We start from the raw sequence: 60111 nt of genomic DNA, 5'->3' as shown, positions 1-60111 counted from the left end.
CCCATCAGCAAGGAGAAGGAACAAGGGGAAATTTATCTGTCGTGAGAGCCGACACTGATGGCAAAGAAAGCAACAGGACTTGTAGCTCATGATCATGTCCAATCTGTGATCAGCTGTGGCCACAGTCCCTGTCCTGGATGATAGTGTGAGTGATTTGGCCACTGTCAAAAAGGAGAAAGCAGAGTAAACTAATGATAGAATGTTGTGATGCCATGGGTGTCCTTGCAGGATCGTCTGTAGCTGTCAGCCACCTACTCTGACACCAAGCCAGCACTGACCACCATGGACCAGTTTTCCCTGAAATCTGGGGGGATTTTTTTCCATTTGGCTTCAGCCTTTCAGCTCCTTTCTATCCTCACCTTTTCCTTCAGTGATCTTTCCTTTTCTGGTAAAATCTATCTTCAAACCCGTGCTTCTGCCTCACAGAAGTATCTGGGTTTGAATTTGGGATCTCTCTCAGAAGTGACAGTGATGGGAGTTTGGTACCCAGCCTTAGAACAAGGTTGGGTGACTCCAATTGCCAGAGCTCAGCACAGAGAGGCAGAGCCAGATGCGTCTCCTGCCGCTGTGGCTGTGTCAACCACAACCTTCACAACCCCATTTCTGGGTTGGGTTTTGCATTTTGGGGATTTTTTGTTTTGTTTCTCTTCACAAAAAAGGGAGTGCTGGCACATGAACAATAGCAGCACATGTTAGAAGTAAAAGAAGCTTTGCACTCCCATTAGATGTCCCAAGTATTCAGGGAGCCTTTATCTGCAAGGAATAAATTAGCCATCCAAACATTCCACTTTTGCTCTGCTTCATTGTTCTAGGGCCTTTTCCCCTGCTTTCTTTATTACAGAGGCACACAAACCCAGCATAAACGTGACCTGCCTCAAAACATTTCTGATCTTGCCAGTTCCTAACAATTCAAAATTTTCTTCATGGAAATAGCACGGGGCAGGTCATTCTAAAATACTTTCCAACAGAGTTGTTAGAACTCAGAGAACTAATCATTCTTTACATGACTTCACAGAGGATAAAACCATGTGGCAGTTAAGCAGGAAAAAAAAAAAAACAACAACAAAAAGAACCCCCTTTCTTAAATCAGGATTTTTATCCCCTGTAGAACAGTCAAGTCAATAATAAAAGAACGACAAGTAAGTTTTAATGTTATAGCTCATTTCTAGTCCAGAATTTATCCAGCAAAAACGTCACCTAAATTACTAAGGAATACTTCTCCCCAGCTGCATTCAGTATTCCAGGCGCATATCAGCAATAAAGGAATCATTCCAAAGGGGCCATGCCCAACATTTGGAAGAAAAATAAGCCTGAGCAAAAGGACCAGTGAGTCTGATCCCTTTTTCTGGATCTGCAAAATTATTTCTTCAGGTCTCCTCTCTCCTATCTATTCAAAGAGACTTTGCACTCTGCATTAGATGCCCCAGTGTTCAGTGGGCTAATACGATCAGTGTATCTGTAGGGTGTAAATTGGCCATGCAAAGTTCTCCTTCATTGTGGCAGGGCTTTATTCCTGCTTTCCTTCGTGCAGACACACCCAAACCCAACATTACAGCCCCTGCCTCAAAACAATTCTCATTCTGACTGTCCCTGAAAAATCAAAGCTATACTCAGAGCGTTTCCCTATCCCCAGGGACAGGCCCCAAGGCTGGGCTCTCACCTGCACAGAATGAAGAAGAGCTGCTGCATTTGCCAGTGGCTCTGAGGTCTCACGATCAATGCTTTGAATGCAGCTTTTGTCACTGCCCCCTGAGCCAGGCAGAATTCCTGGACATCTGCACCGCTGCTGCAGGTCAGCATCCTCCAGGCACAGCTGCAGGAACGGGATTGCAACAAGTCCTGGCTGAAGGAGCCTCCAGGCTTCACCTGCAGTGGAATCATCTTGCATTGCCCTGGGGGAGCAATGGGAGTGACGGGCTCTTTGCAGATGAGGATCTCCTCCATGAGCTGCTGCTCACTGAGCCTGATACAGCTGCTGGTGCCTTCTCCCACAGCTGTACCAGGAGCCTGCCTGGAAAAGTAACACTGCCAGTGCCAGTGCCATCCATAGATCCCTGCCGTGGCCCCACCCTCAGGGCATCCTGCCTACCGGCTCCAGTCAGGTGATGTCAGACAACACCAAAATACATTCAAATGGTTCATTTTCCACATTCTGATAACATCATGGCCATACAGTCCACATGCTGGAGGCAGACTGCTGTTGGCAGAATGGGGGAAGCCCCAGCAGCTGCTCTCCCACAGCTGGATGGCCATGGCAGCAGAGGCAAGGCTCCCACTGTGCCCACTGCCAGGAATCAGGAATTCTCTAAGTACTAGTTGTGCATCCTAAACCTTTCCTTACTTTCTCCCTTTCTGTGTCATCCTCCTCCTCTCCAACGGCACATTTTGTTTATACTTAACCAAGGTCATTGGAATACTTGTTTTGGGACAGAGAAGCCTGTCAGAACACTGAAATACCTACGAAGAGAGGCAACAAACACTTCTCACCCCATGTGCTGGTGGGGTACTAAGTCCCTTTGGAAGCAGGAGCATAACAAGGAGCATGAACGTGAACCACCCCACCTTACAGCAGGGTGCATTTAGTATCTTACGCCATCCTCAAAGGTGAGTCCAGTAATGCAAGGAATTTTGTGGAGCTGATCTGGCACCCGCTGGCCAACTCTGGTATTACTCCTTAGCACAGTCAGTTTCTCTGCTTCTGTAACTGAGAAGGCTACTGCATGAAACAGCAAGCAAAAATCCCAGAGGGCCTGCAGTGGTGTCTGGACAGACATTAAATACACACCTATAAATGAGACACGGTAACAGCTCAGCAAATGAAACCAAAAGTTACCCGAGGGTTTCCATCCTATTGATTTCTTGGCTGCTTAACTGCAGAGGTTTGCGCTGGACTTCTCAAATTCTCATCCAACCTCCTTTGCTCCAAATGAGCAGCTGACCTGTCCTCCTCATTCTCTTCATTGCTCCCAAGCTACCAGGATTAGATTAGAAGGGAGGGAGGACCTATCCCATGTTTAGTCTCTGAAGACAAAGGAGGACACACACGTTTAGTCGTCAACTGGCTGAGACCTTGGCTTTGCAGATAAAGTTTTAAGGATTAGACAGTGCACAGCATTGTCAGTTAGCAGCTCTCAGGTGAGGACAGTTTTTGCCCAAGGAGCCCAATTGTTTGCAGCTGCCACCAGCTTGAGTGTCACACAGAGCAGCTGCCTTGTGAGCTGAGGACAGGGTGAACTGGCTGTTCTAACCCCACAGCAAGAGACCAGAACTCACCCCCTGCCACCACCTGGCTGTCACTGAAAGAGATTTACAGAATCTGAATGTCTGTGAGAACCAAGAATGAACAAAATGTTCTGAAGATCCCCCTGCTCTTCCTGCTGCCAAGTTCACCCCCAGCCCCACTCCTGGAACAGCTTCTGGTGCATAGGAATGATGGACACAGGCTATGCCAACCTTACAGGTAACAAGGGCCAGCTGTGGCAAGGTCCCAATGCCACCATTCCCCACGCCCAAACAGTGCAAACAGGATACTCTGCCTGCTCTGTCACCCCAGTCCAGGGCTTCTGCTTCTACTTCTGGAAGAGCTGGGATGAAGACACAGGGAGGACCTTGCAGGACCAAAACAGCTGGCTCCTTGCATTACTCCACACCTCAGAAGCTCAGCAGACCAGCACTCACCCAAAGAGAGAACACCCTTCCTTTCACACTCCTCTGCTGACCGACCCAAAGTCTGCCTGCACACAGTGACAACAGGATTGCCTTAAAAACTGACACATCAGTTCAGCCTCATTTGGTGGCTTGAGCACAGACAATGTACAAATGTTGGCACTTACTTTCACAGCATCTCAGAACTAAAAACAAATAAAGCCCAGCTTTTCAAGACTGTGATTTACTGTCAGTTAAAACCCTCTGAAGACTATGAAAGCCTCCCCCTGCTGCCCTTCTACCTCCAGCTCTCCAAACCCAAGAACATCTCTTCCAGCTTTGTCCATGACACAATGCTCTGCACTCCAGACAGCGCTGCAACCCCAGTGCAAGCCAAGCTGTGGACAAATCAACAGATATGACTAAAAGGGAGGGAGACAAGAAGTCTGTAACAACAGATGCTTTGCAGAACATCATAACCTTTCAGACTGCCTTCCTCCTCCACTAGAAATCTGCTTTGTACAAGCAGCATCTCATCTTTAACCACCACCTGAAGCTACCTAAGGTCTCTCTCAACAAACACCACAGGACAGGTATTTGGTAAAAGAGATGTATATTTATTCACTTTACAAAGAGGGTGGTATTTAGTTGCAACAGCTCCATTTATAGACAAATATATTATTGTACATTTTAGTGGTGAATGGCTCAAACCTTTACCTTGTTTTGCTCTTAAAAACATGTTTGCACCACTTCAGCTTCCATTAGCTGAGCAAATAGCTGTCCTTGTTCTGCCACTGAGAGATTAAAAATCCATAAGAAAGGTATAACTCTGTGCTATGTATTCACAAGCATTCATCTTCTCCTTTCCCTGTGTCACTCCCCTCTCCCCACCCAACTCAACATGGTCTGGCCTCTGGGTTAGCATTAAACATATATACAGCCTCCCTTAAAACAAAATTAGGAGCCAGTGATAGTTCTAATGTCCTTTTAAAGCACAAGAAAAGTCATTGATTTATACATATAAAAGTCTTGAGTTCAAATTTGTTTAAAAAAAAGGAAAAAATCACTTTTAAGTCAAGTTGGCATTTACATATTGCCAAAGTATGGCTAAGCCAATGAAAGGAGGGAAGAAAAGAATTTCAGGACAGAATTTAAATATTACAAAAATATCTTTTTTTTTCTTTTTTCAGTTTCTTTTTAAAAAAAATCAGAAGGATGCCCACTTGCTATTGCTAACTGAAGCATGGAAAGAAGGTATAGACCAATTGTCTTTGATCCTTGAATATTTGAAACAAATTCAATGTAAAGCTGAACCAAGTTTCCCACACAAACAGCGGTGGCAGATTTATTTCACTTGAGATACAAATGCATGTCCACATGACAGGCATAATCTGACCAGGAGGTGGAGGAAATGTTTCTCTAAGTAAGCGCAGGGAAGGAGGGCGAGAGAAGGCTGGCACGGTTAAACACTCTGGATTCAGAAATGCAGTGCCCCACATGTGCCTCTGCACACAGGCTGTGCAATGTTCTGCACTCCTGATATGCAAATACAGCATCTTTCAGCAACACGATCCAGAATCAAAGAGCTTGGTGGCTCACTTTTTCAAACTGCTAAAATTACTCTTTCGTGCTGTTACTCTTCTTCACTTTCATTTTCTGGTTCCAAATCAGAATCACCATTGATTTCCTTTTCAACAGTCATGTCTTGTTCATCAGATTGCTCGTCTTCATCTTCATCCCAGTTTTCCTGGGGGAAAAATAAAACAAAAATCTTTGAACCTTTGTCAGTCACACCATTTCAGCTACAAGCAAATGGGAGAAGATCTGGTCAAACTCCACTTACGTCAGAATCTTTATCTGCAATCATCTCGTCATCTGAGCCTTCCTCCTCTGAGGAGTCTGCAAAGAGAAAACAATCTCTCAATCTGGTGAACAGGCTTTAAAATGTCATTGTACAAAGTCCAGTCCCACGTGCTGCCCAAACTGTGCTATTTCCACACCAAAACTGAATCCACCTGGGGATGAGGTAACCAGCATCAGTTAAGACCAGGTCACTTCCGTTACCAGTACACAGGGTGAAGATGCAGTAGGAAAAATGCCAAACTGGAAGAATGCACTCAACACACATGGACATCCCCTACAATGATGTCCTGCTGACTCAAACACAGCAGTGCCTTCACTGTATCTATCTTAGCACAAGGGCAGGTAACACTAGAAATTTTAGGTTGCCAGGTAAGTGAAAGCAGCACACTGAACCTCCAATTCACTGATTTCTTAATTTGTGAAGCAAGGCTGGGAGGGAATTAAAGGAGATAAAAGGGAGGAGTAACTAACTACAAGATGTCTACATCATTAGCCACTGATTTTCCTGCCATGGACATCTCACAAAACCTCTATCTGTTGACTGTACACTGGTTTATCAGATAAGCACAGGATCATGATGAACAGCTGTCAAGTGTAGGCTGTAATGGGAATTCAGGAGCTGAGCTACACTTAGCATGTAACACTTACCATCCTCATAGACCAACTTTGCAGTCTGATTAACCTCGGGTACATCCTGAACTGTTTGTGATGCTGCAACCTGAATGGAATTTGCAGATTAGCCTTAGATTAAATCATGCATTTCAACTTTAAAAGACAAAAAAATTCCTAACAATGTAAATTAAATCTATATTAAGGGTAGCACATATTAATTCACTTACAGTGCTGGTTTGACAGCCAAAAAAGTACAAATGACAAAGTAAAATCAGAGAGGCATCTGCCCCAAAGTGGCCCAGTGCTTCCTATTTACTCCTCTTTAAAACTCTATGGGTGAGCAGACACATTTGGCAGGATGAAACAATCCCAGTGAGCAGAGACTGACAGGACAGCCAATTAATGGCCTGCTCTGAGCGTTATCAGCATCCCTGAACAGCAGCTGCATTAAAGTGCCCAGGACAAATCACATCAGATGCAATCCCAACAGGAAATCAAACAACAACTCTGCACATCCCATGTTAGGTAGCTGAAGCTCACCTGGGTGACAAGAATGAAGAGTCTTCCATGCAGACGGGAAAGCTTTTGCAAAGTTTTTACTCTGCTCTCCATCAACTGGTATAACATTCCCAGCTGAGGAATAAGGTCTGGCAACTTGGGAGAAGAGATGGATGAGAAAAAAAAAAAATGAAGCTGTTAACAAACACGTCCCCAATGTTTTTGGTTTTTTAAACTACTTTTGTATGTTTGGAGCAAGCAACATTTGCTTACATTATTCTAGACAGAAGGGAGAGTTGAGGGTTCACAGGAACCACCTGCAGTCTGAGTAATTAATACTTAGCCATGTTTAGAAGTATCCATGTAGCCATGTTCAGAACTGCCATGTTTTAAAGCATGGCAGTTCTTAGATTCCTTTTCCTTTCCAGCCTCTGCCACATGCAGGGGTGTAGCACTGCTCAGAAAGCTGTGTAAAGGGAACATACACCAGTGTCCCAATGCAGCCTCAGCAATGTGTGCAAGTTCTGCTGCTCAGCAATGCTATAACAAATGGCAGAAAGGACTGACACTGCCCAAATGTCTTTTTCTTAACCCAGCAAGAGTGCTGTATCTATCACTTGTAAGGCAAGGCTGGACTTCAATCCATAAACTACAGCATTACTTCCTACCCTGACAGCTTTGGCACACCCTTACCCTATAAATCTGGCCCAATCCACAAACTACAGCATTACTTCCTACCCTGGCAGCTTTAGCACACCCTTATCCTATAAAACTGGCCATGCCCAATAGAGCCTCAATATAAGCATTACAAGAACAAAAACTTAGTTCTCTGAGATCTAGTGGCACAGGCTAGATTGCTCTTTGGCAGTAATTTTGTTCCCTCTCACAGGTGTGACATAGCTTATCTTAGTCTGACTTTGGGATGGCTATAATTATGTCAGGAATGACTGAGACAGACAATTTATCAGCAATGTGCTGTGGGTTCAGCAAAAGTGGTGTAAGCATAGCTTACACTGATACATTGATTTGGGCACTGCCATATACAGAGTGCAGGAGACAGATTCATGAAGAAAGAAAATACATTTATTTAAGCATTTAAATGTAGTTTTACTTAAGTGCATCAGCATGAATGAAAAATACTTACTGTGGAAAGGTAGGATGCATGTAGGGTAAGAACAGACTTCAGCCATCGAACCATTAGTGAGGCACTGGAATAGAGAAATAAATGATATATTAGAGATACTGCCTAAGAGACACCCATTTCACATCCTAGATGCTAAAAAGTCCTATATAAAGTTCCTCTTTAATTAGAGAGCAAGATAAATGCTCTCTACAGATGGAAATGTAAAGTTTGGTTATCCTCATGAGGTATGCAAGTTATTTGTTAGGAAAGGAACAGACATTTCGGTGAGAGACTAAATTAGGCAAACTCAGGGGTCTGTGCTTCTGAAATCTTTTATGGATGGTCTCAATGAATAAAAGACCAAAGCATGCTATTGTCTTCTCCACCTACAATGAGGGAATTCATATTTAGAAAAAAATAAACTCAAACCCAAACCACAACTTGGCACAGCCCATCTCAACAAAGCTGTCCTTATGGCAACATAACAAGACAGAGGGGGGGAAGCTGGTTCTGTTATTAAACACCACATTAAGAGATGTCTAAATACACTTGATAATTAAATGAGCTCTACACCTGAGAGTTATTTTATTTATTGATCAGGTCCATAATGTAAACATTTGGGGCCTTCAGTTACATTCTCAGGGTTACACACTTATTTCAGGTACCCTTTTCCCTTAATTCCACTTCAGCCACCCTGACCAAGCACTAAGTTAAGTATTTAAGTTCCTCTTTTCACTTTCAATGAGGTGAGTTTTTACCTCCAGATGCTGCAGTTTAATTGCAGTTACTATGAAAATCTATCACATACATAGTAGGAGGGACCATAGCACAAATATGTGAGAAGTTTTAGGTTAATTGAACTGTAGATGAGTTGTCTCCTACCTGTACGGGTTACCTTGCAATCTCTTTGTAAGCTGAAAGGATAAAAAAAAAAAAACCGTCAGCAGTAAGTAACAAACATGATGAGTATAAAATAACAACATTAAATCATTTGACAGCCCCGATATTGTTTTTCAGACATTTGAAGTATACTAGGATTAACCACTGCCAGGCTCCAGAAAATTACACTGCTGGCTCTACCACCCTCTACACAGGCTGGTAACTTGCAGAAGCTGGGTTTCAGTATTACAAGAAAGCTGGAACTCTTAACATGCAAAATATCCACTGAAGCTTAAACCTGGCAGGAATAAGTAGTAGGAAACCTCTTACTTTTCAACTGTTCATCTGCTTAGTAGAGCAGTTATTACACAGCGGACAAGTAGGGGAAACAAGTGAAGAAAGTATCAGGTAAAGGCCATTTCACACAACAAATCTCAAGCTTGGGAGAAGACGGTTACACAAAGGTCTGACCATCCACTGAGATTATAGAGCTAAACACTTCCACTTAGGTTCCCTGACAAAGGTCCCAGGGAAGAAACACAGCATCTCATTAACGTAAGCCTAAGGAGGTGCTGTAAGACCAAATATTCAGCACCAGGTCATCTGCCTAATTCAGTTAAGATCAGTACCATAAAAAAATTAATCTTATTTGCAGTCAGCACATTAAAATACAAAAGAAAGAAATTGAAACATTAACTTATGTAATAGAACATCATTCACATAACAAGAGCTACTAAGCAATGTTTGGTTTAAAAAAGTAATGTCCAGTCAAGGCTAATCATTAAAGTATTTCTGTCAAAATAAAGAGTTTATTTAATATCACTGAATAAGCAGTACAGAAGCCAAATCCCTTTTAAAATTACTACTAAGTGATGTTCAAAGTTTAAGTACAGCAAATGGACCTTCTGATGCTTCAAATTATCATCCATGTTAGTAGTTGAAAAGAAGATGTAATGGTGATTATTTACCATGGACTAAATAAGATTAAACAAGCTTTTGCTTAATCTCTTCCCTTTCTTTTCCCACATAATCATTTATGATAGTAATACATGATCTAATGCTCTTCCTAGTTTTGACAGTTGACACTTGGTCCTTTGGTTAAGCTTCAGCCAGAAAAGATAAAAAGTTTATCAAGGAAAAATTAAGAAATTTTTTAGTCCTCTTATGGCAACAAACCAATTTCAAAAATAAAGGGACATATACTGGATTTTAGTAGCTAGAAGGCAAATCACATGTGGCTTGTATGACACTACAAGAAGTGCATGTTCTCTTACCTCATGCAGCAGTGGAATGACAGCATGCATAGGCATTCTGGCTACTGTGTTCTTTACTATATTTTCTTTCCTTGTGTTAAGCACTTTCTGTTAAAATGAAAAAGCAGGATCAGAAAATAATTCAGCTTTAACATGTGTATGAGCAACAATCAGCAAAAGCAAAAATTCCTGCCTGTAAGTCTCTTCCTACTCCACTACTTTTATATGCTGAGGATAATGAGCAAAAGATTTGCTATGAAAAGGAGTTTCATTTTCCAAGTCAGGTATCATTAACAAAGTAAAGGCACTCAATAAACCCATCAAAAACAATCTAGCCTCTAGCCCACCTGCTCCATGTTAAAAATTATGCACTACAGGCATTTAAAAATCTCCCTTGATATTTTCTGACTTTCATAAATAAATGCCTTTCACCAGCATCTGTGACACAAAATTTCTATTCAGCATCAAATTCTTAACAGTCCCCCACCCTAGTACTATTATGTCCTCCTAGTCCAAATGCAAAGATAACCTTTTCAAGTGAAACTTGTCATCAATTCATTTTTCAAACAGTACCTGCTTGAAAAATGTACCCTCAGGAGACTAAGCACAGATTATGCTCCAGTCCAAGCTGAAGGGAACATGGCTGCATTGGTAGCATCATTTGTAAAACATCTGAACTGTGACATAACAAATTTATCATAAACAAAGTGCCTCAAAGATCAGGGACTGACTCAGAAAGTAAGGCAGGTAACAACAGAAAACACCACTAATACAACAGCACTGCCTAGAGCAGCACATCAGCAAAAAGCAGCTGGGAGAAACAACAGGTTCTGAACTGCTCAGCCTTCCTGGCTTTCAGGAAGGCTCCCCACTAGTCCCAGTGAACAGATTCAACAGCATACACTGAGCTTGCAAGACTTACATTTAAGATTTGTGCATCGTTGCTTTCCAAGCCCTGAACCAGCAGCACAGCAAAGCTGTCTGTTTGGGGAAGGCCACCAGGAGTTTTGACTTTGCTCACATCAATATCCAATGCCCCAAGGCGCTCCTCAATGCTCTCCTGCAGAGGGGAAAATAAGCGCAGTGCTGTGTCAGTGTGGTTTCTCACAAATATCTGCTGAAAGCAAAGCACCTAACTTAGAGCATTCCCACTAATTCTGCTGGAAAGGAACATAAATTTTGTGTATTCTTTCAAATGCACTGACAGAAGATAGCATGAGAAAACAAAGGCAGATGAAGTTTCGGCTGAAAAGCATTAATCTATCTTGGCAAAAGCAGCAACAAGTGTGTGACAAAGCTCTGCGAGAACCTGGCAAAACCACAGGCAAGGCACAGTGGGCTTGAAGGAAGGAAATGCTTCAAGCAGGGGGAGGTCTCTTTCATACAGAAAGATGGCATAATTAACCTTTCTTCCACAGCAAACAAAGCAAATCCAAGTTCATATACCTTGAAGAAGGTATCGCAATAATTTATTTTTCTAGTTTCTTCAGTTTTGCTGAGTTTGAAATAAGAAGCCCTTTACCTCTGTCTCTCCTGGTTTCCTCTTGTTTTTCTTTTTCTCCTTTCCCAAGGCTGGAGTTTTGACAGCTGTACTATGTCCTGGAATGCCAGGTACTAGAACTTTGGCATCCGAGTTCACAGCAGGTGTCTTTACCTAGCACACAGAGAGAATCACATTTGCACGAATTGCTAGTATCATGAGCTTTCTTCCCATTTAAAATAAACATTTTATTCTGCAACTCTCACACATATGGTAAAACCAGCCTGACACAAGCCATTTTCTTGACATAAATATTAGGCAAATCCAACATATTTAAGAGAATTAATAACCTCAAGAAACAGACAGATGATTTTCATAATCAACTAAAGCAATGGTCTTTTTGCAATTACCTGTGAACCACTTTTCTTACAAGATTTTGCCATAATATTCACAGAACTGTTTGTATCAAACAACAAATACTTGATGTTTTGCTGGCAATAGATACAACCCATGCTAACAGTCAGCTCCATAAACCACATGTAGATTAATTCAGCATCTACTGGAATGCAGTAACAGACTAAGAAAAGCCGCACAATGTTAACAGCAAAAGGTAGTCACTATTCCCTTCAATCCCAACTCTTTTATTCTCGGGACTGCTCAAACAAGGAACTCAGTTGTCTGAATTAGGCTGTGCCACGCTGACAAAAAGAGACACCTTAGTTTATACCAAACAAGCTGTCATCTTCAATGAACACAAAGGAGATGGAATTTTGTATTTAACAACCAAATGCCCCCCTGACTCAGAGAATGTAAGGCAGTATGCCACTTCCAGAATATCAAAAATGTATTTTCTGCTACTTCCAGGACACTTCTTTAAACCATAGCACTTCTATCCAGGCCTTTTTTTTTTTAAGTACCTCTGAAGTGATAAAAGTATAATCTATTACATTGAGCAAAGTAACTTCCAGTTTCCAAAAAGTTGATTTTCTACATCAAGAATTTTATCCTAGAACACCAGTGGTGATAAAGTACTATCCCCTTAGCTCACCACACTCACCACTGACCTTCTCCCCACACGGCATGCTCAGACAGCCAAGAGAAATGCGTCTTCACTGGAATTCAGCAAAAAGCGAAACCAAGATGGGTATCATCACTGCATGCCACAGAGACTCCGCACCTGTCCCTGCAGTTCAGCCCTGCTACCCAGCAGCTCCAGGACTGAGCAATCAGCACAAAACCCTGCCTGGCTGATGGAGCACCAGATCTAGTACATAACTGAAGGGTCAGAAAAACAGCGCTGTCTGCTCATTTCAGTGATATTCCAAGTGTTTCAGATCTTCAAGGCCTTGAATATGCACAGTGATTAAGAACTTTACAGCCTGTCTCTAAACACCCAGGGGATCCTGCATGAGAGAACAAAGTACCAAGTGGCCTCAGTGGACACTGCTGCCCATGCAAGTGCCAAGCTCACATTCCCAGGTCCCCATGAGCAGGAACACATGAAGGCCACACCAAGAAAAAGCAAAAAGGACTTGGCTGTTAAGGTTCCACTACATTTTATTTAGACTCTGAAACAAAGTCATCCCACCTTCACCCCAAACCATCAGGGTCAAAGAGGCTGTACAAACCACCAGACTCCAAGGGAAGGACTGATCTTAGGCAGAAAAACCCACCAATCAGTCCTGTCCCTCAAGCAGATCTGCTGAGTTACAAGAGGGCCACCATATGCTCTTGCACATGCCAGGACACACATGAACCATGAAAGTCTCTTTGCCCACACCTGCCCGAGCGCTACTGACATCTACTGCTACCTCTGCAGCTCTGACAATGTTCATCCAGATATCCAAACTCATTTTAAGAGACCAGTGAATACTACCTACTTCATTTCTCAAGTAAAACAAGAGAAGCAACACCACCACTCTTCATGCAAAGCTCACCTTTGTTACAGCAGCATCCGTTCTAAGTGACAACACTTTCTGGACATCCCGTACCAAACATATGTGGGATTCACTGGTGTTCAAAGACTAAGAGGACAGGAACAAAACCAGTTAATGTATTTGACACTCACACCTGTGATTCATTATGCTACTGAAAGATGAAAACAATTCCAATGGTGTAAATTAGAATGAACATTTTTTTCACTCTAGAATAGCAGCTCCTTTGCATATCTGCCTTTTGATTCCATATCCCTATACTCTCCAAGGAGGTTTACACAGGTAAATTGGAAGTGTATTAAAACCAGTTTCAATAGCTCAACTCAGCAAGAGCTGAAATGGCAAGAAACAGTCAGCAACGGCACCAACCCGTACTCCAGCTGAAAAAATGGAAGCATACAAATTGCCTATCCAAACAGCTCGGGGACAATAGTCACAGCTCCCAAAGCAAGGGCAAGGAATATGTTTTGTATTGTTTTATCATTTCGAAACAGGAAAAAAAATAATAAACCTAAACATTTCTCCAACTGGAACCAGCATGCAGTCCATATTACAGAATCCAAACCCTCTCTGTTAAGTTTTACATACCACTTTCTCTATGATGGGCTGTAAGGCGTTTCCATACACCAGCAGCAGAGACTGTTTGTCTGTGCAAAATGCAGCTGCTAGAATAGGGACTGGTTTCGGTGTGGAGTCCCCATCATTCCCAGGTGTTGCTATCTGAATAGTACAGTTTGATGTTAAGGGTTTTTTGCAATAACTGGGAAAAAAAAAAAAAAAGAAATTAAAAAATTCCAAGATATTTAGCTTGAACACTTCAATATCCTGCACATCTAAGTATCTTTCATTAGCAGATCCTCAGCCATTTTACACCTTTTATGGATGGCTAAGATGAGGCACAGGCACACAAAATCTGAGTTAAAACCACATATAACACCAAAGTGCAACACAGTCCCCAACAACTGAATTCTTCAAAAACGTGTCCAGTAACCCAGAACAAAGAAGCAGCTGGAACCTGGTTTACAAGCATATACAAGAGCTTAAAGGTGCATAACAAAACTGAGCTTTGCCTTGCAGTAACCCCAGACCTTTCCCAAAGACACCCTCCAGATGAATCCTAACTTACCCATTCAAGATATGTTCAAATAAATGCAACTGCCCGTCTTTGCACACAACTGCTAACTTCACAGGCTGAAAGAAGGCACAGTAAGGAGGTTTCATTAGATTAAAAAAAAAAAAAACCCTCCTGGAAATTCAGGACATCAAGAGACAGCTGTATGGCTACAATTTCAATTTTTTCAGTACTTAAGAACATTACACTGAATTTGAAAAGAAGATCAAAGATGTAATCACTCAGGAACATTCAGTACAAGTGTTAGAAAATTAACAAGGTAACTCATAACTGTACTTTATCACTAGTAATACACCCTGAGTTAAACAGTTTGCACAGTAGCAGACACATGTTCAGAGGCACAGCTCTGCAAAGGCACTGACACTGTGAATATGCTTAGAGGAAAGAAACTGAGATGACTCCCCTGAGAAACTAAATGACAGGGGTACATTACAGAATACTCTCCAATACATGCAGGAAGAGGGAACTGGAAATATTAGAAAAATACAGGATGAAATACTGCTCTGAGAAATAGAAGTCAAAGGCAGAAGGAGAAAAACTTTTTAAAGAATTATGGGAACAGTTTGTGAACATATGTCACATTCACACATTTTTCAAAAGGCAATCACTTTGAAAGACTTGTGCTCTTAAAACTGAGAGAACTAGCAAATGGTACACTGCTACTTTAACTCATTCAAAGTTAGTTAATTCCAAATGCAGTTACACTGACAAAAACACTTGAAATCAGGGAAAAAACAGACCCAAATCAGATTTTTAGACATTGTTTCTTTTGTGTTTCTCTTTGCTGCCAAGTTCTAACAACCATTTTAATTACTAACTTATTCTAAATAGGAAACAATTGACATTTCCACTATCATGAACAAAATTTCTGAAAAAAACCCACAGAATTTGCACTTAGTAACTTTGAAAAGGAGCATTTCAGACTACCAGCTTTATAAATGCATCTGTAATAAATATCCTTACACCCATGAATTGGCATTTGGACCTCATCTCTGCATAAGAGAACCCAGATACTAAACAAGCCTCTTTCTTTACACCCTTAAAAGGAAAATGATGTGGTAAGTGAAAGTTGTTGAATATATTTGTTTACAAACTATTGCTCCTACCTCTTCTTTGACTTCTGATACACTCAGGTCCACAAAAGTTGGTTCATCTGTTACTGCAAAAGACATCACAGCATTCTTTTCTTTCCTATCTGATCTGATCTGCCTGGAAGACATAAAATGTACACATTATTTACCACAGCACAAACAGCATCCTCTGCACCAGACAAGCATTATAAAGCCTATAAATCACTAAATGTGGTGGTATCTACTATATACAAAAGCACCACGCTGACATTTCAGTGTTCAGTATTCCTAATTTCTAAGCGCAAAGTAACCCCCAAGAGAAACTGAGCAAGAAAACTTTGCATAAACCTTACAAGTGCAAAGAATAAGGAAGTTTATTACACAGTATGTTCTGGCACACACTAGTGATATGAATGGCAACTGGAAGCACGCTCAGACACAGCCAAGGAAAATCTCGTCTTCACTCAGCAATCAGTGAGTCGAAACCACCAATAAAGAGATCATCACTGCATTTTTCCAGTGCCCCTTCTGCTTTAGCTTGTTTAATCACAATTACTTGATGACTTTATGCTCAAAACTGATCAGTCAAAAATTATGAGAAGTTTACATACCACACACTCAGTAATCGGTCGTGTATAGCTCCAGACAAGAAATAAAGTCCTGTAATTCCATCAAAGGGTTTACTTTCATTTGTAGGTTTCACTGTGGTAAATATTAATGATGACACTGATGTAGCATGACCTGTGAAATGCTAAGAGAAAAAACAGGATCTTTCCATGATTGTCATAAGCAGTCATATGGCAAAAATCAAAACATTAGTTAACAAACATTAGGAAAGAATCAAGCATTACTAAGTCAACAAGGACAGCTCAGTGGTTTTTAACTAGTGATCCCTTTCCTTGCATTTTTGTACATCAAGGAAGCTTTTTCTGACCTGGCAGATATTTATCAACATTTTAAAACTTAAATGGGGAATCAAAGGCAAATTCAGTGGGACTAAATCCATGCAAAAGAAATCACATCCACTTGTAGTGCTGTTACTGTCACAAAGCACTCCCCTCTGCCCCCCCCCAACTTTACGCTTCAACGTTTCCAATGGAACTAGACTCAACTGCGTTCTCAGCTGTAAACAATGGACATGTGTGCTGACACTAAATTTGGGCAACACACCACCCCCAAGGGCCCCCCAAAAATTGGTTCTTCAATCTACTTTTGCAAATAGTGGTTTTGGTCATTATAGAATGCAGACATACACGGTAGCTGCCATGTGCCAGCAAGCCCACAGTAACAGCACATGTTACACACTCACCTGACAGGAGATTCAGAGACTATCCCTGTCCTGTCTGCTAGCAGGCAACAGAACACGGCAGCATTCACGGATCAGCTAAAGCATGGCCATTTGCTCAATGTCTGAGCCCTGCTCAGAGAACAATAAGGAGTTGCTCCTATGCCTTCCAACTGTTTCAACAGCAAAACTGATAATGCCATCAGTTACATGAAGTTTAGCAAGGAAACTCGAAGGCTTTGTGGAGGGACTCTTGTTAAAACCCATGCCAGCAGTAACTGATACGGTGGTGAACTGAGTTCTCCTGACAGAAGGGTGTCAGAAAGGAACCCAGTTAAAAAGAACAGCATCCATCTTTCTCCTACAGTCTTGAGAGAAGATGCTGGCAGCATGCTCAGAACCAAAATTTTAATGACCTCATTCAATTCTCAGCAAGTGGAAACCACAGTTTAGGGTACAATCACAGTAAAAATTCCAGCAATCCCAATGCTGCTAATTGTATCCTCACACACAGTGGAATGTTTTAGATGTCTGATCAAGAAATACTAAATAGGTAGTGTCACCAATAAAGAAGGGCATTTTTTTGCATCTAGTTTAACAGAGGTACTTACTCTGTAGACTTCTTTGGTCTCCAAGTCCCACAGTTTTATAGTTCTACCAGCTGACAGCAGCATTTTTCCATCTGGACTGATGCATAGACAGGTGATACTGCTATTGTCGCCTTTCCACTTACTAGAATTTGGATGGAGTTTTTGTATAAAAGGAGAAAGATGGAGAAATACAAAAAACAGTATTCATTAGGATCATCTCAAAACCACCATGATGGAAATTTTAAGGTAAAATTTTAAAAGCGGTGATTTAAGTAGTCAAGAGGACAAAGCTATTCTGCTTCTGCACTTCGCCTTCAAATTAGTTTTCAAAAATAATCACAACTCAAAAATATGAACTTATTCAATACCGAACGGACGACTTCTTTTTTGATACTTGCTTATTCTGTTCTGAATTCCTCACACAGTTTTCTACTTCTAAAATTAGGCCAAGAAGAGCCATACCATTTTCAAGACTTCTCTATTCACCAACTCATTCAAAAAAGCCTTCTCAACACTAAAATTCAGAGTTTCAAAGCCTATTCAGTTACTGGACCTCCTCCCAAGTTTCTGAAGTCACTGACAATAATAAACTTCACCTTAATGGTCTATGATTCAAAGCGCTACTGAAAAAAAAAAAAAATGCTGTCCTGAAAAGCCTGTATGTGTTTTAAAGAAATACTATGTTTCTCACAGGACAAAACTGCAAGGAAAGCAGTAACATAAATCCTTTACAGATTGGAAGTAGCCTGCAACTCACCACATTTTGATTGTAAGCTGCCTAAATAACTTTCACATGCCCAAGCAATACCTCTTCTGTTTTCTAAATCAGGGATCATTTACTGTATCACTTTTGATAGCAGCTGAAAATTTTACAGCCACAAAGGTGGACAACATTGCACCTTACAGAGGGTACGACAAGATTTTGTATTCTCTTCTGATCATGACTAAGGATTTAAACCATTTATTAACACAAACCAAGAAGATATTTTTAGATGTAATAAAAAGACGAGTCTAAACTAGACTGCACAATATAAAGTACAGCAAAAATACCATGGTTTTCGCTTTGCATAGTCTTTATATAATTTTTACAGGAAAAGTTTTAAACAGGATCTCATAAACATATCCAGAATGCTTCCAAGTAGTCAAGAGTATTTAAGACATGAAAAAGAGTGACAAGAAGTCATCCAGAATGTTTCAGTCTACCATTTTACAACACCTTGTCTTGCCTCTTCAGAGACTCTCTCTTCCCCAATAGCTTGTCCCTCTGCCAGAGGTTTCATGTGTGCTGCACACACCACCTGAAGTGGCTCCATGTGGACTGCTACAGTAGTTAAGAAAGTCAAACCTAAACCTCATGGTTTCAATTCCCTTTTTAGCAGTCCCTACCTCCATAGGAACATGTCTAGAAGCCTCCTAATCAAAATTAAAAAATATAATACCACTTCTCTACCCCAGGAGCAACCATCCTGATTTCTCTGTGGGTTACACAAACATTGGCTTCCAGGTCCTGATAGGTGTTAAGGAATGCAGGCACTCTCACATGTACATTGCGTGTGAGCAGGAGAACTGATTTCTTCTACTCTTTCCAAATTGAGTTACCTTAGATATGACTTGTAACATTAACACAGAAAATTTTCAGGTAAAAACCATGATGTTACATTGCTCATGTACTTTCTATCTATATACTCTGGGAATGATTTTCTGTTGCCATCTTTAAAATAAAGAACACGATGCCTCAAATTACGTTTCATAACCACAGTCCCCCCACTCCGTGGTCCCTGGCATGGGACAGGCCAGAGGGAAACATCCAAGAGGTATGACAGCAAAAACTCTCATTTTTTCTGAGAAAGCAGCACGGCTGGGACCCACCTCCAGAACTTGTACATGAACACACACACTGTGGGATACAAACAGGGTGAATGAGATGTCCATGGGCAGCTTCAGAGCTGTGATCTCACGGGCATCACGGAACAGTGGGATGCTTAGCAAGACCTTTAGGAAGGCACTTCAGCAATGACATGCCAGGAAGGCAAAAAGAAGAGGGAGTTTCTCCACAGAAAAGTGCAGCACGAATGTATGGAACATTCTTTTGAAACAGGGAAAGAACACAAATGCACAGAATAATCCCAGAAACAAGAGGGAAGGTTATACAACAAATCCATCTAGAAACTATTTCCAGGCACTGAAAGGTCAAAAAAAGGTTCTGGGCACATCCAGCATAGGAGCAACTCCTTATTGGCAAATTGTGTCTAACCAACCTGATTGCTTTAATGAGACAATCACCTTGGTTTTTGAGGAGAGACACATTTAAGTTGTCATAAGCGTTGCTGAAGTCAAGGTCTCACATCCTTGCAGCCAAATTGGAAATATATAGCCTGAATGGATGGTCTCTAAGGAGAGCAGGATCAGGCTGCATTACTGAATTCAAACAGTTTCTTCAGGTATGAAGTCCACCTGGTGGCCAGTCACTGGTGCTCCTCCCTCTGAGGACATCCCAATACTGCTTAATATCAACTATAACTGCCCCAGACTCCATTATTGATCTCAAAACAGGACAGAATGCACACATAACTTCACACTCAATCCCAAATTAGGGAGAGCAGTTGGTATCCTGGAGAACAGGGCTGCTACTCAGGGGAATCTCAGCAGGCCTAAGAAACAGGCTGTCAGAATCTCAAAACTGAAGAGGAAAACATTGGAGACAAATAGCAAGAAAGCAGGTTTGCAAAAAAGAGACTTGCAGTCCTCACAGTAAAGCTGAACATGAGCAAGCAGGGAGTCCTTGTGGCAATGAGCTCAGCTGTGTATGATCTGTATGATCTGCATTAGCCAGTGCTGTCAGCAGATCATGGAACGGGACTCCTCTGCTTTGTGCAGCTCTTGAAACTGCACCTGAGCACTGCATTCAGTGGGACAGGACAGCAAAGTTACTGACATGGTGGAATAAATCCAGCGGAGGCACCTCGGCACTAGAGCACATAATGGAAGAGGGAAAGGTGAGGGAACTGGGTGCGTTCAATTATGATAAAGAAGGCTGGAGGGAGATTTTATAGCCATCTTCTGCTACTTTACATAGGGCCTCAACATATTGCAACCTAAGGATGCATCTCTTTCCTAGGGATACCACTGACAGTACTGATCATGGGCTGCCTGCAGTGCCCATGCCAACCTTAATACAGCCAAGAGCGCTGCAGTAATAACCAAGAGTGGGAAACATCATAAAAAAACAAACAACATCAAGAGAAGGAAAAATGGGCCATGGGCATCAAACAGTAGGCTTTTATTGAAGAAAGGTAACCAGGATTGTTAACAGAAATCTTGGTTAATTCTTTGAAGTTTAAAAATAATTTTACTTTATTACAGAAGAAAATAAATGCCTACACCAGACATTTTGTTACTCTGCACTAAGCCAAATTTTGCTCAACAGTACTTTTAACAGTAGCAGCCTGCTCAGACAGCCAAGTGGAAGTGTCCCCACCGCACATCAGCAGCAAGCGAAACCAAATGGGTTATCATCACAGCAAGGCCCTTAGAGCAAAGCTGGGTGCATGCAGCAAGTTTTACTGGAATGAGATCTTCCAGTATCTATTCAAGGAATTTTTTTCTAGATTTTAGATTTTTCTGCATTTAGTGGGACTATTAGTCTTCAGTCTAACAAAAACTTAGCATGGAGGGATCCAAGCCCCCCTCACAACAGTTTCATCTAGCCTTTCCAATACATAGAGGAAGATACTAAACTATGACAATTATGCTTTCATCCCTTAATAAAACCACTTCTAATCTCAGAAAAATAACGGCCAACAGTCACTTTGTGGGCATGAAGCCTGGAAAGCAGAGTGCAGCACTTCCAAAACCTGCAAGGGAGAAAACACACAGCAGCAAGTGTAAAAAATTCAAGCAAAAAGCAGCACTACTCACCACTTTACTTTGCAGGTCTGTGTGTTCCATTCCACAATGTGTCTGTCATCTGAACAGCTATACAAGCAGCAGCTCTCTTGATGCCATCTCACACAGTTTACTCTACTGTCATGACCACCATCCTACAAAAGATAACAGAGGGTCAACTCACTGCAGTAGTCTTGATGACTGAGTCTTCCCCACACCAACAATGTGAACAAGGTGCTCTTTTGAGATCTAAATTCCAGTCAGTGGCATCTTAAAGAGTGTGTGAGGTTTTACAGAACACACGACAGTTATATTAATAAAAGATATCTCACATTTTGGTACATACAAATAAGTATTTTGGCTTGGTTTATACAGCCTAGAGAAGAGGAGACGTTGTCTACATTTTCCTCACACAGGGAAGCAGAGGAACAGGCATTGATCTCTTCTCTCTGGTGGACAGCAACAGAACCAAAGGGAATGGCAAAAAGCTGTATTGAAATGGGGGGGGAGTTAGGGTGGATATTATGAAAAAGTTCTTCACCCCCATGGCACAGGCTCCCCAAGGAAGTGGTCACTGCCCCAAGCCTGCCAGAGTTCAAGAAGCATTTGGACCATGCCCTCAGGTGCACAGTGTGACTCCTAGGGCTGTCCCGTGCAGGGCCATGCAGAAGCCTGTAAGACAGTCTGATGTGTATGTCTCAAATACTGATAGTCAGATAGCCAGGGAACCAGCCAAGGACTGTTGGTAAGAACACACTGTAGGAAAGAACAGCACGTGGCTGGAGGAGGGGGCCATGTGAAGGTAGGACAGCACTTTCCTGGTTCCTCCTTGTTCTGGCTCCTGGTGATCAGCACAGCACAAATGCAGGAAGGACTCAAGAAGTGGGCCTGGACTACTGACAAAAGGAACCTCCAGTAGGGAGGGATCAAGACCAGCAAAGACCCCTCCAAAGCCCTCCAGCCGATTTCCAGAAAGGTCTAGACCAAACTGCACATGGTAACTAATTTGCATAGGAAGTGAGAAACTTGGCTCCAGGGTGGGCAGACCTTGTCTGTAAAAAAATGCTCCCACAAAGCTTGAGTGATGGATGCCCCAGGACACTGAACACCCCATCAGCTGGTTTGATGCTGGAGCAAGGACTGATGACTATTTCTTCATTCTTTGCTGTCTCTCTCTCTTCTCTTTTGCCCTACCCCTTATTCAAAATCTACTGCTATGCTTTTATATTAGAAGACACCAATTTCCATGCCACTTGTATAATTTACTGATACAACTTTGTAGATTTTGTAAAGCCTGTGCGTTTTGTCATTCATTTCTTTTTGACCAGAAGCACCTACACACCTGCGTGCTCGTTTCAGTTTCAGAGTGGGATGCTACTGGAAAGGAGACCGATTTTGATGACCCCTTCCAAAAACAAAAAAATTGTCTTGCCTGCTGTTTTTATGCACACAGCCAAACAAGGGCAACCATATGAGATCTGCTCAAGGAAAAAATAGCCACAGGTGTCTTGCTGAAGTCATCTAAGTGCCTCCTTCCTTAAGGGCACTCAGAGGTGAGCAGGCTTCCCTTTGTATTAGGATTCAGTAGCAGACTATCATCAGACCAGAAGACCCTTTAAGCAGTATCACTTCTCTTAACAACCAAAATCTCCGCAGCTCGAAACATAACCTTCAATTATTTATTAAAATATTTAACGGAGTCTATTTCACCGTTTGGATTGTAACAACCTGCTCAGATTACTCCAAAGGTATTGATGCAAATGAGCTTTGAGCAAGACAAGCTATACTGCAGCAAGTTATTCTGTTCAGTAAAGATAGCTAAAAGTAACATATTTTATTTTAACAGGAATAATTTTTTAATTCAACCTACACGTAAAAGGCGAAGTACTCATAAAACCTGCTGTTTTCTATGGAAAAAGAGTGTTTTCAAACAAACTACAACTACACTTTTCAAACATAGTTTTTCCTTATAACGGGGTTGATGTTGTTAAGTTACTGTCACTTGCATGCATCATAATTCTCAGAAACTTCTTTCCCTAAATTCATGTATGTTTATCACTCTACCTACAACTTTGAGTTTAGAAGCAAAATATACCCAAGTATCTCAAAAGTATTGCACAGCCACTAATACGGATTCATTTTGCTTGTTATGTAACCCAACTCAAATGGAGGTGCTTAGGAGTTTGGAAAGGCAAAATTAAGGTCATTGTGTATTATTCAAAAAAGATCATGTGCTGAGAGAGCTCCAGAGCTTCCATAAGGGATGTAAATTTATGGAAGAGTCCATCAGTGTGACACCTTCCCAAGTGTTGATGAGTTCTCTGCCCTTCCCTCCCACAATTCCATGCAGGAAGTGAGGGTATGACAGTCCCCACCAAGGATTTAATTTTCCAGTGAAGAATTTCAGCATTACTGTTATTTTTAATGCAAAGTAGCAAATCCATGGACAGTGTTAAGATATTGCACAAACTTAGAAACCAAGATCTTTTGGCCTAAACTGACTGAAACCGTCAGTGTTTGGTAGCATGTGATGAAGTGTGCATTACTTACTAGCTTGCTCTGTAATTCTCCTTTTACTGTGCTGTATAACAAAATGCTACCAACTGCTGTACCAATAGCCAGGATATCTAACTGCTTGTCCACTTCTCCATCTTCAGACTTCCGTTTTTTCCTCTGGGGCCCATCCTGGAAAACCAAAAGAGAGAAACTGAGAAATAAATCACTATGACTGGCTAATATCTAAGTGTTAAAGCAGAGGGAAGAAAAGCCTTAAGAGAAGTTTGATACCCAGACAGCCAGCACAAACACTGCGAAGACACAAAATGAACACTCGGGTGTAGACAGTACTAGAAACTCATCTTGTACTTCCATGTATATGGTAACAAACTTGCTATGAGTCACTTGGAAACACCTGGTGTAGGCCATTTTGCTACCACCCCAACCACATGCATGTGGGAAAAAACACAATTAAGTTTTTTACAAGTTTCCCGTACCAGGAAATAAGGAGAAATAAAGATTAACTCATTAAGAATACTTCATCCACAAAATGGAAACGCTTGATCATGATCAATTTATTTTTTCTCAAAAGGTAATCAAAAGAGTCTTGCAAATCTGCATTCCTAATGCTTCTTAAAAAGAAAGTGCTACCCCATTCCACAGAGGCAAGTGTCTGGGATTCAAAGGGAAGTGCTCTGCCCAAGTCCTGCTGTCTGCACCAGAGGTCCTCATATGATCAGGCAATTCCTAAGTCTTCAAACTCTTGCTCTGCAAGTGCTATCAGTCACCTCAAGGAGGGATTTCACTTTGTCTCCCTTAACCAAAAATCTGAGAATGCAGATCACTGGGAAGGGAAGAAGGAAAGAAGGAATAAAACTAGTTCTTAAACATATGAAACTAAAATAAAGAGGGCAGAAGAAGCTATCATATTCATAATCACTGGGTTAACTGCACACCCATAAAATAGAAAATAAAAAAATGTTCAAGGACACAAAAAGAAAAAAAATCACTAATGCCACTGATTAGTTTTTAAATTGGACCTTGGTAAGTCTCCTTACATTTGTTACATCACAGCAAAGCATTCTCTCCAATTTAAAAATTACACACATGCTAATGCTTCCTCTCCACAACAGATCTATTTGCACTGACAAGCAGCCTGAAGAAGCCCGGAGAGACTGATAAAATGTGAGCAACCAGCTCTGTTCAAGTACCATGTGCTGCAGCTAATCTGTTTTACAACAGACACAACACAGTGAACACAAATAATTTCTACTCAGGTCCAGAAATATGACAATCAGGATGTGATAGTCTTCACCATAACTAATATATGAAGTTTGATAGTTTGATAATGAAGGATAAATACTTTGGTACTTCAAAGCAGGATTTTCTATTCCTTCTGTATTTAACAGAGCTAACACCTTTCTGCAAATAAAAATGTTTTGGTTTAGACCAAGAAATACAAAATTGCTGTAAAGATAACTTTTACATCAAAAGCAGACTACTAAGAAGAGACTACAATTAGAGTTTTTGCAATATTTGTTTAGACTTTCTCTTTGTTGAGAAAGAAAACTATTTATAAAATATTAAAAAACAGATGCTGAGAAACTAATGGCAATTAATTGAAACTGCAGTCTGACATGCAAAGACAAAGGCCACAGAGTGGAGATGCAAGTACAACTTTTGTGTTTTCTGATAGTTTTTGATCTTTTTAAGTAGTTTTACCAATTACCCCACACACCCCCGCTGCAAAACAAAACCAAAATTAATAACAGACTTTATTCTCTTCCACTGAATAAATCTTTCAACTTAATTTTTTTTCAACCTCCATTTCAGTTTGCTATAGCAAATTTCCTTGGAACAACTCAAAGGCACAACAGAATTCCCACAAGTAGGGTCAAGAGAAAGCAAGGGGCAGTGAAGGTTTCTCCAGTTTTTTTTCCACATGCATGTCTTTACTGACCACCCTTATCAGCAACATGAGAGGAACACTTTGTCAGAAAGTTCTACATGAATAAATGCCAGTGGAAAATTCAGATACCTGTTAATATTTGAGATGATTTGAGAAAAACACCTTAAAAACTTTTTAAAAAATCTAACTTCCCTACCCTACATTAAATTAGTACACAGAGCAAATGACAACTACACTTGAAATCCACTCACTCGTGGATCAAGGTCTTAAATAGAAGAGCGTCATGGACAGGACAGGATAAGCATCACCTTTTGCTCACATGTGAAATAAAGCACTTAAAACACTGAAATGGGGAGAAATCTAAAGGTCTTGACACTTGACAGTAACAGAGCAGTTGCAGCTTGTTAGGAAGAAAGTGGAAGAAGGTGTTTTGAATATTGGAGGTCCACTCTTGCACAAGACACCCCACGGAGAAGGGGTGATGAACGATGCACACAGGAAGCACTGACACTGGAAGCACGTGGGGCAGGGAGCATCCCAATAAAGCCAGCCCTGCATCAGCAATTACAGAAGCTGCAGTTCAAAATATCATTTCTAATATTCCCCTGTAACACATGGCCTCCGTTAACAGGGCAGCAGTCCAAAACATACTGACTTTAAGTGTAATTTGGCCAAACACCATCTTTAGCTCCCTACCAGTAGAGCTCTACCTCTGATCACCTGATACTAGAACTGCCTAGACAGATGTCAACTCCCCAGGAACAAAAGACTAAATAATGCCAGAAAAGAATATGTTTAACAAAACATTTTTGGCATAACTATCCCAGTTTTAATTCTACAACTCAGTCTAAGGAAAAAAAACAGTGACTTTTAAAGGTTTTGTGGCACACTTATTGTAAGAAACAGTACGTTTCCCAGCTCCACTTTAAAATGGACTAGCTTTCAAGCAGGGGACAGGATTCAAACTACTGGAATAACTAGAAAGCACTGAGAGGTGGCTACGGTTACTTTCACATAATCTTAAAACAGAATAAATTCAAAGACCTTTGGGGCTCAGGAGTGTGTCTCTAGAAAAGCTTATTTTAGAAAGTTTTAAATGCCCCTCAGAAACTTCCTGTGCTTGACTTACGGCACCACAGCAGTGCAGTGTGTGTAGTTTAGTTTTATTTCTTAAAGGACAGATTAACCCCATTTTCACATGCCAGTTTCAGTGAGTTTAAGAGCAAAGAACCTATACAGCTTTGCAGCTAACACACAAATCCTTTTTACTTCCAAGTTCCATGACAAAGCAACAGGTTCAGGCCACCTAAAACTGACTCTACTTCATTCTTTGGACATCCTGGGAGTTTTCAAAGTTTAGGGACTAAGCTGCTCAAATGAGCAAAACAGTATTGCCCTCCTTTGGGTTGATAATGTGTGTTTTAAACATTTTGAAACAGTCTGAACAGCATTTCAAATACACTGAATTGCTGATATACCAAAACACACTTTTAAAAGTACCCCTTGCTTCTTATGATAAAGGGGGTGGATTTCACATAGTTTATGCAGGTTTTGCATTCTTTTTTCCTCAAGAAATGGTATATTCCAGCTAAAGAGCTACTTCAACATAAAGAAGACAAAAAGGTGCCCCAGTACATTCTCCAGATATATTCAGGTTCGGTGTTCACCTGAGGTGACGTTGACTAAAACTTGATCCAAGGTGGAGAACATCCAAGCACTCCTGATGCACGCTGTGAATAAAACTACTGAGCACCTTCTTGCAAGATTCCTGGACTCAGGAAGATGAATCATAGTGTAGCAGCTTGCACGGGAGTACTTCCAAGGGTAAGGAAGCGTAGAGAGATACTGCCTTTACCGGAGAGGGATCTAAGTGGGTGCACAGCAGCTGACCTGCTCTGCAGCATCACCTTTTCAATTACGGCAAGACGCACCATCAATTAACATACCTCAATCCTTCAAGGAAGGCTTCTTCCACGCAGATAGTATGAGAGGCAAACGGTTTTCAAGAATCAGCGCTTCTGCCGAATTTTTGTTTTAAAAACACGCAAACCAAAGCCTCCAGCGCCCCTCCCTCAACCGACACGTGAAATTAACCATAAGCAGCCCAATCCCGGGAGGGGGCGCGGGGGAAGCCGCTCCCCCTCCTCCATCCCAAGGCTCGATACACGTGGGCACCCCCCAAACCCCGGGGCCACAGAGGGACGGGACGGAACGGGACGGTGCCCGAACCCCGCGGAGCCCACGGGGACCCTCGCCCCGCTCGCCGCGCCCCCGCTCCCCGGCCCGCCCGGCCACATGGCGCCGGGAGGGCGGGGTGAAGCCGAGCGGGCCGCGGCCACGCGTCAGGGCTGCTCGGGTGGCCGCCATCCCCATCCCGTTCCTCACGCGTGTCCCCCCCTCCTCCTCCTCCCCGCTCCCTCCCCTCACGCACCTTCCCGAGGGGCTGCCGCGCCTCCAGCGGGGCCCAGGCCAGGCAGGTACAGGCGGCGCTGAGGTGGGCGGAGGGCACGAACTCGTGCTGCAGGCGGCTGCCGGCCGTGTCCCACACCCGCAGCCTCCCGTCGGGCCCGGCCGAGGCGAACAAGCGGCACCCGCGGGGGGAGAAGGCGCACGGAGCCGCCGCCATGGCGCGCGCGCCCCTCGGCTCTGCCCGGCCCGCCCCGCGCGGCGCATGCACCGCCCGCGTGCTCGCCCCGCGCGCCTGCGCCGCACGCCCCGATGACGCCGCATGGCGTCATCGGGGCGTGCGGCGCAGGCGCGCGGGGCGAGAGCGGCGGAGGCGGAGCCGCTCCCCCGCTTCCCGCCGGCGGCCGCTCCATGAGGGCTTGGCGGGCGCTGCGGCGGACTGCCGCCTCCTCCTCTTCTTCCTCCTCCTCTCCTCCCGACGCGAAGCCTCGCAGGCGGGCATGGGAGGCTTCGCTGTCGCCGCTGGAGCGGGTGAGGCGGCTGCTGCCGCCCGAGGAAGCGGCGGCGGCAGCGCCGCAGCCGCCTCAGGCTCCCCGCGAGGAAGAGGAGGAGGTTGGCGCCCTGGTTGAGGCGGCGGGTCGGCGTTCCGGGCCTTTCCGCGCCGGGGAGCTGGCGCTGGCGGAGATGCGGAGGAAGCACAACACGACGCTGAAGCTGCTGTGCCGGCTGGCGGCGGAGGCGGTGCTGAACAGCTCCGGAGGTGTCCTGCCCCACCGCGACATCATCGGGCAGCTGCCCGGGCAGGTGCTGCGCACGTCGGAAGGGAAGCGGCTGCTGCTGAGGAGGCCCTCGCTGGACGAGTACGTGCTGCTCATGCCGCGGGGACCCACCATCGCCTACCCCAAGGTACCGGCTGGTGGCTGGGAGGTCGCTGGCCGAATCTCTCATTTCTCGCGAATAGTAACGTGCCGTGTTTTTCTTGCTCGCAGGATATAAGCGCTCTGTTAATGATGATGGATATCCACCCGGGAGACACCGTGTTGGAAACTGGCAGTGGGTCTGGTGCTATGAGCTTGTTTCTGTCGAGAGCAGGTGAGAACTTGGCTCTCGATAATTCCTTACCACAAGTTGTTTGTTTGGTTGGGTTTTTTTGCCCAGACTTTTACTTTGGTTATGGTTTTACCCGTAACTTTTATTTATGGTTCACGTGGTACTTATTATTCAGCTCATGAAAGCTTTGCTGCAGTTCACATATAGTTTGACTTGAAGGAAAGTTAAACCAGTTCATTCTGGCTGTGCTTAGAGGGTCGTGATGTAACTGGTTACAGAAAGCCTTGCAGAAAGCTGAGTTTCAGCCATGCCTCAAGATCACTGAACTACAGCTGGTCTTGATACGTTGGCCCAAACTTCAAGGTCAGCAGATGCACCTCTGCTCCCTCTCTCTTCTGCCTCCTACTCCTATTGCCTGGTTTCCTCTGATCATCTTTCTGGAATAAACTAGTGTTTGGGTTTTTTTAGTTCCGTTGGGATTTTGAAATTAGGATGGGATTATCCTCAAAGCAAACACTGCTGCTGTAGGAGCTAGAAGCTGATGAAACAGAAGATAAACAAGATAAACATCAGAGCTTATTTTTCCGTTTAGAGAGAGGGAAAGTAGAAGTCCTTAGCTTTCCCTACCTTTCCCTACGGGCAGACCCAGAACTCAAAGAGATGGAATACCTGCTGCTGGCTAAGACAGAAACTAGCTCTTGCTAAAAACAGCAATTGCTTTTTCCGCCTTCGGTATTTCATACAAGCACACCGAACTTGCCAATTATTCCTCTCATTTTTCAATCTTGTTAAACAGGTTTTTTTCTAGTCATTTTAATTTAGCTGTAAATGGGCCAAGCTGGCAAAATCATTGGCATTACCAGGCTGTTAACCCTATCCAGGAAAAGAGTGCAGTTGTGTGCCAGATAAGCTCTATTTTGAGGAGTGGGAAAAATGTATGAAATTGCATTGCTATTTTCAAATTTATTGAATTTCAGTTGGCACCAAATACAACCAATTTTAATCATAGCTGAACACACTTCAGTGCTGACACAGAAATAATTAGATTTGATTTGCTTTGCTCTTTCTTAATGGTGGCTGTTTTTGCCACCATTAAATACACACCAGTGATAGCCAACAAGGAAAACAGCTGCTGTGTTGGTAAATGCTGGAATTCAGATCTAGTGCCCACCTTACCAATGTCCTTGGAATTATTTAATTTCCAAAGTTCTTGTTGATTTAATAGATTTAATTCATCTCTTAATTGCTATTCCCTTTGTATTTTCTTTTCCATTCTTTCTTAAATCATTCACAAAAGCTACTGACATGAAACAGGATGAAGTTAGGAGAGTGGTATTTGCCATGACTTTAAGATCTCTGAGAACTGGAAAATATGATGTATGCAAATTGACATACTGTAGCTTCATAGTAATGAAGTTTTGCCTAAGTTATTTCACCTTGTTCTTATTAAAAAAAAAAAAAAAAAAGGCAGTTTCCAAAAATAGGAATGACTTTGAATGAGTGGAGGTAAAAGTGACCCTTTTATTTTTCTGATGTTTGTAAACTGATAATCTAAAGTAACAAGGAGTTGGGACTGTGACTCTACAACTTCTCCAGGTGATCAAAGGCAACGTGCTCAAACCTTCCCTTTCTTATAAGCTGGTTCTGGCATTTGTCTGATGCAGGGTGAGCTGGATCAAGGAGCACCTGTCAGGGAATCCATCCCTTTTACCGAGTTACCAGAATGGATTCACAGTGGGTTCACATAGGTGAGGGAAGGAGCCTGGTGACTTCAAACTGAAATGGTTCAGGAAGGCACAGAACTGACCTGAGGAGGTGCTCCTTCCTGAAAGCAGGCTGCACCCATTCCATAGTAGCAAGGAGACAGAAGTGAGTGGTGGGATAGGCCTGAGGAATTGGAGTAATGCAAATATAGAATAATACAGCAGTGCACACCTGCTGTCTGCCTGCACAGCCTGGAAATGCTTCCTTTATGAGAAACAGTGTACATTGGACTCATGGTAAATTTCAGAATAGTAAATTTAGATTTAATAATTAATTGCTGTTGCAGACAGTAACAGAAAAATTGCACAAACCTGGGTAGATCAAAGAGTACACTGGAAAACTTTTCTGTGGGGCTAAGATTGGTGAGCAGGTTTCCTTAGCCTGTGAGTACTGGTGCAGCATTCCTAGCTGGTACCTGTGGTTGCTCTAGCAGAAGGATCTGGCATGGGCCACAGATGCTCTACTTGTCTTTTGCTGTAGGAATGACTTAGTAGAACATCTGGAGCAGTCTGTACTACTATAACTACACTTTGTTTCACCTGTGCATTGATGGATTTCTGTCTGTGAAAGAACTAACATGGCACTTTTTCTGCAACTTTTGTTTTAAATGTAAAGAAAACAAAGATTGTGATTGTTTCACATGTAATAATTTCCTAAAGTGGAGATGGAAAGGTGTACTTATGTTACAGACTGTGGTTTTTTTATTTTGTTTTGTTTTTTTTTTCCCCAAGTCTTTATAACAGCAGTATAAAGTGGTGAATGGAGTGTCTTCTCTTTGTTTTCAGTTGGGCCCAAAGGACGTGTTCTAAGTTACGAAATCAGAGAGGACCATCATCATTTAGCTAAGAAGAATTACAGGCACTGGCGTTCTGCATGGGAAAAAGGACACGTGGATAAGTGGCCAGATAACGTGGAGTTCATTCTTAAAGACATTTCAACAGCTGCTGCAGATATGAAATCTGTAATCCTTGATGCAGTGAGTGAATCCAAACAACTCCCCCATTTGACACGTGTCTTTTCTCCATTAATGAAAACCTCTAGTGCTCACACTCACAATGGGACTCCCGTACCTAGTGTAACATGAAAAATAACAATCCAGGTCCTTATCAGTGAAAGAAACGTCGTAAATTTTTTGTCAGATACAAATGCTTTCAAGGTTTCAGTTACAGGTTGTCAAATGAAAGAGTGATAAAGCTGTACTGTAGAAATATTACAATTGCTATCTTAAAAGTAAAGACCAACTCGCTTTCTTTTATTTTTGAGAAATTGATATTTTTATGAGATAAATATTTCAAGCATTGAATTTCAGTAAAATACATAACTTTATTAAATATGTAACTATGTGACCACTTTGCCATCAGCTGTATAGAATGCACAATGTAACTAAAGCATAATTCAGAGAATGCTATGGCTTGCTCTCCTGTCCTACTTCTTTGTATCCAGATTTCCTAAAAGGAGTAATGCTGGAGAAAACAGCTTGATGTTACTCTTCCCTGTAAAGCTGAGAAACTACTTACAACTACTTATTTACTAAATGCTTTAAACAAATATCAATTTTTTAAATGGTGCAAGCAAAGAAATATAATACATAGCATAAAAATACCTCTTCAAAAAATGTTTCAAGTAACAGTCCTGCAGGAAGGATCAGATATTGCATATCCCATTGTTCTACAATCTGAATAGCTTCCTAGCAGAAGATGGATAAATTGCCAAAGACAATAAGTATTTTTAATCTTGAAACTGACAGCAAGTTAGACACTGTGACCATGTGTTCTTTTTATGTCTTTGAACAATTTTTTTTTCTCACATTTGAGAAATAGGTATTCAAATGTGTTAGTAAATGTAGTCTTCTAAAAGTTTTTATTACTGTCAGGATTATGGGATTTAATTACTAGGAGGCTTAACTTCCTACAGACCTACTTAGTTGGTCAAACGCTACATGCTCTTTAATAGAAATTCATTTGGAAGTAGAGAGGACTTTGTTTTGTGTAAGAGTGCACCTCAGGTTTTGAGAGGCAGTAATGAAACTGGTTGATGATTACATACTGCTGTTGTATGCATCTCTTTTCCATAACCTTTCTTTCTCCCCAGCATTGTTGTATGTTACATTGGTAGATGTACATATGTTCTCCCAGTAAATATTAATATGTATTTCTCTTGCAGGTAGTTCTGGATATGCTGAACCCTCAGTGTGCTCTGCCTGTTGTACACCCAAGCCTGAAACAAGGTGGGGTGTGTGCTGTGTACTTAGCAAAGTAAGTATTTCTTTTTGGTACCTTTATTCAGGCATTACCTGGCCTCAGTACAAAACCAAGCACCTTCTGAAATACACATCCAGCATTAATGAAATGGTTAACAAAGTTGGGTTTTTTCCCATGTAGCTTTCTTTGGGAGTTGTACTCAGTATAAATTACCCTTGCCAAATCCTTTGGTATCTGCCTGGGAAATGTTCTCCTTCCGGTCAGTGAAGTTTGGCCATTATGGCATCCTCAAAGTAACTGCACTGTTCTCCAGTGCAATAGTCAGGTTGCTCCTTTACCCTAAAACTGAAGGACTTGTGTAACCTCAAAGGTAAAGAATGTGCCAAAGTCAGTAGAACTGAAATTTTGTGATTTGGGTTTTCAAAATACTACTTTATCCTTTGTATTTCTTCAAAAGCATCACACAGGTTATTGAGCTTTTAGACAGAATACGGAGCTTCAAGCTTCCTTTTTTGTGTGAAAGGATAATTGAGGTAACTCACAGGAGATGGTCAGTACTCCCTGCTAAACTCAAGCATTACAAATCAAGTCAAATGGTGGAAACTCAAGAAAATATTGAAGAACTACTTCAAAATGAAAATGAAGAAGTCCATATTCAGCATCAAGCAGTTCTTAAGGAGAGCGAATACAATGGTAAGGACTTTACTGCTGATGAGATCCCCTATAACTGCACTTTGATAATCCACTGTAGGAAGAGGCAGCATTTTTACCTAAGTCAGCTGAGAATAGGCAAGGTTTTGGACAGCTTGGACCTTGTCAGGTTTAAAGAAGACTATTAATTCTTATTTAAGTTAAAATATCCTACTAAAAACCTGGGCTAAATAAAAAATAAACGTCAGTCTGCAATAAAGAATTACTGCTCTTTTACTACTGTTTTCAAATTTTTGAGTTTTAAGAAAATTCAGTTCTTTATATTCAGCCCAAAGCTGCTTTAGAAGACCCTGATGGACTTAAAGATTTCTTAGGAGAAATGGTAGCCAGTGAGCTCCGTTTTAAAATAACGGTGTTCTGGCAAATCCAAAAATGCTGCCATATATAATATTTATATGGCAAGTGTAAATATATATAGAGTACAGATCTGCAAAATGCAAAGAGTTCTGAATATACTGATAGGTGACAACAAAAAAACCAAAACATGTCAGGGAAAAATATTACATGTACATTGTCTACTCTAGTCTGCATGTAGGTCTTAAATGTGTGGGAACAAAATAAAATAAAAATGTCCTTCTCACAGAATCACTCAGAGATGCTGCTGAAACAAACCACTCAGTGCCTTACATTGCCCGACCATCCCACTGGCAGGAAGCTCATTCAGGTGAGACGCTTGGAAAAAGATTATCTTAAGTGTTTAGTGGTATTTTTATTTCAAATTTTTTTTTTTTTTTGTAGTAGCATTTGGTATTTTCCTATCTGATGAAACCATAAAACTGACAATAATAAAAAAATTATTGCATATTGAAATACTAAAGTGGTAACTTTTGTTTTTTAATTAGCGTTCCTTACCCAGCTGAGAAAGTTTCGGCCACTGCTTTCTTGATGCTGCTGCCTCCTTAGCTGCTAATTTGAATATTGTATCAGAATGAAATAAAACATTACAAATTAGATGCTACATTTTGCATGTTGTGTAACTTTTACCAATGACTGCTCTGATTTCTACCTCACATCAGTTTGAAACACCGTTATCCTGCTATGTAAAGAGAAACATTTGAAGGGAATCCTCACGTCTGGTGGTGTGATGCAGTCCAGATTGTTCTGCAAATCATAGTATCTGTTTCTGCCTTATGAGGTGCATTTCATTCTCCATTGCTTGTAAACCAGTCCATAGACGTATCTTGATCCAGGGTGCTACATAGTTGCCTTTTGCTGGACAGCCTCTGACAGTCTACTAGAAATAAGGAGAAAAAAATTCAGTAAGAAAATAAGGGATCAAAGGCTCTCCTTTGAAATTAATACTTTCCTGGCTTCCAACTGGTGCCTATAGGTTTCTTTAATAGCAAAGTTCTTAAAGCATGACTTTAAGAGATACTGAAATTCACTGAATGTGTTCAGTTGATAAAGCTGTGCTTATTTCAACATCAAAACAGTTGTTGACAGGCACAGCTTTGGTTCCCTTCTAGCACTCACGCTGCAAGTTGGCTGGTTATTTGTGAACGTCACTTCATATAACGTATTCTCAAATGGTTGGAGGAAACAGTTTTTTCTGGCCCTTGTCAGGGATGAGAAGCAGATCTCTCAAATAAAAACAGACTTAAAGTCATTTTAGGTCTCCCCTGAGTAAGTGGTGATGTTTAACACATTAAATTATTAAGTTATGTTTTGTAAATGACTTGCTTTATATCTCAGGAAATACTTAAATGCCAAATTTTTCAAAGTCGAGAATCACACTTGTAGTAAAGCTGACAAAAACAGTAACAATAGTACTGTAATAGTGGAAGTTTGGATATAAGTGAGAACATGCAAATAAAACATACAGAGCTATAAATAACTACCTTTGTATCAGATGAGTATACTAGGAACTGGTTCATTCATTGGTTAGCTACAGGAGAGTGTCTTTGCAGAGCTGAGGCCTTATCCAGATGCCTGAAGAAGTTTGCATCTCAAGTGCATTTAGCTTCTAATATAAAAAATTTAATAATGAGGTGTCCCCACAGCTGCTCTATGTAATAGAGGCCCCTAATGCAATGGCTGAGGGTGCTATTGTGAGTAGAGTAATGGGCAGAGATTCAATTACATAAACAATTCTTGCAATAAGCTCTTGTTTTCTACTCATACCCCAGGATTAAAACAGTGCTGTATAAATTTTCAACAAATTAGATACTTAGAGGAAAATGGGAATTGTGATTTAACCTATGTCCAAACCCATGCCACAGCTGAGCATCCTGCCCTTTTTCAAAACATGCTCTGCAAGAGCACTTTAACTCCTTTTACACACCAGTATTTTTATTGTTCCAGCCAATCATAAGCATTTAAAACAGGACTCTCCATTTCATTTATAATGCAAGAATAGTAACAAATGCCTGAGTAGACTGGAATACACCAAAAATCTACCATAGTAGATGAAAGTAACATGAAGAGACTCAATGTAAAGCAATTGGTACTTCCAGGAAGTCAAGATACAATATGTGAAAATGAATCCATAAGGGTAAAAGCAAAGTTCTGCCAAGGTGTAAGAGGAGGGGACAGAGCAGTCCCTGCAGCACTCTGAAGGGCAAATGTGGCCCCAGTTGCCTAAACCAATGAAAAATTATTCACAATATTAAACCATACCTTGGGCTTTATAAGAAGGAGAGTCGATAAGCATTTTTTTAGTTGAAAGGGTGTCCTGTGAATTCTGGGATAAGTGTAAGTCCATCATCTCCAAAGTGTCAGTAGATGAGGAGGAAGATGATAATCCAAGTCGTACGAATCTGCCTTTCTTCCCGCAGAGCAGGCACTCTGTAGGAGTAGCACTGGGTCCTCGGGGCAGCTGCACTTGGTCATTATAACTCCTCAGAGCTCCGCTGTGCTGGACAGAGCGCTCTCGCTGCCAGATGTAATGTGTTGGAGCAATAGCCATCACCTGTGGGAACAGCCATGGCATAAGGAAGAGCAGAAATAACGGGGAAACACACAGCAGAAAACAAGATCCACTTAGTGTATGGAAGGGAATTAACACAGCTGAAATGGGCATCGCCTCTTATCTGTCTCACTGACCACTGGAAAGTTTGCTCCTTTAGGCAGGAGTAAGTAATCCTGATACCAGTCAGGTGTGGAAACATCCCAGCTTCCAGCCGTGTATGTTCACATGAGTCACCACAAAGAGCAGCTCATGCTCGGGATGTTGGACACAAGAGGGTCTCTTTGGCCAGCTACCAAACACCAGCTGACAGTGTTCATCATCACTGAAATAATGACAGTGGGAAGCTGGGAGGGTATGCATAGAAAAGCATCCTGCACTCGCATTGTTCCCTCTGCTTTTTCCCATAGTATCTAATCCCATCCCCAGAAATGGCCTCTAGCGTAAATGACATTTGCTTTTCCACCATCTGAAAGTAAACATTATGTACTTGGAACATGACAAGGGCTTTTCCAGATACACACTTCACCTGAAAAGTGAGGAATATATTTTTTCCTTGTGAATTGTAAAGCACACTACATTATTGCTAAAGTGGATGCAGTGAAACAAATTAAGGAAGATTTTAAATTAAAAATATTTGCATGAAGCAGATTCTAGCCAATAGAAACTTTACTTTTAACAGCAGTGCAATATAAAATATTCTACTTTACTTAAAAAACAGTGTTTCAAACAATATATTTTAAATAGAGTATAAATGGACCATTACATTTTAGCAGCATCTTCTCTTTCCCATGGATTGTGTGTTTACTTTAGGGAAGAAACTGTACAGAGCTACATTTCTAGCTGGTGTTACTTATTGTGACTTCAACATCTACAATATGAAATCTCCCTCCCTACCTCTTCACAGCAGCGTCTGCTTACAATAGCCCTGTAGTCAATTCTACTCCAAAGTTGATCTCTTAACTTTAAGAAATCAGGGAAGAGCTTTCTCCAGGCTTTGCCCAAAGCCCATGGGAAAATGTCATACTTTGCTTCTTCATTGTCTTCTTCAACTGTGTTTGCCAGATACCTTCAAATATATATATGTTTATGTTTGTAAATATTCAATCTTATACCACTATATTAGAATGATTTCTAAAATAACAGACATATTGCAGTGGTTCTTTTTTTCTAGTATTATGAGGAAAAAACACTAACAAAATACAGCCTTCTCTCTGGAATACAATATTTTCTTAATTAGTTGCATGTGCATCCTTTGGGTAAAAAACCCAAGCTTTTATAAAAACTGTTTTACCCTAGAATTTCCTAAATTAATAGATAAGCAAGAACTAACACATCCTGACATCCTTCTCCAAGCTGGCAAGAAACCCTTGAATAAAATAAACAGTTTCTGATTGATTCTTTAAATAAGGCTTAAAACTATCATGTGAAATCTTAAACTTTTCATTTTTTACTTTATGGATTTTAGCTATTCTTGGAAAATTACATTGCTCATATTAAATTAGGAGCAAACAACTAAATACAGGTCTACCTTTAGTTATAAATTAAAAACTTAAATAATTTTTTTAATGTCTCCGTTCTTCCCTTCGTTCACTATCTAGTTACTTTTAGTTTTGTTTTCTCAGACAACAGGAAAATGTTTATTTCCTCTGGATCCATCTGGTACTAAGCTCCTGTAAATCACACTTGGAAAAAATTAGGATGTTTTGTTTCCTCCCCAGTTTTCTCACTTGCTCCTGACCCCAGTATTCTCTCTAGTTCCAGTCCCACCAGACTCTGTCCCCTTCTAATCCTTTCACTGTTCTGGCCTGGATTTTCCCCCTTCAGTGGGGTCAGAGGGCTCCCTCCTCCATGCTCTGTGGATGTCACCCGCAGTACTAATGACAGTGGAAAGAACAGCCACCTTTGCACTAGTGTGCAAATCAGAGCATCTGAGAAGTGATGTTATTGGAAAAGACGACTTGAGCACCATAACACTGTAAAAAAAAAAAAAAAAAAAAGGCAGAACCCTCTACAGGTATAACCAAATACAGAGGGTTATGTAGGCCTGACAAAGATGGATTACTGGTTCCACCACTGTTTCAAAGTATAGGCATTTTACAACTGTTCAAAAAAGTTCTCAGAAATTCTCTAGCAATGCTCTTACAGTTGATTTAAATCACATTGACAGAAACTTTAATAGCAAGATACTCCTGAGATGCCCATCATGGTGAAATGTTTTGATACAAATGCCTTAAAGGCTGGCAAAGATATGAAATAAGGTTTATACAAGCACGTGTGAGCCACATACATGTTGCTGTGTATTGTCCTGCATGCATTTCTTGTAATGCTTTAAAAAGCTCCCAGATTCAGTTTCGTAGGCAGAATGCCACTGTGTGTATCACTACACCAATGCAAGCAACCTCTGGCTGCTGCACAAGCTTGTTCCATCACAGGAAGAATGGTGACTTTTCACTATTTATGTACAGTATGAGGATTATCATAGGACCACAGAATGGTTTGGGTTGGAAGGGACTTTAAAGACCACCTAGTTCCAGCCCCCCTGCCATCCCCTAGGATGCCACCCACTAGATCAGGTTGTTTATATACTGCCCCCAGGAAGTCTCATCATATAACTGTCAGTGTCATAAAAGAAATAATGCAAAGTTTATCCTAATAAAACCAGATAATTTTAAAGTACTTACAGAGCCACAAAGAAATTGATTCTGGTATGCTCACTTGTTGTGAAGTTAGCTCTCTTGAAATAAACGAAAGTCATTGCCAAGAGATACTGTTTTAAAATGTAAAATGAAGTATCAATGTGTTACTTAGATATAGTAGTTCCTAAACTGATTGACACATCTTGCACCAAGATATATTAATCATTTTTAACAATGAGGAAAGCATGAATTAAGCTTCTTGAAACTTCCATGTGAAACCATTAGAAAAAGAATATGTTCTGTATTTGCATTAAAATATCAAGTAATTAAAGACAGATTTCTCACTCAGTGTATGTTCTGTTAACTAAGAAGGAAATACCTTGTCTGCAATTTCACAGCAACAGTCCATCCAAAGGAAGTCTTGGATTAGATCATCATCTGTAACAAGAGAAAGCTGTAGCATTTCAAACACTAAAACTGTTTATGTCAGAAGGTATTTATAAATAAAGAACAGATGGTCTTTCATTAAACCAAAAGAAAGAAAATAAGCTAGACTGGCCAGTAGGGAACAAAGAAACTGAGGGCAGTAGGAGAGGTTCAGGTGTGAAAAAAAGCTTACATGACAAAAGAAAACAAACTCTACCAGAAAGGCAAGGTGAAAAATCTGGTGACTCCATTTCATCCACTCTCAGTAACAGCAGGTGAAAGTGAAAAATAACCTGTATTTTTTTCTATTTGCATAATTTCTTCCTGCATTGCATGCACACCATTATTTCAGAGGAACTACAGACTGCTGCGATCCTGCACCCTGATTACCTGGAAGCCTTTATAGGGCAATACTTGCTTATTTTTGGTCATTGCTTCACTGTCCATGATCATGTACTGTAATTACTACAAACTCTCATTCACTGCTGTATTTAAGGGTCAAATGAAAACCAGCTGTAATCTTCCACTATTACTTAATGTCTTTGCTAAATTAAATAAACACAAAACTTTGTATGAAAGAGACAGAAATAAAGAAGAGATGCTCCAACTCCTTAGATCAACTTCCCATCCCACTTCTTCCCCCAGAAGTTTATTCCCACAGTACAGAACATGTTTAAGAGATGAGTCCCTTTTTTTAAAGCTTGTGTAAAACAAGATACACATTGTTTTACATGTATTTGTTGAAATATAAGAGGAAAATATTAAGGAAAATTATCATAAAATAAAAAGTAGCAAAACACCTGGGTTTCATTTGTAATTTTAAAAAGATAATTTTCATCAGTTAGGTAGCCCTTTTATTTTCAACTTAAGCATTAAATATTTATATATCAAAATATACCAACAAAACGTTTTGATAAAGAATCGCCATTAGTTTCAATATATAAAGCACTCTCAACATTCCTGACCTTAGAAAACATTCTGATCAGTCAACTCATTCATATCTCACATTATTAACCTACCAAATAATTTAAAGAAAGCTGTCATTTCCTGACGCTGAATAACTAGACATGGTCCCTTTGGACGTTTATATTTCTGACTAGGAACCCCTTTTTCACAATTTTCTTGATGGTCTTTGAAAGCGGGTCGCTTTAGTCTAGTAAGTTTTTTTTGCTGATATGATCTGGATGCACTCGATTTTACATGAACAGTGACAGTGGGAGGTGTCTGACACACTAGATTGTGTTTCATTTCGTTAAGCCAAGGTTCCTGTTGAAAGAATAAGAAGAAATTAACTACAAAATGAGTCAGTTTCAGCACTAGTACATTTCTTTTGTTCACATGAGATGTTTCAGTAGAACTTGTATGTCAGATGATGGAAAATGAATTTATCAGTACTGATTATCTAAGTCTTGTGCCCTAAGACAGCCACATAGAGTTCTTTGATTTGGTTCTAATTTTATAAATCTTTCCACAGTAGGAGCCTTCAATTTTACATTTTTCAGTCAACTTTGAAATATGGGAAAACAGCCTTTCCAGGAAAAGCTGCTGTTTGTCAGATCCTTGTACGTTGACACACTTAGATCTACCAAAAAACATGCATTCTTCCCCTCCAATTTGTGCTTGTGTCTTTTTTTTTTTTTTTTTTTTTAAGGAATATTAATAGAACTAAGCAGCAGAGCTGTGATTGAGCCACGTAACATTAAAATCAAGTCTTGAGCTCCTAATTGCTATTGGGAATTAATCTTGTCTCTCAGGTTGGACATACCCAGAAGGCACGACCAAGGAAACACCTGTGGTGTTCGTCGCCGCAAAAATTTAAGGGGACACCAAACGGAGAGTGGGGAAGGGAGGAAGGGTGTTTTTGGTGGGTTTAAATGTATTTACGCCTTCAGGAGGTCTCCCGGCAGGGGGCTGTCGGAGGCTGGCTCACCGCAGCCGACCTGGCTCCCCAGCGCACGAACGCCAGAGGGCCGTGAGGGGAGGCTGCGTTCCGCCTCCGGCGCCGGAGCCCGGAGCCCAAACCCGCCCTTCCCGCCTCCCGCAGCCGCCTCCCCTCACGCCTCCGCACCGCGAGTGGCGCCTCTCGCAGCCAATCAGCGTGCGCGGCTCGCCGCCCCAGCCAATCGAGCGGCGGGACGCTCTCTCCTCCCGCCCCTCCTGTTGGCGCCCGGGACGCGGCAGCCAATGGGAGCGGGGCACGGCGGGGGCGCCTCTCGCTCGCCTCGCCGCCAGGGGCCGCGTCCGGGCTGCCCAGCGGCGCTGCAAAACAAACTTTTCCTTTTCCTTTTCCTTTTCCTTTTCCTTTTCCTTTTCCTTTTCCTTTTCCTTTTCCTGCCCCATCCCTGGAAGTGTTCAAGGCCAGGCTGCATGGCGTTCTGAGTAACCTGCCCTAGTGGGAGGTGTCCCGCCCTGCCCACGGCCGGGGGTCGGAACGAGGTGATCTTTAAGGTCCCTTCAAAGGCAAACCATTCAGTGATTCTATGATTGAAACATCTCCCCAGGAGCCATAGGACACGAAGGAGAAGGGATACCTGACTCTAAAGATCATTAAGCACAGATGCGCAGGGTACCCTGCTGCTACCTTTCTACAGAGGCAATTAATGCAGGTAGTAGTATGCAATTAGTCTAAGGCAGGCTATTGAAATGTAACAACAAGGATGAAAAAGATCCCTTTGCTAATAAGATTGCTGAATAAGATTCAGTGTGAAACCTTACTGTTGCCTTTTCTTAGAAGAGCTAAAGATTTATCCCAGGAAGATGGCAAGAGATACATCCATTTTCATTGTTTCCCCCTGCCCAGCCAATTAAAGTGTAACTGGCCTCATTTGCAATGGTAAGGAGAAGAGAGGCCTCTTTACACCTTCCTCATCTTCTATTAATAATTTGCTGAATTATTTACGTGCTCTGAGTTAGCAAGCACATTCAGGGGAAGATCATGCCAAGTTTCTGATCAGGGATAGAGATAAGAAACATACCGAGTGGTAAATGTACCAACTACAACATCTCTGTATGGAACAGGCTGAAATCAGGAAAACTTGGCAGCAGGGTGGAGACAATACCAAATACATCAGCAGGGCAAAAATCTGCTTCCTTGAGATTCTCTCTTCTTGGACACATATTCACAGTGAGTTATCTACATTCATTGTTTTTTGGTTTTTTTTTTTTCCTTTTTTGCATATTACTTTTCATCAAGGAATTCAAACTACTCATCAATTAACTACTGTTCATTTGATAACTGTAAAAAACAGAGGAAGGGCAGGTTACAGAATTTTCCACATCTTAATCTTTGAGACCAGGAAAATAAACCTTCTTTTTTAATCCCTATTTCAAAATGTGAAGCTGCAATGATAATTGTGACATGCATACTTCCTTATTCTTTACACCTTTACATCAATAAAAAGTGACTTACAACATCAATCTTTACCCACACAGAGCTTCTTGTAAGTCTCCCACCTCTGAAATAATTTTTTGGGATGGTGGTTCTGCAACAAAATATTAAAAGACTTCTTTTTTCACTCAAAAAATCTGTCACAAACAAGTTATGGAATAGGTATTGTGACTCTTCCATTGGTGGATTGTTCCCAGCCTGCCAGGACTCGGGTCTCTGCTCTGATTCAGACCTGACTCTTGAGGAAACTGAGCTTGTGAGAGGGACATGTGGGAATGTCTGGAGCTCTGCCTTTCTTTCCGTGCAGGACTCTGCAGCCTGAGGTAGGACCGAGATGGGGATGACTCAAGGACTCAACTTGGAAGCATTATGGAAAAATATCAACATGGAAAGGCTGATCCCTGAACCCAGTGACAATAAGGAAACAGAACTTCACCTGACTCTAAGTCCTCTGCATGAGATAGTGGAATTAACTGGCTCCTAACTTTGCTTTTTATTAACTACAATTTTCAGAAAGTTGTGGAACAATTCATCCAAAAATATCGGGAAGAATGGACATCAGGGAGCGCTGTTTCACCACCAGGATGTGAACCGAGACAATGCAGCGTTTGTCCAGCGTAGTACACGGGGTTTCATGCTGTACCTCTTTCCTAACCCTTCCTGTAGGTGGTCATTAAATCAATTTAACCACTCTTCATCTCTGTATGTAATCACAGTTTAAATTACATTTTTAATATATATAAATTTAATATATACAACGTATATATAATTTTATATTATATAAAAACTGTATATAATATATAAATATTATTATATATTAAATATAAATATTATATACTTATAAATAATGTCAATATAAATGTATGTGTATATTGTATTGTTTTTCATAAGATGGATATTAATAAAATTACTAAGACCTGGGCTTGAAAGACCTGGGATTCATACAAAATCTTATTTCTGGGGGAAAAAGAAAAAAGTCCTTACATACACTGGAACTCCATTACATGAGATATATAGTTATATAGCTATCCAGAATTTGGTCCAAAAGGGCAGCTGCAGAGCATTTTAATTCCTTTAAATGAGAAAAGGACAAAATTTTTCAGTGAATGAATTGTTTACAGATGGATTAGGAAGCATCACTGAGGAAAAACACAGGGATAGTATGTTTCTAAATTACATTTAGGATATATTTACATACCTTTTTTTCAAATTTCGATATTTTTGAGATGCCTCTGGCCTGTTATATCCTTTCTAGTGAACTTTTTTTTTTTTACTAAGAAAGATAAAGTACCACAGGTAAAACACCTGGTATTTCTTTTCAAACAAAGTCATGAAGAACTATTATTGATTCTTGTAAATACAAATCATTGTCCCAAATAAAATATGTATTTTTCAGTTAGAGACTTTTCCTAATTCCTGCAGAGTGTGAAATAGGAAAAAAAAACTCTCTTCCCTGCAGAGATGACTGCTGATCCTGCTGGGGGAACCTGGCCTCTCAGTCAAATACATTCTAAAGAAAATGCTCATGGATTGAGAGCTCCATTCCTAAAGACCCATTGTGAAACAGGAAAACACATCTAAAAAGCAAACTTTGGACATGAGGTTAATTCTTTCAGAGTAAAGGGTGTAGCAAGTCACAGGATTAAAGTAGAGGAATAGATGAACCATTTGAACCCACATGTGTCACCAGAAACCTGTTTTATATGTGGGAAGAGAGAATAAGGATTTAGATGAGTTGTGAGAAGCAAAATATTAGGGCATCAAGGTGCCTGGACTAGGACTAAGCATAACAAACTGAACAGTTTACCAGTTTGCTACTGGAGTAGTAAGCAAGGATACTGGAAAGGTGCCTTGCAGTTAAATCCTTGCTTTTGACAAACATTGCAGTAGGATTAAAATTAAAAATGTTCAGTGCCACTTAATTGTACGTCACTGATGGATGAATGGGCAGGAAAATTGTTTCCAGCTTTGTTTACTTGAAAATAACATTTGAGCATACATTTGAGCGTTTTCTAATATTTAAGTCCCAAAACAGATGTAGTTATTCTCAGGTACTGAGAAATTCAGGAACTCTAAGGAAAAAATTATGTGGAAATTATGCAGTGAACAAGAAATGTAGTGACTAGGCTAATAGAGCAAGTGGTAAAGGAAAGTGGAGGCTGCCAGCAAACACAGTGCATGTTTAAACATGCTGCTCTTGCATGCTTTAAAATAGCCAAGCACTCTGCAGCAACAAATCTCCAGGGACATAAGTTTGAACTTGTTAATTCCTACTGTAAATAGACTGATACATCCTGCATGAACTTAACTAAGTCAAAGCAGACAGGGGAAGATTTATTTTTAAGGATTGGCACCTGTATGCTGGTTGTAAATGAAACAAAGTAGTCTTATCTGAAGAGTTCCCATTTCTCTGTAAAGCTAAATAGATAAAATAGACTACATTAGGCCTTCACCATCATATCACAAAAGATGAATGATCTCTCAACATCAGTAAGTCAAAACTAGCCATGCACATTTTGCATTAAAGGGAAAGGAGATGACCTGCAGTGTTTTCCTTCAAATGTTTTCTGAACCTTCTGACATCATCCACCATATTTTAAGTCTTTTTTAGCCACTGAAGATTGTATTTTGGATTTGCAAGTATTTAATAACCATGGCTATATTTGTTACCCAGCTGTGCCCATGCCATTTCTTCATGCTGAATTGTGCAAAGAGCCGTAATAAGCAGGACTCCTCTCTACCTCCATGGCCCTGGAGCCATCTGTTCCGGATGCCAAGGGCTGCAGCTTGCTGAGAGGTGCAGGAGCAAGGAGCAGGTGTGTGCAGCTGTGCCCATGTGCTGTGCATGCGCGGAGGGACTGGATTGCCTACGTTCACCCTGGAAAATGGGAACTTTCCACCTTCTCCCTTACTCCTCTTTCCTCTCAGAAACAACTGACAAACACCAGGCTTCGAAAATCTCCCCAGTGAAAATGTAGCTGAACAACAGAGAAAGTTTCACGAATTTGACTTAAGAAATCTTTTTTATAAAATGGCCTTAGCTAAAAAGTGTTTCATTCCATCCGGCAAATAACACAAATGCTTTGCCTCACTGATGTAATGTTTACGTATGCATTAATACACTAAACTACAAAACATCTAAGGAGCCTATTATCCAGGAAATATAGCTTATGTTATTATCTACAGACATCAAAAGTAGAAAAACATTGGTGCTTTCAAAGTAACATCCTAATTATTTTCCTGAAGGCAAGTTTCCTAAATAATAGCTGTTTGAATGGCTAAAGAATAGGTGGGAGCCTTCAAACTTTTAGCTAACTTGCTTATGATCTATAACTGGGCAAAATGTGTAAATTTCATCAAATCTATCTTGTTTTCCAGTTTCAAAGTTTACTGGTCACATAGGTCACAAACTCAAACAGAGTATCTATTTATTCTCTGTTTTTGTACTGTTGAACACAATTGAATCTTTGTCCATGAATCACAAACAATAGTGGTAATTATGACAGGACAATTTTTCTGTTGTCAAGAGCTGCATTTTCATGGCATGACACTCAAAAGACTCATCCCATGAAAGGATTAATCAAAAGTAGAGTAGCTATAGTTTTTGAAGCAAGAGGAAATTGTTTTCATATGTAAATAATTTGGCTCCCATGCTCTGTACTGCGAGAAAAGGAGCAGCATCAAGTGCAGTAGTGGGAAGGCAGAACTTCAAGGACAGGCCTTTAGAGACTAAAGCCAGACAAGTTTAAATGTGACCTGAAAAAAGTCCAGGATCTGGTTCTTTTAACTCCTATCCAATGATCCAGGCTCCACACAGTTAAATTAGAATTGCCACAGTTTGTTAAACATTGAATGCCCCTCCCAAGAAGCAATGGGGTCTATAATCACTCCACAACAGGTCAAAAAGCTTTCTTGTTTCACCAAGTTCAGTAATCACAGGTTGTAAAAGTTCTCTCACTCCGAGCTCTTGAAGCAATAAAATGACTAGTAAGTACAAGGGCTGTAAATTAAAGTGCACAGAGAAACAGATGAACTTTGGCAACAGCTTTTGCTAACTGGAAAAAATAAGGAAAACTCATAAACTGTGAAAGTAGTCACAACACAAACGCAATTTATTTCAGTGAGGGACAAAAAAACCCCAAAACCCTAATGGCATACCCAGCTCTTTGAACTCCACTCTCTGCTCTCCATTGTGTTGGTGTTTGTGGGATGAGATTTTCTGCCCAGCTCATGGGTGTATTTATTCACCTTTGCTTGGGGTATGACTATGCACACAAATTAGAGTGAGGCAAGAGTGGGTGGGGATTTACAGCATGTTAACTGCTCCCTGGAAACTGCATGCTGTGACCCTGTTTTCACTGAGGAATACATGGTTTCTGCTCACTGACAGGTACAGCCCTGTCTGGGGATTGTTGCTGGGGGTTACCTGTACAAACTGAGGGTTACAAACTGTAAATCCACATCCTCACTAGCCCCATGGCAACCTGCACAAGTCCAGCACAAGCAAATTCAATGGCAGGTTTTATGACAGAAGTAGTTAATGTGCCTCCTGATAACACCACACTGAGGGACAGGACAACTGTCTGTGTAACCATCTGCTTCAGTTCTGCCTACAGCCCACAGATGTTGTCACGCAACAAAGCATGGTAAAAACTGCTTGGGACTCTCTCAAACAGTTTTCAACAAGTGTTTTGACAAAGTTTCATCTGTATCCTCTTGCACAGAGAATGGCTAAAAGGTGGGGAGAAATAAAGTAACTTAGATGCCAAAACTGAAATAATTTAAATGTAAATAGAACTTCTTTTACCACAATTTGTGATCTCGTGTTTTCCCCTGAACCCTTCTCCAAACACTACAAACTTGAGGGATTTGGCACAGTATGAAATTAGGTTTGCCTCGCTGCTGTGCAGTAGTCTGGATAAGGAGTTATTACAGTTTTTACATCTAATGCTGCTTATTTTAAGCAGCTTTGAATGCTGACAATAGGTGTTCTGAAAATGCTGTCAGTATTAGAGCCATGGAGATGCATTTTCAGGTATGTAAAGAGAAGGGTGACAAACCTGGCCCCACCCTATGGAGTTAAGACTAAGCCCTGGCAGAGAGGTGAAGATGCCACAACATAACAGACAGGTTGGTTTCTATAATCCTCAAAGACACAAATAGAATATACATTAATTGCATGAGCATTTCTCTCCTGTGGCTACACCCTGTCTAGTTTTATGAACCTCTGAACCAACAGCCCTGTACCTCCTCGTAGCTACTCTTACTTTCGAAGGTCTCCAACCTGGTAGAGACCCAAGCTGTGGGCTTCTGAAGCTGAGGACAGCTTTGTGAGGGTTGCCACTGCCTCTGAACTAATTTCCATCTTCAGTGTGCATGACAGTTTTGTCAAAATGCACAAACACTGTGATATTATTAAAAAAATGTCATGATCTAGAAACAGACCAAAAAGACCCAAACGTGTAAAATAGCTTTTTTCCTGTTTTGTATTTTTTTTTTTTTTAAACAGTGTTTGGAAGTAGTAAGACAGTCTAGCAGAGAGGTATGACTGCTCATTTATTTTCTTATTGGCTCTATACTTGACCATCTCCATATGGACAAGACATTTAAGTTCTCCAGGACTCCAAATGTTCTCATTATTCAAATCAGTGTAACAAGACTTACCTGTTTACTAGTGGTTTTCAAACAGACAGGAAAAAGAAAATAGCAGTTAGAAGCACCAGTTTTATTACAGTCCTTTGAGCAGCAGCATGTGTCGATTTGTGACAATATGGAATCTTCAGAAACACAATGGACAAGGTACTGTATATAATTTCTCAATATTGTCCTCTTCCTACAGTTCTTTCAAGGTTTCATTCTATGAAGTCTGACAAAAAAAGTTTAATGCAAACATTCTGAAGCTGTCTAAAAAGTTCCTGAGCAAGTCTATAATATAATGATATATGTAGCAATATCTGCTGTCCGAAATACCTGTTGGCACTTTTGAGCACCACTGCTTCTTGTTGTTTCTATCTTTTGTCAGCCTTAACCAGTTAAAAGTAATGAATTTCCAAAAGCCATTAATTTTGTTAGAAAAAGACTAACAAGACTATGCTTCACAATTTGGTGTCATACATGACCTATTTTCTAGGGATGAGACTCTGGTTATCTTTAGGAGGGTACACCCAAAACCAATCAGGTTTGCAGCCTCTGGAGAATCTCAGACCGAGATTGCCAAACACCCCAGTGGCATTGATCATGCTCTCTCCACTCATCTCTGTGATCTGCTGATCACAGTGCGTGTCACAGCCCCACCTTGCATAGTTTCCTGATACTTCAGGAGTGACTCACACATCCTTTTGACTTTCCCTGAAAGGAGATTCTGTCGCTTTTTTGTGCCTGGGGATTTTCACAAAGCCCACTTACCTAATTTCTAGTGAAGACCTGGAAATTACCTCACCTCATAGCCCAGTATCACACTAATTCTTACTGGCTTCAGAAAGAGCTAGATTTATTTCCTTGGATCTGATTCACAATTCACTCAAGTCAATAGAAAATCTTCCCCTGGAGTCAATGCCTCTTGAGTATTTTAGTGAACGTATAATTTATTCTCCAAACAGATCAGGATCCGATGTAAATTACAGAGCAAAAGTAGAAAAATACAGATCAGATGAGTTTTCCTAATATAAGTTTACATACTTTGGGTATGTAGAGTTTAGTGACCAAAACATTTTTTTTGCTATATAGTAGAGCCAGTAATGTGCTCATAGCATTTAAATTATAATTTGTCTGAGCTGTAATTGTGCTTTAGTAAGAGTAAACCACAATGAGCCTACACTGCACTGCCTAATCAGCAGTCAGCTATTTGATAAGAGGAGGTATCTCCAACAGTTGATAAAATTATCCTGTTTATAACCAGTATGCAAGGCCTTACCTTTAGAGCTGTGTGCTGAGGGAAGTTAATATAGAATAGCCATTGAATATGGTCACGTATTTCATCACAAAGAGGTACGAGAACCACAAAAGGTACAAAAATGACACTGCCTCCCAGTCCCCCAGACACCAAGGTACCTGTGTAATAAACTTCAACACTCAGGCCCTTGTACCTGTTTAGCCTCACATCTGCTCCCGTGACTTTGATTCTACTGAGAAGCTGCCCTAAAAATAACCTGGAAAGAGGGTAAGATGAACTCTGCTGTCAATGGTCCCTCATTTCTATTGCCTTGCTGTTGAATGACCTCATGTAGTGCAACTCTCCTTCAAAAATACTGAGCAACGTTTAAACAATAATTTCTTCACATTTGGAACTCTGACAAGACTGCAGGTAGCAATGTCCTTATTAGACCCTGCTAACTGGAGCCAAATTAAATGTACAACAAAAAGCTGCACAATTCCCCTATGTTTGTAGTAGAGTCATTGTAGTACTTTCTACAGGTGCTAACTCATGTTTTGCTACATGTCACAACACAACAGCGCCAAAACACACTGTAAGAGGCTCTAGTCCACACAAATGCCCTAAGACCATTCAGCCCCTAGATACTAAAGGTTATAGCTATTTTCTAACAATAAAGATGTCTATGTGGAATTTGAAAGTGCTTGTAGAAAGAAGCAGGACAACTTTCAGTAGTAGTCACTCCAAGATTTCAAGGCTGCTTGGATTTGTAAAACTAGGCACAGAGGTTTACCTACACAGAATAAGGATCAGGAGCAGAAGTCTGTACCCAGACTGTTCTGTTCTTCAACATTTACATATTAAATAAATAAATAAATAAATAAATGGCAAAAGACTATCATAAAATTTATTGGTCCTTATTATCAAGGCTTACGTAGGTCAGCTTGACATTCTGATAATGACAAGACAGCTCTTCTCATCTTGAAAAAAACCAGCGCTTAACATGGAATAAGGGGTTTATAGTAAGGCACATATTTCTGAGATTATCCTACTTATCTTTCTGGAAAATGCCATAACTTGATGAAAGCTATACAAGAAGTCAGTATCTTAGACTTTAGTCTTCCCATGTTTTCATATTACTAGGCCAAGCTTTCCTTTTGAGTCTTTGACAAGTGTATCAGAAGAATATACTTATCAACAAGAAACCATGCAAAACCACAAAAATAATAAAGATAAATGCTTCAAAACTCTGATTCAGGCTCCCTTAACTTGGACCCATCTGAGACAGCAGCAGGGCACTGGAGACAAAAACAACACACAAAACCAGGAACAACACAAACACAGCTGCGCACAGAGACAAAAACACTAAGATAGCTCACCAGCAGTTTCACTTCAATCACACAAAGTTTTCAAACAGTTTCACTTACTGATGTCTACACTGCAAAAGCAGAAACATATTTTTATTGTATAGTGAACTGGTAAGAGGAAGCTTCAAGTATTCGGGCAGAGTGTCATTCTGGTTTTATCCTGTACTCAACTTGTTTTTCTAGGGTGCTGATGTATCTTTTAGAAAGATCTATGCATAATTTTTAACTGAATAAATAAACTCAAGGTTCATAAAGCATTTCCGGTGTACCATACCTATCTTTTGTCTTCCATTTTGGCATTGCTTTTACACTTCGGAAAGCCCTCTTAAAGCCTGCAGCCAGCTTTCCCGTGTTTCCTCCTCGGCAGCCTGGCAGGGCTCTGGCACTACCGCCCATCTTGTAGGTTCCCACAAAGCTGCGCTGCTCAGAGACAAAGCACTCAGGACTACTTTTTCCTGAGCGGGGAAATGAGGATACTGCAGTACCAGGAGCGAATCTTCAGAGCTACCTTGGGGTAGAGACATCGGCTATGTATTCTAGACAGGAACCAGAACCGAAAATAAAACTGCATAATCAGTGAAGAGCCTTACGAAAGTGTTTATTCTATACAGATAAGCGTTCTGTCTTTTAATTTCTGAGGAATTATCAGAATTTATGTCAAGCACGGAGTAGTTCACACAGCACCCCGGGATGCGAACAAAGCTCACTATAAAGTGCGAGTATTCCCTGCCTGCTCGCAGCTCGCCGAGAGGGGAGTGGAAACTCCTCCTGCCTGTCCCGAGGGAAGAGCCCGGGGCCACCAGGCCAGGGCAGAGCCCTCGGGACCGCCGCGGCGCTCCGAAGGTCAGCGGCGGGCGCGGGAAGCCCCGAGCCGGGAGGGCCACGGGCTCTGCTCCCCTGCCGTGTGTCACCGGGCAAACACGCCCGGGACTCCCGGCCATGAGTAACACTTTCCCCCGGGCGGCGGGGCCGCTGTCCCCCGGCTCCCCGCGCAGGCGGGGCGGTTTCACAGCCCAGGTAAGAAGCGGGCACGGCCGCTTGAGGACGGCCCTGCCACCGCCGCTCCCCCATCCCATTCCGGGGACAGGCGCTGTCGGGGCCGGGAGCGGGCCCCGCCCTGCCCCAGCCAGTTTCGCCCAGGTGCGGCGGGAGGAGGGGGCGGCGGTGGTTTAAGAGCAGGCCCGGGGGAGGAGCCGCCGCTGCCGCTCCCCCCGCGCGTCCCAGGTGTAACCGGAGCCGGGAGGGCGCGGCGCAGCCACCAGCACCTGCGGAACCTGTCGGGCGGCTCAGAGCGCTCCGCCGCCGCTGCCGCGCACGCACCGCTCCCTCCGTGCCCGCGGCCCCAGGACTCTCCCCGGCCTCTCCGCCGCCCGCCCCAGCCATGAAGCCGCTCTGCGGGGCTGCGTTCCTGCTGCTGCTCCTCTGCGCTGCCGCCACCGCCCAGAGCCGTGAGTGCCCGCACCCCTCTGTCCGCCCGCTCCTGACCGAGCTCCCCGCCCCGGGACCCCCTCCCGGGCCGCTCAGCTGGGCGCCCTGTGCCGCCGAATGGCGACACCATCGCTCCTTCCCCTTCCCGGCCCTCCGCCGGGGCGCGGAGCGGGCAGCGGCGCCCGCCCCGGTAGCGCCGCTTTGTCCGCGCCCCGAGGGGAGCCCCGGCGCTCGGGGAGGGGAGGGCGGCCGGGGGGAAGCGGGGGGTGCGGGCACGCCACGCCCGGCCGCTGAGAGGCGGCTTTGTCCGTCCTGCCCCACGGCGCTGTCCCGCTCACGGCCGCGCTTCCCTTGCAGCGTGTGTCTGCGAGAAGAACAAGCGTGTCAGCAACTGCAGGTTGGACAACAGCGGGCAGTGCCGCTGCGAAGCCATCGGCTCCGGAGTCGCCGTGGACTGCTCCACCCGTGAGTACAAGGGCACCGCCGGCTGGGTGGCACGGAAACGAGCCCGCAGAGCGCCGGGGATACTTGTTACTTGTATATGGGGAATGTCCGCTGAGTTCCCAGCAAACAATAGAGTTCTTCTTCCTGGTCTTCCAGGTCACCTGGTGTTGGAAAATAAGCGTTGAGGGTTTCTCTGCTTGTACTGATGTAGGCTCACGCCTCCTCCTCAATATTTGTTCTGTGTTGGCAAGAATTTCTGGAAGATGAGTGTTTAGCTTCCTTGCAAGCACATATCCTCATTTTTCCTACAAATCTAGAGGGGGCAGAGCCTTGTGGCAAGACATCATTCTGATCTCAAGCTCAGCTGTGAGAAATGGAAACTGTAAATCCTAAGGCTGGACTTGTTAGGCCTTTGCCTTGAGAGGCTGACGTACCCCAGTTGTGTTGATTCTGTGTACCACCTACACATTAGACATCTGCTCTTCCATGTAATGGCTTCGAATCTGGTTGCTGCTGATGTAACCTTGTGTTTGTAGGAACTTGGAGCTCTGGTTTGGACATGCGTGGTCTGGTGCTGCATAACGCGACTTTCTGGTTATTTTTAGTGACTTCAAAATGCCTGCTGATGAAAGCAGAAGTGATGGGCTCCAAATCAGGTCGTCGTGAGAAACCAAAAGATGCATTTGAAGACACTGATGGTCTCTATGATCCTGACTGTGAAAACAGCGGCGCTTTCAAGGCAAAGCAGTGCAATGGAAGCACCTGTTGGTGTGTGAATACCGCTGGGGTCAGGAGAACTGACAAACATGATACAGACTTGAAGTGCAACCAGTTAGTCAGAACGATGTAAGTCTTTCAACAGGGTGTGCTGTGACATGAAAACATTCCTGTATGAGGCTCTGCCTTGTGTGAATGATGCACTAGGGATGAATGAAGATGGAGCAATCAACACTTGGTTACTTGGCCAGGTTTTTTTCTTCAGAAACCAGGAGATATTGGGGGGGGGTTTGGAACAGACTTTGCTTGTCTTGGCTTTGTCTCATTGTTCTGTTTTTTTTTAGCCTGGGGTTAGATATCTTTGTTGTGTTTTATATGCGTGTACTTCAAGAATATTCATTGTACTTCAGGTGGATCATCATTGAAATGAAACATGCTGAGAGAAATGCTCCTCTGAACGCTGAATCTTTAAAGAAGTAAGTGATGATAGTAATGTGTCATGGTCCTAATGTATGCATGTCCTAATAGATATCTAGTGTATTTCTAAAGAGTTGCTAAAAGCATTGTCAGGCCTGTGAACTCACTTGTAAGAAATTTTAGAAGCAAGCTGCGGGTTCTTCACAGAATTGCTTTAATTTGTACGGGAAACAAATTAACTGCTAAAGAGATTCCCTTCCATTTAAAATTGATTGCTAGGTTTTTCCCCCCATCAAATCAATATACTAAAAGAAATTGAAGGTAATGGATGAAACTGTTCAGAAAGTAAACTGACATAAATGGCAGAATGACCACATAGAAGCAGCAGGAGAAAAATCAGAGTTTAGTTTTTTTTTTTTTTTTAAATTCATTTTGTTAAAGCCCCACTTGTAGCAGTTAGATCACCTCCTTTCCAGAACAAAAGGTGCTGCTCTCTAGCTCTTCCGACCTCTTCAAACTGGTAAAGCTCTTTTGTCCAACACAGGTGTTTATTTTACAGTGAGTGCATCTTCACTGTTAGGAGTTAATTGAACTCTAGTATGAGGAGAGTGTACTGGGTTTGGTTGGGACAGAGTTAATTTTCTTGGTAGCAGTTGATATGGTGCTGTGTTTGACCAGTGACCAAAATGGTGTTGATTAATTCACCAGTGTTTTAGCTGCTGCTGAATAGCACTTACATAATGTCAAGGCCTTCTCAGACTCTCACTCTGCTGCCCCAGGGATTAGGCTGGAGATGGACGAGAGGCTGGGAAGGGGGAGAGGGCTGACCTGAATGGACTGAACAGATAGCCTATATTGTATAATGCCATGTTCAGCAATAAATCTGGGGGAAAGTCTTTTTCCAAGTAGCTTTGCTCAGAGGTTGTCTGGACATTGATCTGTCAGTGATGACTGATTGCTTTTACATCACTTGAGGTTTTGTATTTCCCCCACCCAGCCCTTTCACTTCCCACTATCTTTATTTTAACCGTTTAGGGTTGTTTTGTTTTTCATTTTTTCCCCCCTGTTTTTGCCCTTCTGATTCATTCCCTGACCCTGCTAGGGCAAAGTCACTGGGAGACTAGGTGAGGGTTTAGCTGCTAGGTGAGATCCACCCACCAGAGAGAATGGAGAAAAAAACAGTTACACCAGTCTTCTCTAATTGTCAAATGATATATGTGAAAAAATACTGTTTTTACAGCCATGGCTTTCATGTCCTTGCAGGTTTTTCACGGATACCATTACCAGTCGTTACCAGCTAGATGGCCGCTATATAGCCAATGTGCTGGTAAGGGGCACATAAAGCTTAGTAATATATCAGAACTTCATTTTGTTGTGAGTAACTTTAAAAAGTCATGTTTGACTAATGCAATACAACATGAGTTTTAGTAGAAGCTCTCAAAATGGCGAACAGTTAGCAAATAGCTGTATCTGAACAGAAATGCTGAGAAATGACACTGCTCTTCTTAGTCTGTAGATAACTTCTTTGCTTCACTAGAAAAGTGGAATTTGAATCCTACTGTAAACAGTTGGCTTGAGTTCAAGAACCATAAACTTGATCGGGGACGCAAGTTCGCAAACTGGATCATAATGTTTTGGTGAATATTTGATAGCTGGATTTAAAGTACCTCCTTCTTAATACCACACTGGGGTTTTTTTTGTGGTTTTTTGTTTTGTTTTTTTTTCAGTATGAAAACCCTTACATTACTATTGATTTGAAACAAAATTCCTCAGCCAAATCCGTTGGAGATGTGGATATTGCTGATGTGGCCTACTACTTTGAGAAAGATGTAAGTGTGTCATGGGTCAAATCTGCCAGCGGCTGGGTGTGTGTCTTGCACTGCGCTCAGGAGTCTTGGCTGTGCACTGGCTAAAGCAAGGTGAATTACTCCTGTGATGAGATAAATGCTGTACTACAGTGTGAATGAACAAGTCTGTATTTCCTCTCTGCTTTAGGTGAAAGGTCAGTCCATCTTTCATAGCAATGCCGGGCTAAACATCAGCATTGACAACGAACCAGTGAAGTTTGAGAAGACAGTGGTCTACTATGTTGATGAAATAGCACCAGAGTTTTCCATGAAGTCTCTGACTCCCGGCCTCATTGCTGTCATTGTAGTGATAGTAGTAGCAATAGTGGCTGCAATTGTTGTCCTGGTAAGTTCTAACAAAGCTGCCAAGCAGAACTGGACTGGTAACAATTTGAGAAGCACACATGTTTGGATTCTGATGGAAAGTCTTTGTAAATTGGCTTGCTTCTTCAGACGTGGGAGGTGGGAAGTTGGTGATGGGCACACTGTCACTGTTTCAGGTTACAACTGAAGGGTGTCACCCAGAAAACAAGTACTGGGAACAATTCACAGAGGTGAACAAGGTGCTTCCTGTTTTAAAGTAGTTGAGAGTAGGTACAAACAACCTCATTTGTATGTACCTCAGTTTGGAAGGATGGGGAATGGGCAGGTTTGAGTTTGTGTTTATAAAGTCAAAACCAGATAAAGTTACTTGTATATCAAGACTTAAAAAATACTGCATCCTTGTGTTACAGGTCCTGACAAGGAGGAGGAAAGGGAAGTACGTGAAAGCCGAGGTAAGCAATTGGTTTGTGGTGGGGAGGAGGCTGACCACAACCCAGAAATTTAAGTTTGCTGTAGATTAGAAGCTCACTTTGGGTGCTTCAGATATGTTCAAGGAGACTGGAAGTATTCAATTTGTGCAGCTAGTTTTCACTTCTGTGTAATTCTGCACTAGTTTCAATGGAAGCTGGTGATGTGCCTTTCCCAGGGCTGAGGGGGTGGGGTTCAGTTTTTCTGCAAGTTCTATTTTACATATGTATAGCAAAGGGCTGTGAAATCCACAGGAAGTGCTGATAGTCTTGTTCTGTGACAAGACCTTTACTGAGGTATTTGCATGGATCTCACCATTTCCTTGGAGGAGCTGCCTTCCAATGGAATAGCAAATGGTGCTTGACACCAAGTGTGGAGCCTTTTGTGGAGGAATCCAAACAATGCTGTAGCTAAATAGTATTGTCTGCTTCCTGCATGTGCCCTAAGTAGTGCTTTTTTCCTTCTTTTTTTTTTTTTTAGTCTAGTGGGTTTGTCATGATTGGTTCTGTTAGTGTTGTGTCAAATCCATTTGCTACTTAAAATCTGGGCTGTTAAGTCCCAATGACTTAAAGTTTAGAAATAGCCCAGATGTTGATCTCCCTCTACCTCCTCCCCTTCAGATGAAGGAAATGAACGAAATGCATAGAGGATTGAATGCTTAACTAAATCAACTGAAGACAAGCCAGATTCACGAAAGAAGACAACAAAAGCATTGGAGGCATGAATCTTAACTCTTAATTTCCTCCTGCAAGAGAGGCAATTGTGCTCACTTAATGATCGTAAAAGCTGGTAACAACCAAGACTGGTAACCATTCAACTACTTTTACTATTTGTTGAGAGTTAAATGCCCCATCTTACTCAAGTAAAACTTAACTATTGCTCCCTGATTTTATTTTTTTTTATGATGATGAAACGAGTTGACAACTACTGTTACTAGGGTTTTGGAGCATACATGCCTAAGTGGTTATTTTACCCTTGTGGGAGTTTTATTGAAAGTAATGATTTTGTAGCCATGTTGTAATGAGACTTCTCCTGTATAACTGAACACAATGTTTTTATGGCAGTTTGTACATATTTGAAGTTGCTGTAACTTTTTTATGACTTGAATTAATAAAACTTTGAAACATGCTTCTAATTCTTCCATGATGAAATAATAATCTTAAGTTATCATGCTTACAAATTTGTAGTTTGATTCCTTAAAGCAAGGAACCTCAGCATAGTTGAAAATATTCTAGAACTCCAATTAGCAATTTTATTAGCCATCTAGTATCTCAGTAGCATGATATTTTTTCTTAAAGCTGTGAAAAGAATGCAACAAGAGTGAAATGATAATACACAGATTGTTGTATAAAAAATCAATAGGCTGAGAATGCAGTCATTTCAGGAATTCACAGACTCATCTTTCCAATGCTATATAGGTGTTTAAAATAAGCCTCTAACCTAGGACATGTCTGGTGCAGGGCTGGGGTTGGGCTAATGGTGGAGCTGGGGGAGAGTAATTTACCCCATCACTGTGATTTTGTCTGTGGCAAAGCTGCTGCACAGCAAGGAGCTGTTTCTGCTGTTATTCCTGTTCCCTGCCATAGCTGTGGACCCTATTTCCATAGGCTCTCAGCCTCCCAGGACATGAGAGCTTGCTTTGCCTGTCACTAACCTGTCCTATGGATGCTGGCTAGCAATCCCTCCAGCATATCTGATTTATAAAGGAAATGCTGTAACTCCTGTTGCCAAAGAAATAATGAGAGGCAAGATAAGGAACTGAATGACAGATCTTGTTTCTAATGTGGTGTTCTGACCCACCCTGGCTAAAACAGGAAAAGTAGGATAAGCTGCAGGGAGGATATTTTATGTACTGTCCATGAAATTAAATGTGAAGCATGCCCCATCAGTGTGCCTGCTAGGTATCACAGGGAACTTGCTGATCTGTGGTGGTGTCACCTCCACTGTCACAGCTCACCAGTATCCCTTCTGCCTTTCAACAGGGTGGTACCTCACATGCATGCATTGCTGTGGTGGATATTGCACAAAAACTGTAATGTTTGGCAGCCTTTTCAGGCAGCTTTGTCAGTGATAACTTCTGCAGGGCAGGCTCTCCCTCTGCTGATCTGTGCCATTCCCTTTCTCCCCCAGGTATGTGGGTGGTCTGCTGAGGTGTGGTGAATTTGTACAATTCTGTGAGCTGTTAACCAAATAAAGCCAAGTTTTCAGTAAGGTGGTCTTGTGGTGAGCTGTGTGTATTATTGTCTTCCCCAGTGCTTCAGTCTCCATCTCCCCTACTTCCTTAACCGTCTGCAATATGGTATCCTCACCATTTCATTCTTCTCCCCGATATTCTAATGCCATTGTTCTCTCTCCTCCTCCCTCCCTGCCCATTTCACACCACTGTTTCTGGCCTGTGGGATGGAAAGAGGTGCTGTGGCTGGGCTGGAGCTGCACGTGTGCAGACTTGACTGGACGAGCTGGTCTGGAGCTGCTGTGTGGCCTGGACCTTGTCCCAATCGGTTTGTTTGAACATCATCTTCTCCCTGCTTTTCCCACACTACAGGGAGACATTCACACACTTTTTTTTTTTTTTTTAATTTGTTGGAGCTTTTTGTGTCAGATATGAAGCCTTAGTGCTGTGTTATGGTCTTCCTTGTCAAATTTGCCTGAAACTAACCAAGGGATTAGAAAACCAGAAAGTTTACAGAAATTCTTAAGAAACCATAGAGTTTAACTAAATCCACAACTGAAAGTAATGCAGTGTTTCTGAAGACAGTTACTATGGTACTAACATGGTGCTGCTCAGCTCTCAAAGTGATCAGTGATAGCTCTTAGAAGAGTTTCCTGTTCTAAATAGTTTTATTGACATATTGGCCTTTGTGTTTTTCTGTTTACTAAACACTGCACTTGCTTAGCTGCATAAAAGTATATGTTTATAGGAAAATAAAAATGGAAAAGGATGAGGGGGAAATACCTGAGAAATTAGTGTATTGGTACCCTGCAGTTTATTGTGTTTTATAGATTTTTATACCAAAAGAAGACTAATGTGATGAAATTCAAAGAGAAAAAAAGCCATTATTAGCCATTGTGTCAGCTCTCCAC

General features: G+C 41.7%; 4 protein-coding genes and 3 non-coding genes across 12 annotated transcripts; 2 read left to right on the top strand and 5 right to left on the bottom strand.

Moving 5' to 3' along the window:
* Positions 1-4241: 4241 nt before the first annotated feature.
* On the bottom strand, positions 4242-28302 carry WDR43 (WD repeat domain 43). Its single transcript, XM_021534876.3, has 18 exons — positions 28086-28302; positions 23800-23934; positions 21283-21404; positions 17386-17506; positions 16101-16240; positions 15526-15628; positions 14414-14478; positions 13876-14047; positions 13291-13377; positions 11396-11527; positions 10796-10933; positions 9895-9981; positions 8624-8655; positions 7763-7826; positions 6661-6774; positions 6157-6226; positions 5489-5544; positions 4242-5392 (listed from the first exon to the last, which is right to left on the bottom strand). Exons 1-18 carry the CDS (start codon positions 28278-28280, stop codon positions 5279-5281), a joined length of 1947 nt encoding a protein of 648 aa, XP_021390551.1. The 5' UTR covers positions 28281-28302; the 3' UTR covers positions 4242-5278.
* On the bottom strand, positions 12434-12512 carry LOC116183518 (small nucleolar RNA SNORD53/SNORD92). Its single transcript, XR_004148150.1, has one exon. It is a non-coding gene; the product is annotated as a small nucleolar RNA SNORD53/SNORD92 (small nucleolar RNA).
* On the bottom strand, positions 15918-16001 carry LOC116183520 (small nucleolar RNA SNORD53/SNORD92). The gene has a single exon (XR_004148152.1). It is a non-coding gene; the product is annotated as a small nucleolar RNA SNORD53/SNORD92 (small nucleolar RNA).
* On the bottom strand, positions 20811-20888 carry LOC116183519 (small nucleolar RNA SNORD53/SNORD92). The gene has a single exon (XR_004148151.1). It is a non-coding gene; the product is annotated as a small nucleolar RNA SNORD53/SNORD92 (small nucleolar RNA).
* A 105-nt stretch (positions 28303-28407) lies between the features above and the next one.
* On the top strand, positions 28408-43750 carry TRMT61B (tRNA methyltransferase 61B). Of its 6 annotated transcripts, none has more exons than XM_085575803.1 (7): positions 28408-28966; positions 29050-29152; positions 31660-31850; positions 33038-33129; positions 33599-33768; positions 34370-34450; positions 43658-43750. In XM_085575803.1, the coding sequence occupies exons 1-7, from the start codon at positions 28472-28474 to the stop codon at positions 43732-43734; spliced, it is 1209 nt and encodes a 402-aa protein (XP_085431929.1). In that variant the 5' UTR covers positions 28408-28471; the 3' UTR covers positions 43735-43750. The 6 variants fall into 6 exon arrangements, 5 of the variants coding, with proteins under 5 accessions (XP_085431929.1, XP_085431927.1, XP_085431930.1 ...); XM_085575801.1 differs by having other exon boundaries at positions 33533-33768; positions 43658-43749; XM_085575804.1 differs by lacking the exon at positions 43658-43750 and adding an exon at positions 34629-34746.
* On the bottom strand, positions 34493-41777 carry SPDYA (speedy/RINGO cell cycle regulator family member A). The gene is made up of 6 exons (XM_085575805.1): positions 40776-41777; positions 39710-39768; positions 39376-39461; positions 37589-37760; positions 36403-36694; positions 34493-35020 (listed from the first exon to the last, which is right to left on the bottom strand). Exons 1-6 carry the CDS (start codon positions 41002-41004, stop codon positions 34929-34931), a joined length of 930 nt encoding a protein of 309 aa, XP_085431931.1. The 5' UTR covers positions 41005-41777; the 3' UTR covers positions 34493-34928.
* An 8920-nt stretch (positions 43751-52670) lies between the features above and the next one.
* Positions 52671-59238, top strand: EPCAM (epithelial cell adhesion molecule). Its single transcript, XM_021540169.4, has 9 exons — positions 52671-52830; positions 53168-53275; positions 53860-54100; positions 54382-54447; positions 55652-55715; positions 56116-56217; positions 56384-56581; positions 56970-57011; positions 57648-59238. The coding sequence occupies exons 1-9, from the start codon at positions 52764-52766 to the stop codon at positions 57687-57689; spliced, it is 930 nt and encodes a 309-aa protein (XP_021395844.1). The 5' UTR covers positions 52671-52763; the 3' UTR covers positions 57690-59238.
* Positions 59239-60111: the final 873 nt, after the last annotated feature.

The sequence above is a fragment of the Lonchura striata genome, chromosome 3, assembly GCF_050655825.1.
Source record: "Lonchura striata isolate lonStrDom1 chromosome 3, ASM5065582v1, whole genome shotgun sequence".
Classification (NCBI taxonomy): domain Eukaryota; kingdom Metazoa; phylum Chordata; class Aves; order Passeriformes; family Estrildidae; genus Lonchura; species Lonchura striata.
This window is presented reverse-complemented; position numbering and strand designations above follow the sequence as displayed.

Coding starts and splice junctions, on each gene's coding strand:
- WDR43 (XM_021534876.3), bottom strand. CDS start 28,280: ATGGCGGCGGCTCCGTGCGCCTTCTCCCCCCGCGGGTGCCGCTTGTTC. Junction 14,479..15,525: donor TATCAGAAGTCAAAGAAGAG/GTAGGAGCAATA, acceptor GCCTTCTTTCAG/CCTGTGAAGTTAGCAGTTGT. Junction 5,393..5,488: donor TTGCAGATAAAGATTCTGAC/GTAAGTGGAGTT, acceptor TTTTTCCCCCAG/GAAAACTGGGATGAAGATGA.
- TRMT61B (XM_085575801.1), top strand. CDS start 28,472: ATGAGGGCTTGGCGGGCGCTGCGGCGGACTGCCGCCTCCTCCTCTTCT. Junction 31,851..33,037: donor AATCTGTAATCCTTGATGCA/GTGAGTGAATCC, acceptor TTTCTCTTGCAG/GTAGTTCTGGATATGCTGAA. Junction 33,769..34,369: donor TAAGGAGAGCGAATACAATG/GTAAGGACTTTA, acceptor TCCTTCTCACAG/AATCACTCAGAGATGCTGCT.
- SPDYA (XM_085575805.1), bottom strand. CDS start 41,004: ATGAAACACAATCTAGTGTGTCAGACACCTCCCACTGTCACTGTTCAT. Junction 39,769..40,775: donor AGCTTTCTTTAAATTATTTG/GTAGGTTAATAA, acceptor CTCTTGTTACAG/ATGATGATCTAATCCAAGAC. Junction 35,021..36,402: donor TCCTTCTTATAAAGCCCAAG/GTATGGTTTAAT, acceptor CCTTATTTCTAG/TAGACTGTCAGAGGCTGTCC.
- EPCAM (XM_021540169.4), top strand. CDS start 52,764: ATGAAGCCGCTCTGCGGGGCTGCGTTCCTGCTGCTGCTCCTCTGCGCT. Junction 52,831..53,167: donor TGCCGCCACCGCCCAGAGCC/GTGAGTGCCCGC, acceptor CTTCCCTTGCAG/CGTGTGTCTGCGAGAAGAAC. Junction 53,276..53,859: donor CGCCGTGGACTGCTCCACCC/GTGAGTACAAGG, acceptor GGTTATTTTTAG/TGACTTCAAAATGCCTGCTG.